Below are 72089 nucleotides of genomic sequence, written 5' to 3'. Positions count from 1 at the left end.
ATCTGTAAGTGCTGTAATTTTACGAATTAAATAATAAAAATAGGGAACAGTTTTTATACAGAAATATGGTCTAATATTAAAATAATATCTGGGATGAATTTCTTAAGAATTTGCCATCCATATCTGACTTCAGAATCAGTGGAATCTCTTTATCCATTCTGACACTAGCACTGAATGCAGAGCTTTCATTTTATCCAGTGTTGTAAAGGTGCTCTTGGTTGTATTTTTCTTCATTCAATCATTTTTTAGTCATTCACTCATTCATCAAGCATTTTTTTGAGGGTGTTCTCTATATCAAACCCTTTTAAATGTATATAAAAACAAGATGTCACTGTATTCAAAATGCTTAAGTGTAATGGGGCAAGAAAATAAATACAAAATTAACATGCAGTGCTGATAAGTATCACAATTAAGGTATGGTGGAAATGCTATGAAAGAATAACCTTCAGAAGTTTTGAAATGCTATAAGGGGAAAAGAGAAGATGGGATTGTCTGAAAGGAGAAACGGCACAAACCTTTTAGGCAGAGGGATCACTTGTAAAATGGCAGGTACTTGTGGAAAAGCAGTGTGAGGTCAGGCGTGGTGAGTATCACTTTGTATGAAGTATTTGCTCTCTCCCCCTTCCTGTCTTTGTTTCTTCCAGTATTTCATATGAACTTTCCTTTGTTACCCTTACAGTCTGCAGAAGTCTCTAGAACCAATACTAATCTGATGCTTTATTTTTCATGAAATGATAGTAGCTGTTAAAACTCAATTTGCAAACACCATGGTAACCATGTAGTTAGATATATTTTCTTATTCTCTGTAGACGTAGCATTTGAGCTAGTCTGTCAAAGTAACCTCTATTTTAATAAGTAGAATAGTCATGAAGTAAATTAATGAATGTCTTAATATGTACATTTGTGCATCTTTATACTTTCACATGGACAGCTCTAACTGGTTTGATTCAGATTCACTTCAGTTCATACACTCAAGAACACATTTATCAGACACCAGACAGCAGGGCTCCTTTAGACAGTCAATATACTGCAGGAGAGATGCTGAAAAAGTAAAATTCTAATTATTCTTGATATAGGACATTCTAAGGGTGTCTTGTGCCAAAATAATGAAAGTTATTTTTCTTCAGGAAACTGAAGAGACGATGCATGAGGCATCTTCAGGTTCCCACGGAAATGGAGTTAAATAAGAAACATGTGGCACTTTCTGATGGATATAGGTCATCCTGAAATCACTTCACATCTGCTGGCTAAATAGGGAAATAACTGTAAATCTTTTCAAAAACAAAGGAGAGAAAAATGTAGCAAATATATCAAGTAATACTTTTACGACATCATTTAGCATGACTCTGTATAGAAGGTTTATTTATAATGGTAGAATTATTTGTTACACACCATTTAAAAAAAAAGAAAATTAAAAGTATAGATGGGTTACAATGCTATATGTGATCTTGTAAACCCTAGATACTTCACTTTGCTAGTTACAAAACTTCTTTTTAATCTTTAGCACCATTTAAAAATTTTATAAATGTTTGCATTTTCAGATTGGTATAAGCTCACATCATTAGAATAGTCTATGTTTTTAAAAGTCTTTTGTAGGAATTTAAATGAGTATTTCTTGCCCTCAAATGTGCATATATGTGAAAAAATTACATTGAAGGAGTATTTATAGTGGATAAATATACATTTTTTATAACTATATATATACTTAATAGGAAATTTGTAAAAAGCTCACATATATGACTTTAGACACTTAATCTTCCTCTTTAAAAAAGTTTCTGGAACACACTTCTACCCACCATACTCCATTTCCAACAACATGCCATTTAATTATTGAAACATAATTATATAAGAATTTTTATTTTTGATCCTAACAATGGAAGTCATTTTTAGTACTTTCTTATCACTTTAAGAAGTAACATAAAATATGTATCCATGAGGGTTAAAATATAAATATTACTAAACAGTTTATCACTACATAACTAGTTTTGAAGATACATGTTTTGAATATACAATATACATGTAGCATATATTAGCACTATAAAAGTAGTCTCATGTGACAAGTATAAAAATAAATTCTCATGTATATTCACGTAACATAAGAGAAGATTGTGACCTTCAGAAAAGCCCTGTGGTGGAAATATTTTTATCATAATCTGCATTGCTATTTCCCTTAAGTGTCAGAGAAAAACTACTGATTTTTTCATAAGAATTAAATAAGAAAGAAAGGAGTCAAAGCACTTCTTTTATTGTACTCAAACTCAACCACTTATCTGGGAAATGGTAGTAGTGGTGGAGGCAGGGATAATGTGGGAATTTTCACCTAGCAGCACATAGTGTTGTAAACTAATAAACACCAAATTTGCTTCTTTATCTTCCTCTTCACTTCTTCAGATAATTCCCAAATGACATCAGCTGCAGAAAGGGAAGCCTTCCAATCAGACTGAGAAATGAGAAAGGATGGCACACTGAGTTAAGCATCTGTCTGATTTGAAGATTGAATTCTAGTTCTATATGCCATGCTTTTTTCTCATACTAGAGACTGACCATTATTAAATATTAGGATGTGTGATAAAATTCTGGCCTACTATGAATTTTCAACCAAAGGAAAGAAAACCATTTCAGGAAACTGCCAATATATCAATAAGATACTGAAATTTAATGATATAATTTGTGTTATAACATTTTGAAGGGATATTAGAGGCCAGAGTCAAACTCGTTTTCAGATGCAGAGGCAGTTAACAATGAGTTAATGACTTGTTCAAGGTCATTGTTAGCTTTTATTAGATGTAAATTGCATATTTTATTTAGTTTCCTAGCTCTTATATGCCTAGTGGTACTTCTTGATTTTTTCCCCCACTATGATATAAGATTATTCATATATTGGATGGGGACTTCATAACAGTGAGGTAATCCTACCCCCAAGAAAGAACAGAGTGGTAATGAGATGCAGTTGGGAGGATGGGTCTAGTTTAGAAATTCCCCTTTCCCTTCTTCACAGTTCAGATTGAAGGGACTTTCTGTGAGAATTAAGTGTTGTAGACTAGGGTTTTAATTAATTCCCAGCATTCTGAGGGAATTTACAGGAGTGATATGTTATATTGTAACAAAGAAATTATTGGATATAAACATCATGCCCCCAGTACCCTTTAAGATATAGCCTGAGAGAGAGAGAGAGAGAGAGTGGGGACGGCGTGGTGGGGGGGAAGGAGAGTGTAAATAAAGGGGCAGAAGTCCAATTGCAAGCTACCTGGACATGTTTTTTATGCTAAGTGAATGGCACTCAGTATCCACTCCCTCCTGAGTATCTCTTCAGCACTGCATAGAAGCAGAGCCTATCCACTCCATAGTAACAAGAGAAATGGAGGACAAATAGTTCTTTTGTTAAATCCTTATGACCTTTTTAGTAATCTCTTTAATTATTTTAATAGGAAAAGTAAAAGATTTGAAAATAGGCATAAGAAATTCACGGAAAGAAGTGTCAAAGAATCTCAAGAGTAAAGTGGTATGTAAAGAAGAATTTCTTACCAATTTCAAATACTTAAGTCTGGTCTCTTGTTTCATAGCTATAACAAGTTTAATCACAGTGGCAGTGGAATAGAGGTCATTTTATCTGGTATAAATAGGATGGAAACTCTGTCCCATTACCCACGTCTCCCAAGGAAGTGATCTGATTATCTTTGAGTTGGAACAGAGGGGGGTAGATGGGATGGAGCAGAGGAAGCAAACTGTTACGGCATCTCCAAATCACTGAGTATCAGTGTCTTTGCCATCTTGTTAAAAAATGACAGCCTTATTTTGTTCACTCTTCTTTATATTGCCTAGTTGCAATCTGCCTGTGACTTTTAAAAAATTTTTGCCAGAGTTACTCTATGATCTGTGGTGAATTAGTATCTCTTCTTGGATTTTCTGGGAACTCCCTGAGTATGGAGGATAATAATGTGTCTGAGAATTGGATTTTTGGCAGTGTATGGAGGTTGATTAGGTTTTAACTTTCTATTCCATTCCCTTTCATTAGAATTTTGTTTTAAAACTCCCAGGGAAGACAAGTTAAAATATTTTACTCCAAGATTTCAAGATATAAAAAGGTCGCTATAGGGCTTCCCTGGTGGCGCAGTGGTTGAGAGTCCGCCTGCCGATGCAGGGGACACGGGTTCGTGCCCCGGTCTGGGAAGATCCCACATGCCGCGGAGCAGCTGGGCCCGTGAGCCATGGCTGTTGAGCCTGTGCGTCCGGAGCCTGTGCTCCGCAACGGGAGAGGCCACAACAGTGAGAGGCCCATGTAACGCAAAAAAAAAAAAAAAAAAAGGTCGCTATAGCATAGCTACTCCTTAATTAAATATAGGGGCTTAAAGAAGAAAGAACATCAACTCTATATTTGGTTAAAACAAAGAATCTAGATATATTTAGAATGATAAATTAGACTTGGATACTTCTAAGGCCAACTGAAAGTTATAGTTCTTTATGGTCTCTATTCTTTAGGAATTACCAGCATATATTTTTACCTAGTATCTCTACAAGAACCCTGATCTTCTGGCTGTTAGCTAAGAAAGGGTTAGTTGGGAAGAAGGGATTAGGTATTTATTGAACAACTCCACTGTGCCAGGTACTGTATTATATGTTTTACATTTAAAAAAAATGAATACAGTAATTTTATGAGGTGTGTGTTATTTTTTAGACCACACATATGTGTATGCACACATACACAAGACACACAAAACACTTAGAAATTAAGAAAATTAAATATATATTACTCCTAGGATATGAAGTATTTTTTGAGACTTTAAGATTCTTCATCTCTACCATTTGTGAGCTGTGATCACCAGATCCTATCTGATTATTTGAAGTTCTGATGGAAAAGAAAAAGGTTTCTGACTTAATCTTTAGACTGTTACCAACAGCTCACTGAAATTGGTGGCAGAGGAAGAAGGAGAATTTTTTCACAGCCAGTCCTTCTGTGATACTGAAGGATGCAGCTTGAGAAGTTGTTCTCTGATTTAACCAAATGTGTCAATCACTGATCTCTATACAGTCAGAGAGCAGGGGATGAGGATAGGGGGCATAACTGAATTGCTTTCAATTCTCTTCAAGCCTTTCCAACTCCGGGGCAAAACCTCTTTCCTCCAGGTAGCCATCTTTTCTTAAGGCATACCTCTTAACTGGGCTTCTCACAACTACATGGTGCTCCTCTGATCCAATTTCTATACTATAGATATTCCCAAATGATATTTGTAAAACTTAAATCCAGTCATGTTACTCACTTTTTAACCTTCTAGTGACTTCTCATTGTCATTAGGATGAAGTTAAACATTCTTAAACTGTTTTATTAGCCCTTATATCATCTGACCGCTATGATCTGGGAAATGAGGGATAATTTTCAGGAGAAAGGTGAATGGGTAATATCACCAGATGCAAAACAAATATTTCTGTGTAAATATATTGAAGTCTATAATTTGCAATAAATACCCCTAAGTTTTTTACCTTATAGGAAAGTTCACCTGCTCTTTAGAGATTTTGAAGAATTTTAGGGAAGGCCTGATTTTTTTTCTGTCTTGTTTTTTTAAAAAATATCTGATTCCAAAGCTCAGGAAACAGTATGTGTTAGCAAACCTCAGACTATTGCTTTGAAACCATTTTACAAAACTCTTTCTGGGGGCTTCCCTGGTGGCGCAGTGGTTGGGAGTCTGCCTGCCGATGCAGGGGGCGCGGGTTCGTGCCCCGGTCCGGGAGGATCCCACGTGCCGCAGGGCAGCTGGGCCCGTGAGCCATGGCCGCTGGGCCTGCGTGTCCGGAGCCTGTGCTCCGCGGCGGGAGAGGCCACGGCGGTGGGATGCCCGCGTACCGCAAGAAAAAAAAAAACAAAAAAAAACCTTTCTGACTAAAAGTTACTCAGTTATAGAGTATAAAGGAGAAATATAGAGCATAAAATATATTGTGTTCTTACTCATCAAAGGAAAATCATCAGTACCTTTCCTTAGAATGGAAACCTGACATATGATAACATTCACATGCTGTTCATGTTTCTATTATATGTTGGAAGGAACATTTGAAATGAGGGACATATAGATAAATAAAATTATTATGTAGAACTAACCATTTTGATTTTTTTCCAACCATTTTTCAGTTCACGGTCTGCTTGTATCTCTCTGCTAATATACTTTGAAGAGGCAGAGTTCTTCTCAGTGACTGCTATGACTTTGATTCAGCACAGCAAAGACAAGCTAGTTGGGATAAATGGATATTCAATTTTTTTCTGTTTGCGAAAGATCATAGAGTTATACTTGTAATGGGTGGTTCCTGCCTCTCTCAGTTAAATCAGCACAATTGAAATATGCTTTGCTGTTTTAAATAGCATCTTGGGCAGGCTATGTACCTGCCGACAAACATAGTTGGAAATATATTTGACATAATCTTATATACTGTTCAATTATAAAAATGAGGAGTTTTATTTCTTGAGTTACTACTTTGGATCCCCCAAATCCAAGTCACTCTTTTGTAAGAAGATATAAGTGTTAGACTATTTATTTCATCTACGATGTACTAGAAAGACTAGTCAGAAGACATGATTGAATCATCACTCTGCTACTTAACAACTGAATAACCTGTGCTTAGTTGCTTAAATGATTTTAGCTTCAGTTTTTCCAGCCATGCAGTGGGGCAGTAGCATTAGTTTCTGAGAATTTTGAAAGGATTAATAGATGATTTACTTGAAAGTGTTTTGTACATAGCAAAGAGCTATTTTTGTTATTATTTGAGAGATTTAGGCAACAATTTATGGTGTTTTTTTCTTTTACAGTGAAGTATTTTGGTTAAAAGGTCATGAGGGGTGAATGTAACAAAGGAGTTACAGAATAATAATGTCATTTTAGCTGGCATAAACAGCCTGCATCGCAGTCATTACACGGTATCTTTGTGTCTCACAGTGTATTTTACGTGAGTATGGAATATCCACTGTAGTGTTAAATCATTGCGGATTATTTTTTTACTGTTGTGTAATCTAACCTATGTCTTTTATATATCCTATGAGAAATTTATTTAACAAATTTTGAAATGCACACCATAAATGAAAGTATAGATAAATATGACTATTAAAATAAGACACCATCAGGGTTTCCCTGGTGGCGCAGTGGTTGAGAGACCGCCTGCCGATGCAGGGGACGTGGGTTCGTGCCCCGGTCTGGGAAGATCCCACATGCCGCGGAGCGGCTGGGCCTGTGGGCTATGGCCGCTGAGCCTGTGCATCCGGAGCCTGTGCTCCACAACGGGAGAGGCCACAACAGTGAGAGGCCCTAGTACCACAAAAAAAAAATAATAATAAGACACCATCAAATACAAATTTAAATGACTGCTTAAAGACAGTATGTGTTACACAAATATAAAGCAAAAAGGATCTAAATGTCAAGTGTATACAGATCTTATAAACCAGTAAGAAAATTAAAAAAAAAAAACTAGTAGAAGAATTGGCAAACATATTAAAAGGGAATTCAGAGAAGAAGAAACTATGGGAGCCAGTACATTTATGAAAAAAAAAAGAATGGTGTACAAAATTGCAAATTCAAAGTATTGTCAAATAATTAATCGTCAGGCTGGAAATAAAATACTAACATTCCGAAAGTACCAACTGTTATCAAGGATATGGAGCAAAGAAAACTTAGATATTAGGCTGATGAGAATAAATAAAGAATAAAGCATTTTGGAAAGTAATTGAACAAAATTTAGTAAAGTTGAAGATATGTATATTCCACAGCTCATCATTTCTACTCATAGTTAATTCCATGAAAAAGTTTTTATATGTCTAAGAACATTTATTAGAACATTGGGTATAAGAGCAAAGTATTTGAAATGACTTAAATGTTCATCAAAAGGAGAGGGTTGAGACTTCCCTGACAGTCCAGTGGTTAAGACTCCACAGTTCCACTGCAGGGAACATGGGTTTGATCCCTGGTCAGGGAAGGATTCCCATATGCCCCGTGATGTGGCAAAAAAAAAAAAAAGGAGAGGGATAATTTATTTGCACTATACTTTTTACAAATAATATTATTTAGCGGTTAAAATATTTGAATTGGACTACATGTATCAACAAAGATCAATTTCACAAATATAATTTGAAGTAAGAAAATTAGAATGGAACTTTCAGTATTGTGACATATTTAAAAATATAAAAATGTACAAAACAATACTGTGTATTATGTATGGAGTAAAATTATGAAATATGAGGAATGAAAAACTACAGTTCAGGATAGCAGTTCTGTCTTGACAAAGGAAAGAAATGAGGGGCATGAGATCAAAGAAATAGAACACAGGGAATATTAGTTGTATTTATAGTAATTCTATTGAAAAATATTGATGAGATTTTAGCTTCCAGAATTGGTGCACTAGTAAATTTAATCAGCAGTCCTGCTGAAAACACCTGGAAGAGCTGGTTTACAAAGCATAGAAAATCATCTGTTTGAAGAAACTGGCAAGTTAGCAAGACTGAAAAATTAATGAACCAAGCATTGGAGAAGCTGTAATTCAATCAATGGGAATCTGGCATTTGGGGCTGCCTTAGCCTTGGGGGTATTTGTCAATTCTGGAAGAGGTGACTGAGAGGCTAACACTCTTAACTGATCTGACAGTCTTGTGGACTAGCAACATAAAAATTGGAGTACAGGAATTTCCTTGAGGAAGAATGTATCCCAGATAAATCCACCATCTTTGGGCTGGGATCCTGAAGTGTTAAAATACAAAATCAAGTTTTTTAGCTAGATGTAGGATGACTTTCTGAGAGAGTGAAGCCCAGCGTCAGTTAGCTTTAGTCAGAAAGACTTGATTTAGTTTATTTGGGTTTGCTATTTCCCCTATATCCCCAATAGAAATTGTCAAAATTGTGGTTACTTTTGGAGAGAAGAAGGGAGATAGCTAGTAATGGAAGAGGACAAGGAGGGAGCTTGTTGGTGTCAGCAAATATTTTGTTTCTTAGCCTGGATGGTGGTTACAAGATAATAATTTTGTGATAAATCTTGGGCTGTGTATTTTTGTTTTGTGCATTTACAGGCATGTTGAAATATTTCATCCTAAGTAAAGCTAAATACTACTTTTAAAAAGTTAGTAGGCATTCAATAAATGTTAACTGATTTTCAGCTAAAAAACTGTCAGGTGAAATAGACAAAAGTATTAAGATTTGATAAAGCTTGTCCTTAAATGCATGGATGTTTGTTTTATGGATTGTTTTTTGTGTCATAAAAAATGATATGTTTGGGCCTCCCTGGTGGCGCAGTGGTTGAGAGTCCGCCTGCCGATGCAGGGGATACGGGTTCGTGCCCCGGTCTGGGAGGATCCCATATGCCGCGGAGCGGCTGGGCCCGTGAGCCATGGCCGCTGGGCCTGCGCATCCGGAGCCTGTGCTCCGCAACGGGAGAGGCCACAACAGTGAGAGGCCCGCATACCGCAAAAAGAAAAAAAAAAAAAAAAATGATATGTTTCACAAATAACATTTTTATTTGCCAATCATACCTCAATAAGGTTGGAAAAAATTAGTAAAAGAATAAAAAAAAAACTGTTAACAGAATATACATTCTAAGAAAAGACTGGGGAAAAAAGTCATTGTCACACTCATTCCGAGGAAACAAAATATTACATCTGGCTTGTAAACAATTCATAGGTGATATTTATAATAGCTCCAAGTCATTCTTGAACATTTTTTATAGGGTCCAGGTTTCTTACTTTATCCACTATAATTTAATTTATTGAATTCTTTTGTTTTTCAGAGAAAAATAAAAGAAAATATTATGAAATCATTTCAAAGTGTTTAGAAATAACCACTAACTAATGCAGATATAGCTCCTTAAGCTAATTCAACAATCCTGTGAAAAGACAGCTAGAAACCAGTATTATAGATTTTTCCCTTTGAATTATCTGGAATAGTTGCACAGAAAGTAAATTTGGTAAAAGCCATATGAATGGAAATCACATTTTAAAATTCTAGATCTTCAAACCTTTTTCTTTCAATTGCCAGGACATCTCTTTTAGTATACTATATATATTTTTCTTCTCTGAGAGGTCAACTCTACCATTGATTTTGAAAAGTCTTCTGATTGAGTTACTAGAGCATTTTTAAAAGTAGGTGTCTTTCTTTTCCCTCTCAGTGTTCCTGATATCTAAAATATGCATGAATTTTTATTCTTCTGTCACCCGTATTTGAAACATTTCTTGGTATACTCAGGCAGCATTTGTAGCCCCACTTGCTTGGCTCCTATTTCAGTTGGTGAATAACGTTACTGATACTTGTTTACTTTTCTTACTCTAGAGATTAACATCAAGACACATACCTTGACTTAAAATCTTTGTATCTTCCTTCACTAGTAAGGATTTAGTAAACACCATTTAAATCAGTGAGTGAAAATGAATTCTTAGATATATTCTCTGCAACCTGTGAAACAACCTGTGGGAAAATATGAACTATAAATGTTGCTATGTATTAGATTAGAAAGTTAAAAAATAAAATTGGGTCCCCACTTCATACAATATTTAAACAGTCTCTGGGTAGATGAAAGTCTTAAATTAAAATCACAATTTAACAAATGTTATCAATAAATTTGATTATTTTTATTACTGGGTATAATAAAAGGTTTTTAAAATCATTAGAAGTATAAACAACAAAGGTAATTATTGATAAATATAACTATGACAAAATTTAAAATATCTATTCTGTGACGGACCTCTTAAAATATAAAAGACAAATCACAGAAAGAAAACCTTTGTATTATTGACCAATGGTTAGTATTCAGATTACAGAAAACTTTGACCATTCAGTAAGGGAAGATAACACAGTAGTAAAATGGACAAAAGATAAAGATGTTCACATAGGAGGGATTGTAAATGGACACTAACCTATGTAAAATTATTCAGTCTTACTACTAATTAGGAAAATACAAATTAAAAGCACAATGGGGGCTTCCCTGGTGGTGCAGTGGTTGAGAGTCCGCCTGCCGATGCAGGGGACACGGGTTCGTGCCCCGGTCCGGGAGGATCCCACATGCCGCGGAGCGGCTGGGCCCGTGAGCCATGGCCGCTGAGCCTGCGCGTCCAGAGCCCGTGCTCTGCAACGGGAGAGGCCACAACGGTGAGAGGCCCACATACCACAAAAATAAAAAATAAAATTAAAAAAAAAAAAAAAAAAAAAAAGCACAATGGGATACTATTCCCCAGTCATTAGATTAGGAAAACATTAAATTCTGACAATACCAAATGTTACAATACCAAATGTTTTAGATATGGTGCAACAGGGAAATCATATGCTCATGATGAGAGTGTAGACTGACACAATCACATTAGAAAACATATGATAATATAAGATAAAATTGAAGATGACCAGATTCTAAGGTACAATTTTACCTCTTGGAACCCAGCCCAGAGAAATTTTTGCATAAATATACAAGATAACAAGTAAAAGAAAGATAATTATACTGTTGTTTTTCGTGATGAAACTTAGAAACAATCCAATACCAGTGTCTGGTAACATGAAAATAGAAAAATAGTGACTGTATTAGTTAACCTAATGCTGCCATAAAAAAATTACTACTGACTGGGTGTCTTAAACAACAGATATTTATTTCTTACAATTCTGGAGGCTGAAATTCCAAGATCAAGGAGTTGGTCGGTAGTTTGGTTTCTCCTGAGGCCTCTCCCTGGCTTACAGATGACCATGTTCTTCCTGTGTCCTTACATGTCCTTTTCTCTGTGTGTGTGCATCCCTGATGTCTGTCTCTCTTCTTATAAGGACATCACTCCTGTTGGATTAGTGTACCACATTTATGACTTCAGGTAAACTTAATTACTTCTTTGAAAGCCCTGTTTCCAAATACAGTCACATTAAGGGTTAGGGTTTGAATTTGCAGGGGGACATGATTCAGTCCATAACATTTACATATTCATGTAGTGGATTACTGTAGAGCAGTGACAGTAAATGAACAATCAATAAGGATGAAACTTAACAAATGTTAAACACAAAAAGCAAGTATCATAAATTTTTTAGATATGGGAATTAATATATAATATTTATTGCTTAGGAATAAAATAATATGTAGTAAACTTGTAAATAACTGCATAAGAATAAAACATTTGAGATAGTCCTTTCTTCTGCAGGAGAAGGAGGATTCAGTAGTGTTTGTGTATACTAGACACTTCAGCTCAGTTGTGGCTGGATGGTGCATATATGTTTATTAATTGCTCTATTTTTTGTTTGCATTAAAATTTACACTCAAAAGTATATTTTGTGCAACAATTTTGTGTCAAACATTCTTGTAGAATCTTGGCATACATTACTAAATACACTAAGATTCCCTGCTCTCATGGAGCTTGCATTCTATTGCAGTTTAGATCCATTTGTTATATTATATGTTATTTATTTTAGACTCAGTCCTAACTTGCTTTTAGATCTATAATTTTAATGCTAACATTTTTGTAAGCTGCCTTAATTATGTCTGTAAAAATTTCTGGAATATAAACAAACAAATGAATAAAGAAAGAGAAAATCAGGTAATCCTCACATTGTCAACAGATGGAATACAGCAAGTACATCTGTTAGTTATTTGTTTAGAGCATAATACATATTTTCTTATTTCAGTAATGTTAAAAATATTGATTAACTACTAATAGCCCAACTTAAAAAGGTAACAAAAACAGAATATGAATAGCCAGTTCAAAAATGAAGTAATCCCATGCCAGTAATTGATAAAAACATTTCATTATTATTAGTTATCCAACAAATACATATTGAAATAATAATTTAATTTATATTACAAGCAAATATATATGTCTATGTCTGCATATATATACACACATAATAAAAGTTGGAGAAGTAAGTTAGTTTTTACAACATTTAAATAACTTATATCCATATAATATCAAAATTATAGTTTTGAAAAATGTTGAAATACATAGCAAAGACACATATTGGAATATTTAGGGAAAAACAGAGGATACAAAATTCTGTGACAAATTCTTTGTTCCCAATTATATAATATAAAATATGTATGCAGAAAGATGTAAATAATGGTTGACATTTAATGAGTGCTTACTTTGTTTCAGACACTGAGCTGAGGATTTTATCAGGATTATTTCACTAAATCCTCATAAGAACCCTATAATGTAGGTACCAATATTATCTTCATTTGACAGATGAGTTTTAGAAAGATTAAGTTCATAAGACTACTTATTGTGGAATCCAGGATATGTACAAAGTAGTGAGAGTCCAGAACCTTAATTACTATGCCAATTTACAAGTTAACTGGGATTACTCTTCATGATAAAAATATAATTAGCTAGAGATTAAAGTTATAATCCTGCTTCTAATGGTAAGGCCAATGCTGTCCCCAATGTTATGCAAATTTTGGGGGGCTTATATTATTATTTGCTTTTGATTCGTTGAAGTGGTATTCCTTATGGCAACAGAAGCTGTGAATATGAGAACAGTTCTCTATTCTTAAGAGTCCTAGGTCATCCTGATACTAGAAGATTGTTGCTTGCTACCTTTTTTTCAAGCTAGAGTTTCCTAATCCCGTTTTTCTTCCTTCTCTCTACTCCCTCTTCCTTTTTTCTTTGCTTTACCTTCCCCTTATTAACTGTTCATTTCTAATGCAGAGTAGTTTAACTCTCATTTTATTGTGTCCTTCCAAGCCGTGTTGTCTGTGTGACCTTTCAAGACATTTTGCTAAATGAAAAATTTCCCAAAACAGTAGATATTGTTAATGATTACTTATCTGCTACACTTTAAATATGAAAATCTAAAAAGATAAAATATGTAGCATACAGTTATAAGATTACATACATATGACCAACATGCATTTGAGAAATTTTTCAAGCTCACTAGGAGTTAAAGAAATTCTGTTATAAATAGTCACAAAATCACGTTCTCCTCAGATTGGAAAAACTTTAAAGTACATTACTAGATGCTATAAAACATGTTTTGGCAGTATCCACTGGTGTGAACTTTACATTGTTACTTCTGGCAAGTTCTTTGGCACTATAGTAAAAGGAATCTTCATACTAAATTCATACGTTTTGAGCCTATAATTATATGAATATCTTATAAATAGAAGAATCTTCTATTTTTTATATACAAAAGTAATTCCTAGTGTCTCTTGTCACCATTTTTAATAGTACTTATATCCAGATAATAGAGTTAATATTCATTATAGTCTATATAGAGCTTGTTATATCCTAAAAGTACATTATGGTCATTATAAAGTGCTAATTATTTACAAATGTTTATATATAGATTAATATATAAATATGTGCAAAGTTTTAATTCTAATTCAGAGTAATTTCCTCCTTCAAATTTATTTATTTATTTATTTATTTATTGATATCTTTCTTCCTCTGTTCACCTATATACCCGTATATGATCATCCTTTCTGACTTTATCTCTGAAACCAATAATCTTCATGGGTTTGCCTATTAGTTCTGTTCTGTTTCTTCATTTTCAACACTAGAATCTTAGTACTTTGTGAGATTCTGTTTCTTTCTCTCAGTTATCCCACTTGGGGTGTTTTGTCCTATACTGTGTCTTGCTCCACCTCCTCTTGCCCACATAGATCTCTTCATGTCTGATTCTTTCTGTCTTATGTATTTCTAATCCTGTCTTTCTTTTGTTGGCCTTTTAAAATTAGCTCTCTAGCTAGATCTATAGCATATATGTCCAATGTGGCCCTATTTCAGTGGCATTTTAAAGGCAAATAATCAACCTTTTCTTAATACTTAAACATATTCTGATACCTAGCTTGGGAAATTTTAGCAGGGAAATTAGTGTCTTCACTATTTGGGAGGTGAGGGAAGGGGTAAAGGATGTGTGAGATTTAAGTTGGAACAGAAACTGGTCTTCATTCAAATAACATTCAGAATTCAAACAACAAAAGTACTCACAGATATGAGAAAGAAAGAAAACCTAATTAAGTTGTGTTCACTGGTGCTTCAGAATTAAGAAGCAGAAGATAGTTTCACTTGGGACATAGAGGAAAAAATTCTCCACTTGAATATTTTAATCATTATTTGTATTTATGGATAGCTCTGAATCCCAAGTTTCACATATCCATGGGTGTAGAAGAAGCTACACCTACAGAAATAATCTGTATCTCTATTTGCTGGTCTTCCACCTGATTGACGATAGGGATGCCATCCTTAACCAGGAACTTCTGCCTTTAAATTTCTGGAAATCTCCAAAATGGCTGCAAATGAAGCTAAGCTGTTGTTTACCAGCTTTGATTACAGTGGTAAAGCAAGCTTCTTCACCAAGGCTTGAAGGAACAGTGAGCCCCCAAGACACTGTTGATCTCACTGAGCACTAACTGCTCCAGGCTTCTTCTGTAATGTGGCAAAACTGGGAGCCATTGCTCCTCCCCCACCCCCACCCCTGGCAACCCCCTTACCAAGCCCCGAAACCATATTAGAGGTGTTTCAATTAATATACATCACTGCTAGCTTTAATGAAAGAGGTTGAAAGCTGTGTAGGTCTGTGTCACACACACAGTCAGGAAGCATTCCACAGCAAAATTGCCTAGAGACCAAAAATTACAGCTGTAAATGATGCATTCCTTTCAATTCACAGAGTCACTGACACACACAAAAAAGACACAGATATTATCCCAAAGTTCCACCGGCATCACCACCAAAATATGTGACACAGTGACTTGATGACATTTAGTTTTGATACTGGACATATTACTGGTTCTCTTTAAACCTTCTAATCTTGGTAGAATTTCAGTCATCAGAACAGAGCCCTAATTTGTAGTATGTTTAACTGGTGTCAGTTCAGGTTCACCTCCAAAATGTTTATATGATACAGCTTCATTGTGGGTTGAGTCCAATTCCCCTCTATCTCCAAAGGACTCTTCAGCTGATAATGTAAATTAGCGGATATAAATCAATATGTAGAAACAAGGGAAGGAGAAACTCCATCTTGCTAACATCTTCTAAGCATCAAATTCAAATGTAGATACTGGAGTTTGGATGTAACCAATTCCAAATATGACTAACAATAGACCTTGGGCTTACCTGACATGTCTTGTTATTTACAGATTGTTTATAATTTGGGTTCCTGTGTATCCAGAGCTCTTTATGTTTAGTATCAAAAGTAAACTCCTTGGCGATTCAGCTTCCATCACCATCTGATGGTGACTATTTTGAATTGCATTCAGACATTTTAGAGGACTGGTATTGTCCCTTCTTCTGAATCATTCTACTGAAGTTGCATTAGGAATTTTAGAAAAGGGAAAGGTCAGTATCGTACAATTTGTCCTGTACCACCCCTGGAAAATGAAGGATTTATACATAATTCAATAAATAAGTATGTGGAATCTTAAAAAAAAAAGACACAAGTGAACTTATTTATAAAACAGACTCAAAGACACAGAAAACAAATTTATGGTTACCAAAGGGAAAAGGTGGGGGAGGGATAAATTAGGAGGTTGGGATTAACATATACACCGTGCTATATATAAAATAGATAACCAACAAGGACCTATTGTATAGCACAGGGAACTCTAATCAATACTCTAATAACCTATATGGGAAAAGAATCTGGAAAATTATATATATATATATATATATATATATACACACACACACACACACACACATATATATATATATATAAAACTGAATCACTGTGTTGTACACCTGAAGCTAACGTGACATTGTGAATCAACTATACTTCAATTAAAAAATAAGTAAGGAGGGGCTTCCCTGGTGGCGCAGTGGTTGAGAGTCCACCTGCCGATGCAGGGGACACGGGTTCATGCCCCGGTCCGGGAAGATCCCACATGCCACGGAGCGGCTGGGCCCGTGAGCCATGGCCGCTGAGCCTGCGAGTCCGGAGCCTGTGCTCTGCAACAGGAGAGGCCACAACAGTGAGAGGCCCGTGTACCGCAAAAAAAAAAAAAAAAAAAGGAGGACATGAAAGAAAGGTTATTCTTAAAACTTTATGGTGTAATTCCTCTGAATCCTGTGAGAGTCTATGTTCTTGTATACTAGAAAATCTAATTACAAAATATTAGTTTCTAAGGGATGATTTTTCCTCAGCAGATATTTATATACCAGTACACTAAATGCAATGAGAAGTTTGTAAGTAGCTTAAGGTTTATTTTTAACATTCCAGGTGTTCAGTTCATCTGCATATAAATATGACACTCACACAAGCATGCAAGTTTTTTCACCAGAGTAAATGAGGCCCCTCTAGCTACATTTCTTGTACTTTCTTCAGAGATCAATTCAGCACAAACCACATTATTTATTCAGGATGACATTAAGATGTTCACTCTTCACAAGAATAAACACATTGATGATGTTAATGCCAGCACTTCATTTTCTGTGGAACGCTTACACTTAAATACAGCAGAGGAGTGCATGACGTTTTCTTTGCGTTTTTCATTTCAACGTGATTATAGTTCTCTATTTGTGCTAAGTCACTTCTGCCAGATTTCTCAGATTTAACTTAAACTTTTAATTATTATATATACTTCTAGTTTTCCAAATAAGTAACCTCAACATGATTTTATCATTGCTACTTTTTGGTGGAAGCCGACAGTAAAAATTTAAAGAAACCTAAGGACACCAACTTCTATTTTCCCAAAGGATTCCAAAGGAAAAATAAAAATGGAAAGCACTGAACAACATGAGGAAAGTTACGATAGTCATATAAAACTCTGGGTAAAACAAACCTCCTAAAGAAGCCGATGTGTCTTTTTACAGTGAACTGAGCATTTTTATTGTCCACTGGAGCACATACTATAAAGTGTCAATGAAGAAGTTTAGATAAGTCTGTAAACTAAGATTCTGTCTTCTTAGGGAATAGTAAACAGCTCCAGGATATATCCACAGAGGCTTTTTAGTACTTCCTAGACAAGCAATAGAAGTGGAAGGCAACAGTGTGGCCGAGACAACATCTGTTCTTTTCCATATATAAAGACTTTGCTCTTGGGCTTCTCTGGCTCTAGAAGCTTGCTGATGCCTGTTTGGGGTTAACATCATATACATGATTAATTCTTGAGGTTCTTGGCCCTGAAGTTATTGATAATCATTCAGTGCTGTACATTTCACTTTCTCAAAGAAAATAAGTGATTCCCAGATACCACAGAGTAGATTTCAAAAAGATGTATTAAAACCCTTTGAGGACCATCAGACTATTTCCAAGTGAAACATTATAAGTAAAATTTAAAACTAGAGAAAAAAAATGAAGTAGGTATTCCTCAGAGATCTGGGAGAGAGTCAATAAAAGCCATAGATATAAAATGTATCCCAGATAATTTAAAGGCAAAGTGCTATCACATTGGCCAGTGTTGAAATAAAAACTTAATTATCTCCAAAGGATAGTCATAACAGGAATAATTTAAGAAAAATATTTTGCTCTTCCAAATAGAAATCATATCAAACAATGTCATCATACTTAGCTGACTAACTGAACAAATAAAACCCAATACTATATGTAACAAACAAAGCATTCCAAATATTTATGGGATAAGTAGTGTACATCACATACAGTTAATTTAACCTAGCTTTAGAAAAACATGCAAAGAAGAAGAAAAGTAATAATTTTATACTCTAATTTTAAGAATAAATTCTACTTCTTCAGGAGCATGTGACAGTAATCAATCTCAAAATTAGAAGGAATTTTAGAAGTAAGTTGTTATGGATATAATAGCTTAAAAGTATTTTAAAATATGTATTTGATTACCTGAAAGGTAAACTTGCAGTTGGAGAAAAATTCAGTATTTACAGAATGGTGTACAATGAAAAATCAGTTTTTCCCCTATTCTGATCACCTAAACTCTCCCCTCCCAGAAGCAGTCATGATAGCATTTTTATGCAAACGTTTTTTGACATTTTCCCACATATTATAATGTAAAATATTTCCATAAAGGTCACATAGTTTTGCCTTATTCTTTTTAAAGATTGCAAAGTACTCCATTGTTTGTGTATATCACAATTTTTTTTAGAGTTTTGTAGTTTCCAATATTCTGGCATTACAACCTATGATGGTACTAACTTGTATTTGTGTGTGTATGTGTTTTCCTAGATGAATATATCTGTAGATAAATGACACATTTCACCAAATCTTTACTATTGATTGTAAGATAAGCCACTAATTTTTGCATCATGCAGAAAGAGAAAGACACCATCATAAAAATAATATATGATATCAGTTATAAAATGCACCTGGATTTTAGAGATGTTAAAATATGTCTTTGAATCAATGAAATATGGTAACAATTTGTGCATCTTAGAATCAATGAAATGTAGTACTAAAAAGTAACATTGCTAAGTCACATTGCCAAATTGCCACCTGTTGTAGTATAAATAACTTACACTTCATTGACAATGCAGGACAATACCTGTTTCCTTTGTCCAAAACAGTGCATATTAAATTTTCAATCTTGGGCAGTCACATACATTAAAAAAATAGTATCTTTTAACATGTAGAAATGACATGGTATTTCCTGTTCTAAAGGCTGCTCTAGATTTTTTAAACTGAAGATAATATCTTATTATGGATTGTCATGAGGAATAAATAAGATAATGCATGTAAAGCAGCGGTCCCCAACCTTTTTTTGTCAGCAGGGACTGGTTTCATGGAAGACAATTTGTCCGTGGACAGGGGGTGGGGGGATGGTTCAGGTGGTAATACAAGCGATGGGGAGCGGCAGATGAAGCTTCCCTTGCTGGCTCCCCCACTGCTCACCTCCTGCTGTGTGGCCTGGGTCCTAACAGGCCGCGGACTGGTACTGGTCCACGGCCCAGGGGGTTGGGGACCCCTGAAGTAATGTATTACTGGAACATAGTGGTTAATCTTTACATATTAGCTTTTACTATTGTTATTATCATTAGTACTACCACTTCTGTGATACTTTGTTTATGAATAGAATAATCTTAATTTACTTGTCACAAAATTTTTATTCAAAGGAGTTAGTTTTTCAGTAATGAGCACATATGTAATGCCTAAGGAAAATGACTCCATCTTTTAGGATGCCTTTTCAAGTAATAAGTATTGTGTTTAGATATCCAAAGTGATGTCAGAAGTAGTTTTAATAAAACAATAATTATCACACTCTAGTATCATGACTAAGACATATTTGTTCCATTAAATAATCCTTATTACACAATTCTGAGCAATCCTCATTTCAGTATCTAGCTTTTCCTCTACTTGTACCTTTAGCTAGTGCCTTCAGTTCCTAAGCCTTTCTCTAATTCGGCTGTATGAATTGCCATGCTTCTCACTATCTTCCCCTTCTATAGTCAGTTGGTATTCAGCTTTTCTCCATTTCCTTTCCTCTTTATTCTTTATTTCATCTTGAAAAAATGTTGAAATTTCATCTATTGTAGTTGTGTTCAGTGTTCATGTTTATTCTAAAATTATCCATAAATGGATAATTTTAACTGTACACATTTTAACTGTACACATTTATTTTGTACAGTTCTTATTTTACATGAATATAGCTAGTAAAATTTCAAATTAGTTTATCAAAATTGCCCAGTAAAATTAGATTACCAGTTATTCATTTAATCAAATTGTGTTATATTAAAATAATTCAGAATCCTAAAGAAGAGTGTGTGATATTTTACAATTGATTTTTATAAAAAGTCTCTTTATGATCCGACTTTTTAATACAGATATTAAGTGTATTTTTACTTTTCCAGTTTGCCTATTTTTCTAGGTTTCTCATTTATAAAAATAATCTTATTGTCCCTAAACAAGCACTGCACTGCTCATTCAATTCTTTTGTGTGTTTCTCCTTTCTGTATCAAGGACTCTCCATTTTCCCCATTTTTCTATTAAATTGCTATCTTTCAAGACACAATACTGCTCTCTTCCTTTCTTTACTCAATGTGTCTTCTTGCTTTAAAGCACCAAGACAAGTTTTCAATTCATCAGATCTTCTGGAATCTCACTACTAATACCTTTTTCATATCCTCATTGTCTATTTCTTGAACTATAGTAGGAGACTTCTATCTGGTTTTCTGCTACTAATCTCTCTCTTTAAGTCATTCTCCATATTTCTGTGAGAATTAATTTCTCCAAAAGTTTCTTAAGTAATTTCTATTCTGAAAAATCTCTCTTGGTTTGTTCATAACCACAGAATAAAACCAAGCAGCATAATATCGATGCTTTTCCAGCCTTGTTGTCACCTGCCCCTCTGACCTCTTCCCCTGCTCCACCTCTCCACTCCTGTGTCACTACAATAACTCCTATTTTAGGGAATACATGTATTTAACAAATAATAGGTAAACTTTTATTAATATATAAAATTAATTTTTCTTCTGACAGTACAAAATAAATATTGAACCAATATTGAAGTTAAAAGAACAATAGATTATTATTCTCCTGGTAGACTCAATAGAATTAGTCAATGAATTAAATAATGATGACAAGGAGAAGAAAAAGTCAAATATGACTCTGATATTTGAGCCTGAGTAATTGGGAAGACAGTGTTGCCAGTAGCAAAATCTAAGGAATATGCAAGGAGGCAGGTTTAGGGAAAGCTAATATATTCAGTTTGGAAATAGGTTGAAGTGCTTATGAGCACACTCCAGTGGAGACAACAAAGCATAGCTGGAAGTGTGATCATAAAGATTTGAGGAGAGGTTAGGCTTAGATATGTGCTTTGAAAACTTTACATAAAGGTGAATATCATATCACAGAACCATTTACATCACTGAATATTATATTTATTTACATCTTTATTTTATACAAAGAAGAAATGTTTCACTGTGGCTTATGTATGCAAATCAGAAATTTCAGAAGAAGCATAGAATTTGTTATAATTATTCATTTGTTACCTATCTACATACTTTATCTTAAACCAACCTCCTGTGCTAAAATTATAACAAATATACCTATTTAGAAACAAAGGACTAAATTATTATTATTTAAATCCAGAGAAAGAATAATACATAATGTAGTAGATTCTTTCTGATATTCAAATACGATTTGAATAGCGGTATGCAGTATTGTGCCTCTTGGTTGTCATGGCAACTGCATCTCAAATTTAGAGCAGCAAGTCTTCATTTTCTATGAATTTTCAAATCACAAGAATGTATAAAATAACAGGTTATATAATGGCTTCTTTTTTATTTTGATGTAGCAGATATAAATGTATCTCATGTAATATAAAATATAGATCAGTTAAAGGCATAACTGTTCTTACTGGTGATAATTTAGAATTGGACTAATAGGCTATTTCGTATTAACTACACCAATTTTTAACAACAAAATTTTGAAAAAAATACGTATTAGCTGCCAGAAGGTCATTTCTATCTTCTGCTAAAGGTTAACTGTCTGGGCAATAATTGCTTGAGGTTTTTTGAAGATAAAGAAATTATGATTTTGTCTAGTTCTATTTTATCTACAGTCATGTCATGTATTAAATGAAAATTGAGTTCCCCCTTGTTTTCTAGCTTTTTCTTTGACACTCAGATGCCTAATGTTCTAAATAACAATCCTCTACTGCTTATGGTCCTCTGTATAAAATAATAATAATTTTCTGTACTGAAATAATGAAAATGGCTTATGTCAGTATTTTGTTTATCAGCTCAAAAATATGGTAATTTTCCAACCCCAATAAGTTCTTATTTTTAACTTATAGCAAATCAAGTATATTTTAGCATGTAAATCAGGATGTAGACCTCTTTAATGGTTAAATACATTATAGGTCTAAAGAGTTGAGGTATGAAGGAAAGGATTTAAAGATTTCAAAAGTCACTCAAAGAATCTGTTTGCTACATAGGTAGAAACATACTTTCTTACGTGGAGCATCCATACAGAAGTTGAAAAAATATGTAATAGAGATAATTTCTAAGATATTTCTTTACTTAATGCACCCATGTGAATTTTGGCTCTGGTGAATTTTAATACACTCTTTTACTTGAAAGCTTAATAATTCTATGTGATTATTTGCCTTGTTACAGACTCATGAAAAGAAAAACACAGTATAGAACTTAGTATATTTTAAAAACCAAGAGTGACTACAATAACATTTTATTACTAACGACTATTTTATGCAGAAACAGTATAATTTACAATAGGTAAGCAGTTAGAATATAAAAATTTACACATCAAAATTGACCTGCTCTAAAATAAATTTCTATGAATATTTCAAGCAAGCTGGGCAAAATGTAGCAGCATTGATTTCTTCCTCAGTAAGGAAATAAGTAATGCACGCAGCAAGTGACAATGCGCAGCCTTATGTTGATGGAGATAGCCCTCTCTTCTATTTGTGACTGCGTGCAGCTAGGGAATGAACCATTTGGGCTGAAATGATTGGTTTTGTTGCCCTTCTGATTTTGCTGAACTCACTATTTTAAAAAATCTGAATCAATAAGCTATTCAGGCAGTTGTGCAGATATGACTTTTTATTCTTAAGTTAACATGTGATGGATTTTAACGTGAATCTAATCAGAGGAGAGGCCCATTTCCAAGCAGTGAGTTTCAGGCTAAGATTTCTTGTGCAGGTAAGTCCAGAAATCCATGTATTAAAATGTGACTCTGCTTTAACAAGGGGAAAAATCATGTTGTTGAAAAGTACCCCCAAAAGTCATGACATTTAAAATAAACTTTATTTAAATCATCCAAGTATTGGACATTTTATTTCTAAACTCTGGGCCTAAAAACTTATTTCTGTTTTTTAAAAAACATTTTGTCTTAAAGCTACTCTGCTTATATGATGACTTAAAATGTTCAGGTTGTTCTCATGTATTGGAAAGAGCAGGAGGTTTGGGTCAGACTTATTTCAAATGTGATTCCACCTCTTTGTAGTTGTGTGATTTTAGGCAATAAAAATTACACTAAGCTATCTTTATCTAAAAATCAGAATAAGTATTATAACCCAGGAAGCTGTTGTGAGGAAAAAAAAAGAAATAGTAGGCCACCTGCCACCTAGCACAAAAGAGACATCTGATAATTATCAATTCCTTCCCTTCTTCTCACTCTCTATTCTGGTATCGAATGGTCATTTACGTTGAACTTTGCCTGTCATTAATATACAGATTCTGTTGGACAACAGAAGACAAATCAGGCTTAAGGATGTATTGAATAGAGAAGAAAAATTTCTTAGAACAAGCATTTCGAGTAGGTTATAAATATTGCAAAGAAATGTGATGATAGTTTTTGGAACATCTGTACAAACAAAATAACTTTGTAAGTAAACAGAAGAATAGGAAATGTGACTTTTTTCTACAGATATTTGGATTGAACATCTACCCTTTGATTTATGTAATTTTATTGTTATGCTGCAACTGCTTTCACTCTGAATTATTCATTCAACATAAGATAACGATAAAGGCAATGTCTTTCTCCAGCTAAACATTCTCTGACATTAAGAAGGCTGTTTAAATGAACTGCGGAGTTTTTTTTTTTTTCCCTCCGTTTTATGATCTGAGTAGATGTTGGTCTTCAACAAACCACATTTTGGGGAAATTTATCACAGCTTTAAGAAAAGCTACACATACACTAATGGAATAGAATTGTCTTTGAGCCATGTCCTTGAATGGCCATTAATTTCTCTTCTTAGTTTCCGGCTTGTCTGGAGAGAGTGTTGTTGAAAGACCTGTGATGAAAATAACATCACAAACGTTGGTTTCTGGTGCTTAAGGGACTCCAGATGGTTACAAGTTTCTGGAAGTGCTTGTGCTCATATGATTATTTTTCTCAGCTTATGCTTTCAAATGTGAAATGAAGGAATAATGGATCATTAGTGCAGTATTTTGAGTCTTTATCAATAGAGTCCATACTAATATATGTAGTATATTAAAACTTAACCAATTGTTTTTTTGGTATTTAGTTACATATTTTAAACCCAAATATTTACAGGTTATGTAATACATATCTTTTGCACAAGACAGCCACTGGCTGTACCACATTGAAATTATTTAGTATTACTTACTCTCTTATGTTACTAGAAATATAGATTTACTCTTTAAACTGGAACTCCTTGTCTGTAAAAAGGATATTTAAACTAATTTAAGATTTTCTGTCAATATTCTATATTTTGATCTTTCAATTGTATTTTAAAGATAATCCTATAAATTTTAATTAGCAATAGCTGACACAGCATTTGGAACAAAAACATGCTTATCTATTGAATTAATTAATTGTATGAGTTTCCAAGACATAAATCAAATGTGTATAAAATGCTGTAACGTATTAAATAAATTAACTACTACTTGAAACAACACATGCCTAGCATCATGCCTAGTACCTGGCACATAGTAAACACTCAAGTCAATGCTCAGACTTACTATTGATGTTATTCTTATAAAGTTTCTAGTCATCCAAAACACGTTACAGTAGCAAACATATATTAATTATCTACTGTGTGCTAGGCACTAAGTTATGTGTTGTATATTTAATCATAATTTCATCACAACTCTGAAATAGAAATATTTATCTCTATTTTTAAAGTAAGGAAACTGTAGCTCAGAAAGTTGAAGTAATTTGAACAAGACCCATAGAATCAGAATTCATATCTGATTTTATCTGACAATAAGCCTAGCTTCTTTCTATTGACCAACTAATTTCACTATTAGCGGGGTCTTAGATTAACATACACATTGAATGAAATTTCTTTTTACGATTTGAATGAGTGCATTTGATTCATTCATAGCATTTCAAAATTTAGTGGCATATAACATCCATTTATTATGTTCACAGATTCTGTGGGTCAGGAATTCAGTCAGGTCACACTCCGTGGGGTTGGGCACCAAAATGTCTGGGGCTTCAGTCAGTGGACAAGACAGCTGAGCTGAGGGCTGAAATCAGCTGAAAGCTTGCTCACTTGCTTTTCTGGCAGTTGATGCTTGCTATTGTCCAAGACCTACCTGTGGTCCCTCTAGGTAGCCTGGACTTCCTTACAGTAAGTAGCTGAGTTCCTGGAGTAAGCATATCAAGAAAAAGGGAGGGTCAAAGAGAGGCATGTCCTTCTACTGACCTGGCCTCACAAGTGACAGAGTATCACTTCTTCCTTAGTCTATTGGTTGGAGCAGTTGCAAGCACACCTGAGTTCAAGGGAAGAGGAGATGAACTGTACCTCTTAAAGGGAAGTGAAAATGTTCTGAACTAGCATTTGGGACCAGAAATAATCCTGTGGCAAATTTTGGAGGATACCATCTGCCATACTTTTATAAATAATAATAATTTTAATTAAATAAGATACATATAAATGCTAAGTGAACATGCAGTGGACTAGTGTGCTAAAAATTTATGAAGTTTTCCTGAATAAAATATGTCCTAAAAGCCTTGTATAATAATTAGATCAATACTGTCCAGTAGAATTTATATTATACATATCTAATGAACATACATCTAATGAAAACATATTTCTATTGAAAAACCCTAATCAGCTATGTACAGTAAAAGTAGAAGGTAAACCCTAGTTTTGCTCTTAAATTGAGCTTTCCCAGAATGATTTTTATAAGAAAGTAAATTTGGCAATAATTAATTATGAGCTATTTAGGGAAGTCACTAAAAACTTAATCTGTTCAATCAAAACTAACATAATCTAAATTTGGGCTACAGTTTTGCTCTTTTATCCAAGTCGATAGAACAGAATATAGAAAACCAATTAATTTTAATCTTTAAATAGCAGGAAAATCCACATAGGGAAATTTAAACTGAATTTCTACTTCAGTCATAACCCAGAAAGTGAATCTTCTGACTTAGAGACTGACATTCTTTTGGGAGTATCTCAGGATCTGTATGTATTCACTAACACAAATCCACAAAAATTATCCTATCTGTGGATTTAGAAGTGGAGATTTAAAGACAAGTGATGTGTTTAATCAAGCTATTGATCCCGATGATTATTTTAAGTTAATATATCTGTTTGGATAAGTAACAGAGGCCCACTGAAGGTGCATCAACAAGAAAGTGTTCATTATCTCATTAACAAGCATGCTAGCCGCCAGGGGTGGGGGTGTGTGTGGGGGTGTTTGGTTCCTGGGCTAGATGAAAGAACTCTAGGTCTTAAAGACTCTAGCTCAGCTTCTCTGCTATTTCCTGGTCTTCTCTTCATAGTCTTAAGAGGGTGGTGGCCATTGCAGACATTGCTTGCAGAAAGAAAATATCTGAAGCAAAAGAGTAGCCATGTCCTTGTTTTGTGTACCTTTCTGAGGGTAATGACATTGTTTTTCTGTAAGCCCCCGGAATGTTTCCTACAGCACTTTGTTTAGGATTGCATCACATGCCTGTACTCAAACAGAGGAAAAGGAAATTAGATTATCATGCTTGGCTTAGTCTAATCAACCTTCGTTGCCCAGGGCTAGGAAGGGATCATGATTAACATGACCACCAAACATGTGAACAAAATATGGGTCCTATTAGCAAAGAGGAAACAGAAAGGTTATTGCATAGACCAGCCTGGGACCTCTCAAATTTTAATCAGTCACCTGGGGATCTGGTTAAAATGCAGATTTTACTTTTAATGTGCTTCCAGGTGATGTTGATACTGCTAATTTGTGGATTACACAAAATAGAAAGGACACAAACTATGGGCTATAGCGCCTCAGCTATTAATCCTATGATATTCCCTTTTTGCTTTGTTAGTGATGTTTTCAAATGATGTAGAGTGTTGATGATTATGTGGAAATATAAAAACCACAATATAATATGTAAATTCCTTTGCAACAATAGACCCATAAACCAAACAAATAGATGTTTTTCAATATATATAATATCATTTTTAGTTAAATATCACTTGTATTTATTTTCCACACAGGCACATAAACTTAAAGTTTACCAGTGAATAATGGAATAGAATATATAAGCAATAGCATAATATATGAGTGAAAAATATTTATAAACTTTTGACGCATAAAAGATTTTTCAATTGTATGTATTAAGTATAAGCCAAGGCACAGTTGGAACATTTTTTTATACTTATCATGAATTTTGTAGAAATTATAGTATCCGTCATTCACCCAGTCTTCCACTTTCTAAAAATGTATTGAGCCCTTATGTTACTAACTTTAAAAACTGACTTATCCCCTGAAAATTGGTTTTGTTAAAGGATAATTCACTTTTAAATTGCCTAGTAATTTTGAATTATAACCCAAATATGTGTAACTCATTACTCAAAAAGCCAAGATTACTTTATAGAGAGGTAACACATGTCTTGACTAAATTCTCCACTAGAAACCTGGCACCAACTCACTTAACTTCTAAATACACTACCTACCATATATCAGAAGACAATGTCTTCAAAGAAAAATAACTTAAAAATTATATATTTAGCAACTGGTAAATTCTTATAATCAAAAATTCATAATGTTCTACAGTTTTTTAAAAGTCCACTCTAAGTATCTCTGGAAATCCTAGTACTTGGAAGCGTAGTATGTTCAAGGATATTTTCTCAGCACATCTCACAAACCTACTTCATCTCCCTCTTCTGGCTCTGCCTTTGTATGACAGGGTTGGCCCTCACCATTTGGTGCAATCTCTCTGCTGGCATTGGTGGCTATTCTAATTAATGTTAATATTCTAATTAAAACAGCTATCTCTGTTTTCACTCTTGGTGAAAGTTCTGATGTTCAAAGTAGGTAACCCAAGAAAATTCATTCCTCAAAGATAGCTGTCTGATTATGTGTAGTATTTCTTAGTTTGTTACTTAAAGAAAGAGTTCTAGTTCTATAAAATAAAAGAAAAATGGGCAAGTGGGGAATTCATGTATTTTGTTCCCTGCTGTATCCCTAGTGTCCAAAAAAGTGCCTGGCATGTAGTGAGTGTTCAGTTGGTGGTTGAATAAATAAATATTTCTATTTATACAATTCAGTATTCCTTGCCTTTTTTCAACCAAGATTTGAAAACAATTTCATTTTCATAATAAATAACTCAATAGATATAGTGATGATACCAATGATTGACACCTGTACATAGGAGATCTTTTTCCTATATCATAATATCCTCTTTAAATAGCTTTATAGTGTCTTCTTTGAATAACATAGCATTATTTTGTACATGTAGAGCATAATTTTCCTGCTGCCTCAATGATTGAATGTAGATGCAAAGATGTAAAGGCTTTCAAATGTATACTTAGAAAAATATTTGTGCTGACAAATGGAGAACTTTGGGATAAATTTTAAAAATACGGCTTTGAAAATGTTAAGCTCCCTCCTTTTAGATTGTATTGTTCATAGTTACATTGTGGCTCATGCAGCACAGGCAATTCCCATTTTTCTACTGTTGATTCTGTAGGCAGCATAAAAAAGAATAATGCTTTTTCATTATCATGATGTGTGCAACCTAGGTGCTAAATTCCTAAATGAAGACTCAGCACCAAAATCATAGAGCTTCTTAACAATGTCATATTTTATGATAATTATTTAATACTAAATAATTATTTTTAAAAAGGAAAAATGAAACTCCATATCCTATAATTAAATGTAAATATATTGATCAACATTATTATTTGCCTATTACAATAATCTAACATTTTCTCCTTTCATACCGTCCACGGTTTAACGAGATTCTACACATTGCATTACCAAAGAACATTAGATCAAGGAAACACCATAAGCAAATAATAACTATTCCTGCTGAACTAACAATTGCTAGGTCTTAAGTTTCTTCGTTTGTGAATGATGTTATTGGACTATTATGATTGAAATGGCTAGCTGTTGATGAAAACGTATGATCCTTCTTCTAGGAGAGTGCCAAGTGTCATTGAAAGGCGGCTAGTCTTCTCACACGCATTTATAGTCATATGAAGTATGAACGGCAATAAAGAGTATCTTTTTCTAAAGAGGGCATTTAAGGATCAGATGAGGCTTCTCCACAGCTTCTGTTTCTGCTGTTTAGAAGCAGAGGACTCTAAGGCCCAGAAGACTGGGGAGTCACAAGATGTTAAAGATCTGAGTCTCTGAGTCATTATGTGGGGGAAAGACACTCACTAATCAGGAACATTGGGCTGCTTTAGCCTACTTCATAAGTTAAAAATAAACCATTGTATGAAGCCACTGATATCTTGGAGTTTGCTTGTTCCAGCAGCTGACATCACCCTAATGAAACCAGGAATCACTGTATTCTACTTTATATAACTGAAAACATTAAATAAAAAATTACATATATAAAACAATATTAAAAGCTAAACACGAGTATATCACATATATAATTAAGAGACATTAATAACATAGGCTTCTGTTTTAAAATGATAATTAGTAAATAATGATGAAATACATAAAATGCCTGTTATTGGCCAGGAACTAAACATTCATTTAAACATGACAAAGATTCTGTGAATTAGTTATTATTTTTTAAACAGCTTATTTATTTAAAAAAATATTTATTTTGGCTGTGCCGGGCCTTAGTTGCGTCACGCAAGATCTTAGCTGCGGTATGTGGACTCTTACTTGCAGCATGCAAACTCTTAGTTGCGGCATGCATGTGGGATCTAGTTCCCCGACAAGGGATCGAAACTGGGCCCCCTGCATTGGGAGCACAGTCTTACCCACTGGACCACCAGGGAAGTCCCGAATTAGCTATTATTATTCTCCATTGTACACACGTGGTAACTGAAGCTCAAGAATGGTAATTATCCCAAAGTTGTAGACTTAATAAGTGTTGGAATCTGGAGTTGGATAGCAGCCTTTTTACAACCAAAGCTGGTTTAGTTCAATTGTATTTGCTATCTTCTAAAATAGCTCTTTGAGCAGTTATCTCATTTTGCCTCTCCCTTTCACCACCACAACTTGATAGTAGTCTACACAAGATGCCTCCACTTTCTGGTCAAATAATCAGTCTACAGATCGTTGCAATCAGACTGTAACTCTTACTACTTAACTAAAACTAGTTAATTCAACTTTCATTTTACATAGATTTCAGAAGACTGTAACTGATAAGGAACAACCAACCCGAGAGAGATATTGTGTTTAAAATCACAATTGAGAATAACATGTCTTACGCTACTGTTTGCATAAAAGTTAAAACAGGAATTAATAATGTATATGCTTGTGTGTACAAAGAATGTATTGGAAAACTATATAAGAACCTTGTGACTTGGTTCTCTGACTTGGGATGTAAAAGAGAGACTTAAATTTCATAGTAGGCCTTTTGTAATTCTTAAGTTTTTAAATTTAATTCAGAAAATAAGATAAAATGCACAGGTTTCCCAGAAGTATATCCATATTCATTATTCAAGTTGTTGCTATATTATACACCTGTGACCATATTTCTTTCTAGACAATATCTTTTGTTCATTTTCTTGCTGAGTCTTCCATGTGGAATGTCTTTTCTCTGCCAAAATCTAATTTATATTTCAAGGTCATTTGAAGTTTACCTAAAGTTTTCCCTGATTTTTTCCTCATCAACAGAAAAACAAAATCACACTCTAATCTGTAGTCCTCTATTTGTATATTTCTTGTGATACTAAGCTAATCTATTGTGAAATGTGGGTACATGAATGATCAGATAATAAATTCCTTGAAATGAGGAATTATCTTGTATTCATTTTTGTTCCACAAAGCCTAGTCCTATGTGAGAGAGAATAATGCAATAAATTATCAAGCTCTGGTTGAGTCAGTCCTCTGTGACGTGTGAAGTGATGTCTTCCAATTTATCCAGCCACAATTCAGATCTCAAACACTTCCATACACTTATCTTTCCCTCTCAAATCATGCATCATAATCCCTTTCCCAAGACATAGACTATATTATTTGTTTAATAGATCTTTATTGGAGTATAGTTGCTTCACAATACTGTGTTAGTTTCTCTTGTGCAACAAAGCGAATCAGCCATATATGCATACACATGTTCCCATATCCCCTCCGTGTTGAGCCTCCCTCCCATGCTCCCTATCCCACCCCTCTAGGTCATCGCAGAGCACTGAGCTGATCTCCCTGTGCTATGCTGCTGTTTCCCACCAGACTCCGATTTTACATTCGGTAGTGTATATATGTCGATGCTACTCTCACTTCGCCCCAACTTCCCCCTCCCGCCCCATGTCCTCATGTCCATTCTCTATGCCTACCTCTTCATTCCTGCCCTGCAGCTAGGTTCAAGTACCATTTTTTGTTTGTTTGTTTTTTATTCCATATATATGCATTAGCATGCAGTATTTGTTTTTCTCTTTCTGACTTCCTTCACTCTGTATGACAGACTCTGGGTCCATCCACCTCACTACAGATAGCTCAATTTCATTTCTTTTTATGGCTGAGCAATATTCCATTGTATCTATGTGCCACATCTTCTTTATTCATTCATCTGTCGATGGACATTTAGGTTGGTTCCATGTCCTGGCTATTGTAAATAGTGTTACAATGAATATTGTGGTACATGTCTTTTTGAATTAGGGTTTTCTCAGGGTATATGCACAGTAGTGAGATTGCTGGGTTATATGGTAGTTTTGTTTTTAGTTTTTTAAGGTACCTCCATACTGATCTCCATAGTGGCTGTATCAATTTACATTCCCACCAACAGTGCAGGAGGGTTCCCTATTCACCATATCCTTTCCAGCATTTATTGTTTCTAGATTTTTTGATAGTGGCTATTCTGGCGGGCATGAGGTGATACCTCACTGTAGTTTTGATTTGCATTTCTCTAATAATTAATGATGCTCAGCATCTTTTCATGTGCCTCTTGGCCATCTGTATGTCCTCCTTAGTGAAATGTCTGTTTAGGTCTTCCGCCCATTTTTTAACTGGATTGTTTGGGTTTTTTTTTGATATTGAGCTCCATGATATTTTGGAGATTAATCCTTTTTTTGTTGTTTCATTTACAAATATTTTCTCCCATCCTGAGGGTTGTCTTTTTGTCTCATTTATGGTTTCCTTTGCTATGCAAAAGTTTTAAGTTTAATTAAATCCGATTTGTTTATTTTTATTTCCGTTACTCTAGGAGGTGGGTCAAAAAAGATCTTGCTGTGGTTTATGTCAAAGAGTATTTTTCCTATGTTTTCTGTTAAGACTTTTATAGTGTCTGATCTTTCATTTAAGTCTTTAATCCATTTAGAGTTTATTTTTGTGTATGGTGTTAAGGAGTGTTCTAATTTCATTCTCTTACATGTAGCTGTCCAGTTTTCCCAGCACCACTTATTGAAGAGGCTGTCTTTTCTTCATTGTATGTTCCTGCCTCCTTTGTCGTAAATTAGGTGCCCATATGTGTGTGGGTTTATCTGTGGGCATTCTATCCTGTACCATTGATCTGTATTTCTGTTTTTGTGCCAGCCCATACTGTCTTAATTACTGTAGCTTTGTGGTATAGTATGAAGTTGGGGAGCCTGATTCCTCCAACTCTGTTTTTCTTTCTCAAGATTGCTTTGGCTATTTGGGGTCTTTTGCATTTCCATATGAATTGTAAAATTATTTGCTCTAATTCTGTGAAAAATGCCATTGGTAGGTTGATAGGGATTGTACTGAATCTGTAGATTGCTTTGGGTAGTATAGTCATTTTCACAATATTGATTCTTCTAATCCAAGAACATGATATATCTCTCCATCTGTTTATGTCATCTTTGATTTCTTTCATCAGTGTTTTATAGTTCTTTGAGTACAAGTCTTTTGCCTCCTTAGGCAGGTTTATTCCTAGGTATTTTATTCTTTTTGTTGCAGTGGTAAATGGGAGTGTTTCCTTAATTTCTCTTTCTGATTTTTCACTGTTGGTGTATAGGGATGCCAGAGATTTCTGTACATTAATTTTGTATTCTGCAACCTTACCAAATTCATTGATTAGTTCTAGTACTTTTCTGTTGGCATTTTTCAGGATTTTTTCTGTACAGTATGTCATCCGGAAACAGTGACAGTTTTACTTCTTTTGCAGTTTGTATTCCTTTTATTTATTTTCTTCTCTAATTGCTGTGGCTAGGACTTCCAAGACTATGTTGAATAAGAGTGGCAAGAATGGATATCCTTGTCTTGTTCCTGATCTTAGTGGAAATGCTTTCATTTTTTCACCACTGAGTATGACACTTACTGTGGGTTTGTCATAGATGGCCTTTATTATGTTGCGGTAGGTTCCCTCTATGCCCATTTTCTGGAGAGTTTCTATCATAAATGGGTGTTGAATTTTTTCAAAAGCTTTTTCTACATGTATTGAGATGATCATATGGTTTTTATTCCTTAATTTGTTAATGTGATGTATCACATTGATTGATTTGCGTATATTGAAGAATCCTTGCATCCCTGGGATAAATCCCACTTGATCATGGTGTATGATCCTTTTAATGTGCTGTTGGATTCTGTTTGCTAATATTTTGTTGAGAATTTTTGTATCTATGTTCATCAGTGATATTGGTCTGTAATTTTTTTGATATCTTTTTCTGGTTTTGGTATCAGGGTGATGGTGGCTTCATAGAATGAATTTGGAAGTATTTCTTTCTCTGCAATTTTTTGGAAGAGTTTTAGAAGGATTGGTGTTAGCTCTTCTCTAAATGCTTGATAGAATTCACCTGTGAAGCCATGTGGTCCTGGGCTTTTGTTTGTTGGAAGATTTTAAATTACAGTTTCAATTTCATTACTTGTGATAGGTCTGTTTATATTTTCTAATTCTTCCTGGAAACTGTACCTTTCCAAGAATTTGTCCATTTCTTCTTGTTTGTGCATTTTATTGGCATATAGTTGTTTGTAGTAGTCTCTTATAATCCTTTGTATTTCTGCGGTGTCAGTTGTGATTTCTCCTTTCATTTCTAATTTTATTGATTTGCGTCCTCTCCCTTTTTTTCTTGATGAGTCTGGCTAGAGTTTATCAATTTTGTTTATCTTCTCAAAAACCAGCTTTTAGTTTTTTTGATCTTTGCTATTGTTTTTTCATTTCTATTTCATTTATTTCTTCTTTGATCTTTATGATTTCTTTCCTTCTACTGACTTTGGGTTTTCTTTGTTCTTCTTTCTCTAGTTGTTTTAAGTGTAGGGTTTGATTGTTTATTTGAGATTTTTCTTGTTTCTTGAGGTGAGATTGAATTGCTATAAACTTGCCTCTTAGAACTGCTTTTGCTGTGTCCCATAGGTTTTGGGTCATCGGGTTTTCATTGTCATTTGTTTCTATGTATTTTTTCATTTCTTCTTTGATTTCTTCAGTGATCTCTTGGTTATTTAGTAGCAGACTGTTTAGCCTCCATGTATTTGTGTTTTTTACAGTTTTTTTCCTGTAATTGATTTCCAATCTCATTGCGTTGTGGTCAGAAAATGCTTGATATGATTTCAATTTTCTTAAATTTTCCAAGGCTTGATTTGTAACCCAAGGTGTGATGTATTCTGGAGAATGTTCCATGTGCACTTGAGAAGAAAGTGTATTCTCCCACTTTTGGGTGGAATATTCTATAAATATCAATTGTCTGTCTGGTCTGTTGTGTCATTTAAAGCTTGTGTTTCCTTATTTATTTTCTGTTTGGATCATCTGTCCAGTGGTGCAAGTAGGATGTTAAAGTCCCCTACTATTATTGTGTTACTGTTGATTTTTCCTTTCATGGTTGTTAGCATTTGCCTTAGTATTGAGGTGCTCCTATGTTGGATGCATAAACATTTATAATTGTTATATCTTCTTGGATTGATCCTTTGATAATTATGTAGTGTCCCTCATCTCTTGTAACAGCCTTTATTTTAAAGTCTATTTTATCTGATACGAGTATTGCTACTCCAGCTTTCTTTTGATTTCCAGTTGCATGGAATATCTTTTTCCATCCCTGTACTTTCAGTCTGTATGTGTTCCTAGGTGTGAAGTGGGTCTCTTTTAGGCAGCACATATATGGTTCTTGTTTTTGTATCCATTCAGGCAGTCTGTGTCTTTTGGTTGGGGCATTTAATCCATTTACATCCAAGGTTATTATTGATATGTATGTTCCTAATACCATTTTCTTAATTGTTTTGGGTTTATTTTTGTGGGTCTTTTTCTTCACTTGTGTATCCCACCTAGAGTAGTTTCTTTAGCATTTGTTGTAAAGCTGGTCTTGTGGTGCTGAATTCTCTTAGCTTTTGCTTGTCTGAAAAGCTCTTGACTTCTCTATCGAATCTGAATGAGATCCTTGCTGGGTAGAGTAATCTTGGTTGTAGGTTTTTCTCTTTCATCACTTTAAGTATACCCTGCCACTCCCTTCTGGCCTGCAGAGTTTATGCTGAAAAATCAGCTGATAACCTTATGGGGATTCCTTTGTATGTTATTTTTTGTTTTTCCCTTGCTGCATTTAATATTATTTCTTTGAATTTAATTTTTGTTAGTTTTATTATTATGTGTCTTGGTGTGTTTTTCCTAGGGTTTATCTTGTATGGGACTCTCTGTGCTTCCTGGGCTTGGGTGACTATTTCCTTTCCCATGTTAGAGAAGTTTTTGACTATAGTCTCTACAAATTTTTTTGCAGACCTTTTCTGTTTCTCTTCTTTTTCTGGGACCCCTGTAATTCAAATGCTGGTGCGTTTAATATTGTCCCAGAGGTCGCTGAGATTCTCTTCAATCGTTGTCACTCTTTTTTCTTTATTCTGCTCCTTGGCAGCTATTTTCCACCACTTTGTCTTCCAGCTCACTTATTCGTTCTTCTACCTCCATTATCCTGTTATTGATTCTAGTGTATTTTTCATTTCTGTTATTGTGTTGTTCATCTCTGTTTGTTCTTTAGTTCTTCTAGATCTTGGTTAAACATTTCCTGTATTTTCTCAATGCGTGCTTCCATTCTGTTTCCGAGATTCTGGATCATCTTCACTATCATTACTCTGAATTCTTTTTCAGGTAGATTGCCTATTTCCTCTTAATTTATTTGGTTTTTACCTTGCTCCGTCATCTGTGACATATTTTTTTTCCGTGTCTTTTTTTTTTTTTTTTTAATGAGTGGGAGTGTGTTCCTGTCTCTCGGACTCAGAGTTTCCACCACAGGAGCTTCAGCCTGATCCCCAGCTCATGAAGCAAGATCCCACAATCTGTGTGGGGCAGCAAAAAAACAAACAAACAAAAAATAGCAAAGTAAAAAATAAAATTAGATTAGGAAAGTAACAGATATGTTAGAAAGTAACAGATATGTTAGAAAGAATATAAAAATAAAAATACAGATGAATCAATAACTGGAAGGTACCTCAGTACCACAATAGTAAAAAAAAAAAAGAGGAGGAGGGAAAAGGAAAAAAAAAAAAGGAGTGGGGAGGCCTTGGCTGTTGAGGGCATGGCCTAAGGAAGGGTGAGGTTTGGGTGGTGGGCGGGGCCTATGCTTATGACCCACAGGCTAGAAAAGGCCTGGGAGGCTGTGGGGGGGTGGGGTTTAGGCTCAAGGAGCAGAATGAGCCCAGATGTTCCCCACACCCCTGGTCTCAGAGGGCAGGGGACCTCACCTGGGAGCCCAGCAGGCTTCCTGGGCTCAAGTGGATGGGGCAAACGCTCTTGTTTCCTCTCTTGCTCCTCTGGTTTGGGTGGGCCCCTCCCTCCTACTTCTTCTGTTTTCCCTTCGGCCTCCTTCCTATGCCCCCAAGTACCTATGCAACGTGGAGTGGGCTTTGGAGGGCAGGGGACTGGCCTGGGAGCTTAGAAGGCTTCCTGGGCCCAAGTGGGTGGGGCAGTTGCCCTCTGCTTCTCTCCCACTCCTCCTGGATGGCTCCTCCCACCTGCCTCTCCTGATCACCCCAGCCTCCTTCCTATGCTTCAGGACCCACGCAGCCTGGATGGAGCTTTGGAGGGGCGTTACCAGCTTGGGAGCTCATCAGTCTCCCTGGCCCAAGTTGGCAAGGAGATCACCCTCCACTCCTCACCCACTCTTCCTGGAGAGTCCCTCTCGCCTTCCTCTCCTGATCTCCCCAGCCTCAGTGGTGCCGATCCTGTCTGGCCTCCACTTCTCCTCCCCCCTCAGTACCCCCATGTTCTACCAGTTCACTTGCGGGTTCCTCCTGCCTCCTTGGGCATCAGAGTCCCCCACCAGCGGCCCCCAGGTGCTCCAGTTGTGGAGAGACGCTAACTCCATGTCTTCCCACACCACCATCTTGACTCCGCCTTCTATTATTTTTCTTACAAGACACATGCTCTCTTCTTCATGATTATAGGAGAGAGAAATTTTCATCTTTCTAGTCATCACACAAGAAAAAATAATGAAATGCAAGATGTGTGTGCAGATACATTCGTCACTCTAGAAATGGTTTTATGTTTTAATACAAGTTTTTAAAATTCTTCAGCTCTTTTTAAATTATTGTCTTTTTTCTCCATGGTTATTAGCAGACACCTTTGAGCATGTCAGTATAAACTGTAAAAAGACACAAATGTAAGAAAATTGGTGTGCTTATAAACCAGAGTGAAATCCCCAATCTGTTTCTTTTTTAATAGAATTAGTAGTCATCTCTTCTAGATTCCTAGATTTACCTTAAATCAATCTCTTTTAGTATTTAGTTCTAATACTAGGATACAATAAAAGGAATCAGTGAGTAAAAGATATGCATTAAAGACATCTATTTTTTTCTGGGTATATACATTCTTTGAAAAATGAGAAAAATACATAAAGTATAAAAAACATAACAAGATTTGCTTTAAACAGTAACATTTTTCTTAAATCCTTTATAGAAAATGAAATCTTAATGGAAGTTGAAGTTCCATTTTATTAAGAACATTCATTAAATGTGATTTTCATAAATTTATCTATGAATTCTGAAACCAGAAAACACTAAGAATAATAATATGGGAAATACTAAACACTAATAATAATAATAGGGAAATTGAGCAGATTATTGAAAGAATATAAGTAAAACACTTAGGGTTTAAATTTGTTATATAAATGTTTATTACAATAGATTTCAAAGCAATAAAAAAATGTCCACAACCTGAGTGAATGGTGTAATAAATGTCTAATCGAGATGTCTTAGATCATAACTTAGAAATTTGTTAACTACAATGGGTGAGAAACTATGGTACAATAGATCTCCTGCATCTTCCCAGATGGCTATGTTGTCCAGTATAAAATATGTATGATAGATTTATTTGCATTCTTTCTATGTGGTGTTTATGTAACTTTAGCTGGGAACCCAAGCACATTGTTAATCTTCAGGGAGTTCTTTCTGTTAATTATTCTTCACAACACTTCAGGAGAAGTCTGTATTATTATCCAACTCATTTTAAAGATAAACAAAATAGCATAGGTGTGTGTATGGATTTAGTACAATCCCAGAGATGAGATGAGGAATACTCAAGTTTTGCACTTTAAGTCTCACCTTTTCATCATACAAGTAAAATAATTTTGATTTTTTACTTTTCACCCTAAAAGTCTATGAAAATATAGTGTAAGTCTGTTAATACTCTCTGGAATATTTTTATGTGAATTGCTGTCAGTGTTTTTTCTCTTCTGTAATTCTTGAGATTAAAGAAGGAAAAACTAAATGTAGCCCACAAGGTAGAATTCTGATGTATTACCTTGCATTGTAGATGGAATAGAGAACCATTTAAAAGGTTTGCCTGAGTTTAAAATACACCTCCTGAAAATGTTAACAGATTCCTCAAGTTTTGGAGGATACTTGTGGGTTTATGCTTATAAATAAAAAAATATGAACAACTTGTATTTTCTAGGCATTTTGGGGGCAGTTTGCAGGGTGATTCTTGTTTTATTATTTTTTTCCTTAATATTGAGGTGCTTGAAGTCAGCAGAAATGTGTGATATTAAATTTTGCTTGTTATATATTAAACTTATTTCAGAGTATATATAGCTATCTGGTTTTTAAAATCTCTTTTTCCATTTACATAAAATGGTATTTTTATTATTCAAAAAATAACTTGAGGTTAGCGTGGGCCTGAGTGGGATCTGGGACAAGATCTATGGCATGGTTCTGGACCCAATGACTGCTGCTCTTGTTTGTGTTTCTGGCAGGTACCTCAGCATATGTTATGCCCACTGTAGAACCAGGGCCATAGCATAGCAGGTCAGGTCAACATCAAAAGGAAATTTGTGACCATTCTCCTTTCTGTTTGTGCAGCAAGTCGTGGACTGGTGGCCTGAACTCCTGATAGGGGCCAGTCATCTACTGCACCTATAGTATTCCTGAAGAGACCTAGGCAAGGCTCAGGAGTGTTGACCAGTCTAATCAATGTGGAAACTCCATGAGTTCACATCATCAAAAATGTCATATAAAACTGTACCCTCTGGAGTACTGGAGAGTATGGCACCCTTGCCAGGAATGAGAACATGGTGGCCAAAATCTGTCAGTGTTTTCATCAACTGATGTATGATATCAAGAGCAAAGGTGGATCATTTCACTAGTGATATCTTAGCTGAATATTTTTCACAGGTCACTGAATTGAGAAGTGGATTGTTAGGAATTTATGGAATAAAAATAGGATGAATCCCTGGATGAAGATAGAAACTAACCCAAATAAATATAGAAAGTGGGATCAACAAACCCTTGCTTGTCAGAATGTTCCAGAGTTTAAGTTTCTCTGAGTATTTTATTAACTTTTTTTAAATTCAAAATTTTTGATAAATATTTTTGTTAAAATCTGTTAAAAGTGAAACTATGAGCAGTAATCATAATAAATAGATCTTATCATCATGGGTAGCAGGTTGGTTCTGCTATAGTTAGAAAGGATCAGGGGTATATTCAAAATAACAACTGGTAAAACATTGAGTACCTAGGATAAATGCCAGTGCTGGTGAATAGTGGCTGAATTATCAGCCTTGGAAAGAATGAACGACTTCCCTCCAAATAAGTGTTTTCTAATATAGAATGCCATTTTAAAGCCTATATAGAAGGTTCCACCTATAAAACAAATGCGTTATAAATACCTGGCAAAGATCTGTGATTTTCAGGAGACATTTGGTTGCTTGATTTTTTTTTTTCATGAGAATGCTTTGTCTTTTTACATTTGGAAAATTTGATTCATAAAATGACAGTTAAGAGGTAAAGTAATACAAATTTACAACCAAATCTTCTTTTAATTTACTTTTTTATTGAGGTATAATTAACATCCAACATTATATTAGTTTCAGGTGTACAACATAATGATTCGATATTTGTATTTGTATCGATATTTGTATGGATCATCACAGTGAGTCTAGTTAATATCTATCACCATATAGTTAAGGATGTCTTTTCTTGTGATGAGAACTTTAAAGATTACTCTTAGCACCTTTCAAATCTGTGATACAGTATCATTAACTGTAGTCAAGGTACCATACCTTACATCCCCATGACTTATTTATTTTATGACTGGAAATTTGTACCTTTTGACCACCTTCACCTATTTCGCCCAACCCCCCATACCCTGCCTCTGGCAACCGGCAATCTATTCTCTGTATCTATGAGCTTGGCTTTTTGTTGATATTTTTTTTTTTAGACTCCACATATAAGTGAGAGCAAATGCTATTTGTCTTTCTCTGTCTGACATTTTTCACTTGGCATAATGCCCTCAACAAGGTTGATCCATGTTGTCACAGTATAACTAACTCTTATATCAACTAGGAATCAACGGAGGGAGAAACAATCAGGGATTTCTTGGGAAATAAATAAAAATGTAAAAGTTTGGAAAAGAAAAAAATGACTTGACACTAATAAGTTATAACAAAAATCTTTTGCTGAACAGCCTTTTTTGGTATATTACCCCTAGCAAAATAATAATATGCTTTACAAATAATATATCCTTTGCTTTGTTAAAAATATTACTTTAATCACTGTGTCAGTATGAAAGTTTAGTGAATATTTATTGCACCTTGCAGTTCTTTACTAGATATCAGTTTCCAGTAGTTACTGTATTTTCATTTTTAAATTTATGTTAAAAAATCTTTTATTTTTACATAATTTTTAAAGATTAATTTCCATTAAGAGTTATTACAAAATATTGGCTATTTTCTCTGTATTGTACAGTACATCTTTAGCCTATTTTATACCCAATAGTTTGTAACTCACCTTCCCCTATTCCTATAATGCCCCTCCCACCTTCCCCACATAACCATTAGTTTGTTCTCTATATCTGTGAGTGTGCTTTTTTTGTTTTATTCACTAGTTTGTTGTATTTTTTAGATTTCACACATAAGTGATATCATACAGTATTTGTCCTTCTCCGTCTGACTTATTTCACATAGCACAGTGCCCTCCAAGTCTATCCATGTTGCTGCAAATGACAAAATTTTTTTCTTTTTTTTTGCGGTATGCGGGCCTCTCACTGTTGTGGCCTCTCCCATTGCGGAGCACAGGCTCCAGACGCGCAGGCTCAGCGGCCATGGCTCATGGGCCTAGCCGCTCCACGGCATGTGGGATCTTCCCGGACCGGGGCACGAACCTGTGTCCCCTGCATTGGCAGGCGGACTCTCAACCACTGTGCCACCAGAGAAGCCCAAAATTTTGTTGTCTTTTATGGAAAAGTAGTATTCCATTGTGTGTGTGTGTGTGTGTGTATGTGTGTGTGTGTGTGTGTATACACCACATCTTTACCCATTCATCTATTGATGGACACTTATACTGCTTCCATACCTTGGCAGTTGTTAATAATGCTGCTATGAACATTGGGGTGCATGTATGTTTTTCAATTAGTGTTTTTATATTTTTCAGATATATATCCAGGTGTATAATTGCTGGGTCATATGGTAGTTCTATTTTTAGTTTTTTGAGAAACTTCCTTACAGTTTTCCACAGTGGCTGCACCAATTTACATTCCCATCAGCAGGGTACAAGTGTTCCCTTTTCTCCACATCCTCACCAACATTTGTTATTTGTGTTCTTTTTGATGATAGCCATTCTGAAGGGTGTAAGGTGATATCTCATTGTGGTTTTGATTTACATTTTCCTGATGATTATCGATTTTGAGCATCTGTCCCTGTGTCTGTTGGCCATTACATTTCCTGTCCCTGTGCCTGTTGCATTTCCTCTTTGGAAAAATGTTCAGTTCTTCTGCCTATTTTTTATTTGGATTGTTAGTTTTTTTGATGTTGAGTTGTATGAGCAGTTTATATAAGTTGGATATTAATCCCTTATCAGTCATATCATTTGCAAATATTTTATCCCATTCAGTAGGTTGTCCCTTTTGTCAATGTTGTTCTTTGTTGTGCAAAAACTTTTAAGTTTAATGAGGTCCAATTTGTTTATTTTTGCTTTTGTTTTCTTTGCTTTAGGAGGTGGATCCAAAAAAATATTGCTGCGATTTTTGTCAAAGAGTTTTCCTCTAGGACTTTTATAGTATCTGGTCTTACATTTAAGTCTGTAATACATTTTGAGTTTACTTTTGTATATGGTGTTCAAGAATGTTCTAATTTCACTCTTTTTCATGTAGCTGTCCAGTTTTCCCAACACCACTATTAAAGAGAGTGTCTTTTCTGAATTGTATATTCTTGCCTCCTTTGCCATAGGTTAATTGACCCTAAGTGTGTGGGTTTATTTCTGAGCTCTCTATTCTGTTCCATCAATCTATGTGTCTCTTTTTGTGCCAGTACCATACTCTTTTGATGACATTAGCTTTGTAGTATAGTTTGAAGTCAGGGAGCGTGATTCCTCTAGCTCTGTTCTTCTTTCTCAAGATTGATTTGGCTATTCGGGGTCTTTTGTGTTTCCATCCAATTTTCAAGTTACTTTTTCTAGTTCTGTGAAAAATTGGTATTTTGATAGGGATTGCATTGAGTCTGTAGATTGCCTTGGATACTGTGGTCATTTTAACAATATTGATTCTTCCAATCCAAGAATGTGGTATATCTTTCCATGTGCTTGTGTCAACTTTACTTTCTTTCATCAGCGTCTTATTGTTTCCTGAGTACAGGTCTTTTACCTCCTTTTAGGTTTATTCCTATGTATTTTATTATTTTTGATGTGATGGTAAATGGGATTGTTTTCTTAATTTTCCTGTCTGATACTTTACTGTTAGTGTATGGAATTGCAACAGATTCTACAACTTTACAAAATTCATTGATGAGCTCTTGTAGTTTTCTGGTAGTGTCTTTAGAATTTTCTATTTATAGCATCACATCATCTGCAAACAATGGCAGTTTTACTTCTTCTTTTCCAGTTTGGATTCCTTATATTTATTTTTCTTCTCTGACTGCTGTGACTAGGACTTCTGAAACCATGTTGCATAATAGTGGTGAGAGTGGGCATCCTTGTCTTGTTCCTTATCTTAGAGGAACTGCTTTCAGCTTTTCACCATTGAATATGATGTTAGCTATGGTTTTGTCATATATGGCCCTTATTATGTTGAGGTATGCTCCCTCTATGCCCACTTTTTGGAGAGTTTTTATCATAAATCAATGTTGAATTTTATTAAAAGCCTTTTCTGCATCTATTGAGCTGATTATATGGTTTTTATTCTTCAATTTGTTAATGTGGTGTATCACATTGATTTGTGGATATTAAAAAATCCTTGCATCCCTGGGATAAATCCCACTTGATCATGGTGTATGATCCTTTAAATGTATTATTAGAATTGGTTTGCTAGTATTGGATGGGCCAACAGTTGCGTTCATTTTTTCCATAAGATGGCTCTGGTAGCACTTAGTTGTCCTTAACTTCACTTGAAACAATTTTGTTAGATTGTATGTGACAGCTGTCATATCAGCGTGCATTTAAAACAAGACTTATCAAAATTGGTGAATTTTTGTGTAGCCATTTTAATATTGAAGATGGAATTAAAAAAGCAACATTTTCAGCCTATTATGCTTTATTATTTCACAAAAGGTAAAAACGCAACTGAAACAAACAAAAAAAGATTTGTGCAGTGTATGGAGAAGGTGCTGTGACTGACTGAACATGTCAAATGTGGTTTGAGAAGCTTTCTGTTAGAGATTTCTCACTGGATGATGCTCCATGGTCAGGTAGTCCAGTTGAAGTTGATAGCGATCAAATCGAGACATTAATTGAGAACAGTCAAAATTATACCATGCAGGAGATAGCCAACATACTCAAAATATCCAAATCAAGCATTGAAAATCATTTGCACCAGCTTGGTTATGTTAATAGCTCTGATGTTTGGGTTTCACATAAGTTAAGTGAAAAAAACCTCTTGACCATATTTCCACATGCGATTCTCTACTGAAATGGAATGAAAGTGTTCCGTTTTTAAAACAAATTTTGATAAGCAGTGAAAAGTGGATACTGTAGAACAATGTGGAATGGAAGAGATGATGGAGCAAGCAAAATGAACCACCACCAACCACACCAAAGGCTGGTCTTCATCTAAAGAAGGTGATGTTGTGTATATGGTGGGTTTGGAAGTGCCTTCCAGAAAACCAAACAATTAATTCCAACAAGTACTCCTCCCAACTGGACCAACTGAAAGCAGCACTTGATGAAAAGCGTCCAGAATTACTCAACAGAAAACTTCCATCAAGATAACACAAGACCGCGTGTTTCTTTGATGACCAGGCAAAAACTGTTACAGCTTGGCTGGGAAGTTCTGATTCATCCTCCATATTCACCAGACATTGCACCTTCCGATTTCCATTTATTTCGGACTTTACAAAATTCTCTTAATGGAAAACAGTTCAATTCCCTGGAGGACTGTAAAAGGCACCTGGAACAGTTCTTTGCTGAAAAAGATAAAAAGTTTTGGGAAGATGGAATCATGGAAGTTGCCTGAAAAATAGCAGAAGGTAGTGGAACAAAAGGGTGAATACATTGTTCAATAAAGTTCTTGGTGAAAATGAAAAATGTGTGTTTTATTTTTACTTAAACTGAAGGCACTTTTTGGCCCACCCAATATTTTGTTGAGGATTTTTGCATCTATGTTCATCAGTGATACTGGCCTGTAATTTTTTCTTTTTTTTTTTTTTTTTGATATCTTTGGTTTTGTTATCAGGGTGATGGTAGCCTCATAGAATGGGTTTGGAAGTGTTCCTTCCTTTGCAATTTTTTGGAATAGTTTTAGAAAGATAGGTGTTAACTCTTCTCTAAATGTTTGGTAGAATTCACCTGTGAAGCCATCTGGTTCTGGACTTTTGTTTGTTGGGAATTATCGTTTGTCAGTCGTTTGTAAATGACTGGTTCAACTTCACTACTGGTAATTAGTCTGTTCATATCTTCTATTTCTTCCTTGTTCAGTCTTGGGAGATTGTACCTTCTAAGAATTTGTCCATTTCTTCTAGGTTGTCCGTTTTATTGGCATATAGTTGTTTGTACTGGTCTCTTATGAATTTTTGTATTTCTGTGGTGTCAGTTGTCACTTAAACTTTTTCATTTCTGATTTAATTGATTTGGGCCCTCTCCCTGTTTTTCTTCATGAGTCTGGCTAAAGGTTTATCAATTTTGTTTATCTTTTCAGATAAAGGTGGTTAGCTTTTAGTTTCACTGATCTTTTCCATTGTTTTATCAGTCTCTAATTTATTTCTGCTCTGATCTTTATGATTTTTTTCCTTCTGCTAACTTTGCGTTTTGTTTTCTTCTTTCTCTAGTTGCTTTAGATGTATGGTTGGGTTGTGTATTTGAGCTTTTCTTTGTTTCCTGAGGTAAGCTTGTATCACGATAAAATTCCCTCTTAGAACTGTTTTTGCTGTGTTCCACAGGTTTTGGATCATCGTGTTTTTGTTTTCATTTGTCTCTGTGTATTTTTTTATTTCCTCTTTAATTTCTTCAGTGTATTTTATTATTTTTTAAAATTAGAATTCAATAGGTAATTTTTTCTTCCCTTGCTTAGTATGGTATCTTCAAAAGAAATTTGTTTTGGTAAAGGCTGTACAAATTTTATAAAGAGAAAATACTGTCTGTTTCACTCAGGGTTTGGTTTCACACAACAGAAATCATAGTGACTAGTAAGCTTGAAGATATTTAGTGTCACATATTAGGTCTTTCACAGAATTTTTTGAAGGTCAGAATAGTAGGCTATAGTTCATGCCTCCAGAAATAGCTTTCAGACCCAAGTGTCACTCTGCCCATGCAGGATGGTTAAAGCCGCAATAACGCCTCTGGAAAGGTATGAAATTCTTCAGGCATGTACTGAGAGCAGAACCATGCCACTTCTGACAGTATCAGTCACAGCAGAGCAGTGCTTCACGTCTTGCTTTTCTTCACATTTAACCCTGTTTTACAGCTAAATGACCCCATTAGAGTATTTGATTTATGGACTCTGAATCATATCCATGACCCTAGCTACGTGGGAATCTGGGAAAGATAGAAATTAGGATTCCAGAATCTGCAACACTGGAAGGCATACTTAGTAGGAGTTGGAATCATCTTTGAATCAACCATTCCACAGACTCTGCCCAAATTCACTCATTAGGAAATTCAACAACAACAAAAAAGTTTAATAGGAAGCCAAAATGGCAAGAGTAACATAATGTATGTATTTATCCTACAAACAGAGATGGTTCACTTTGTCCTTACAAAAGAGAGCATACATCTTTTGGTGGTAATCATTTTTCCTATGGTTCAGATACAATCTCAAATTGATATCTTGTGACCTATTAATTTAATTTTTATTGGCACCAGTGGGGCATATACACGATATACAACAAGGAAGAAAATTGTGTCATTATCAGAGTCCTGTTAGCTAAGGAATCATAGTTCAGGGGTTACCTTTTACACTGTGTTCTATGACTAGTTTTGTGCTCCAAGTGTGTGCCATTTACATAGAATTCAATGTGAGTGGTGTCTAAATAGTACCCTGAATTTGGACATTGAGGCAGTTCTTATAATCTTCCCATGTTTATTTATGACTTCTTTCATCCACTAACCTTTATATTTTCCTTTGCTCTCAGCAAAATACCAACTCAGGGCTCTGTGCTTGATAGGGTGGCTCAAAACCCTTATTCCTAAAACTTTTGAGCTTTAGTATTCCTGCCTGTATTGAGTTGATATAGATTCCCACTAACTTTGACCATTGGATGTACAGTACCAAAGGTACCCTAGAGAATCCTCTAGAATCCATCTGTTCTCTTTTTTTCTATTCTGTAGCAGAAACCCAAACTCCCCTTGATAATAGGGATTGATCAACCACATCAGTGTAGTAAACTCTTCTCTTACCCTGACTCAGAGACTCAGAAAGTTCAAATGGCTAGGATGGAAGTCTTGACTTTAAGCTAAATGGAGCAATTATTGTGCCCCTGGGCAGAAACTTTATTCTCTTAGAACTAGATCTCTAAACTAACAGAGGTGAAAGTATAAAAATGGGGAAATAAATGTGAAGGGACACTGGAGAGACAGGTGAGAGGAACTACTTTCTTTTCCATCTCTTGGTTCCTATACCTATGTATTCCAACTAAAGGAGAAATGGTATCATATATTGTTTGCAGATTCAGGTAAATGTATTGCATCCTATAGGGTAGGTCTGAGCACCTACTAGATCTTAATATTTAACTGGTGCTATGATCAATTCTTCAGTAATAAATAATATTGGAAGTGGTAACTGACCATATGGTAAAGAGAAAGTTGTATACATTCCTTGTTAAATATGTTGTGATAAATTTCAAATAGATCTGAGATTAAAAAGTAAATGTAGAAGTATTAAAAATAATCATAATAGTAAAGTGAAATTGTTTACAACCTAGGTGTAGGGAGGATTTTTCTAGCCATAACTTTTATCCTACTTGAAGGAACTAAAGAAAACAGTGTAGAACATAAATCTGACAGTGTAGAACATAAAAAAGACATTTGCATGGGAAGAAATATCCAAAGAGGAGTACACAAAAGTACACAAAAATAAGATTTGACAAACTGGAAAATATACTTTCATAATATAAATGAAGATTTAATACTCCTAATGGATGCAGAGAGCCTACTAATTAAGAAGGAAAAGATAAATAACCCAACACAAAGATGTGCAAGGGAAAGCCCAGTTACAAAGGAAAGAAATAAAAATGACAATCTTATGATATTCCTGCTAAACTAAAATAGGATAATTACAGCAAAATAAAAATGAATAATTAATAAATGGATTTCAACCCATCATATATACAAAAAGTCCATGAGTTTTATCCAAAAAAAGAGATAAAACTTCATGGTCAACAGTGGACATTTCTGAGGACAAAGTCCGAGGCTATACAGCCACTAACTAATAGAATTTATTTTTTCATATTGACTTTCAGGAAATCAGAAATAAATTTGCAACTTAACCATAACAACTTATCTTTCCTTTGATCCAACTTACTATTTCTGTGTTTTTGTGGTTCATTAAATGCTCATACATATTTTTTGTAAGCCATTTCTCTTCATTTGTGTAAGAAGATAACACCTTATAAAATAATACTTTTCTCAATATATGTGACTATATACATCCACTAATATGAGAAAAATGAGAGGTTGAATGGACAGAGTGTGTGAGGATAAATAGTGATAAGATCCTTCCCATATGGAGGGTATAGCTATTTGCGTTGCAAATTAATAGGTAGGGGTGAAGACTGAGGAAAGAGAAATGTCAGGTCACGTTTGGGAGTTACAGACATATTTCATGTTAGCAACCAATGATGATTTGGTTTAGTGAGAGTGGCCAGTATAAGTCAGTCTTCCAAGAAAGAAAAAGTTGAAAGAGGAATGTAATGGTGCCATGAAAGATTATTTGGCCTGAATGTTACTGGATATAAGCAAAGTAGCAAAGAGGAAATAAATGAATGAGTTATCATATTTAGTAGTGAAATAACTTACAGCAGCATTCTCTGTGAAGAACAAAACTGATTAATCAGATTTATTCAGCAATTTCTCTCTTTCTCTGTCTCCGTCACACATACACACTTTTAATATTGTGACAATTTATCTATAATTTAAAAAACTATATTTAATGGCACATACATCAGAAAAGGGTGATAAAGATGTGTCATCTTAAGAAAAGTAGTATATAAACTATTGAAAAGTATTGAAGAAGTTAATGTCAAGAGAAATGGATAGACATAAATAAGTTACCTATTAATATATATAAATGTTAATAAACCATGGAAATTATAGTGAGTAAAAGGTACATAAATAAGAGAGTGTTATCTATAGCTTTCATAAAGAACACTGAAATTCATTTTCAGTGCAATCTATGAAAGGAGGTGTAATTTGAATGCAGAAGATAAAAGGAGGAAATAAATATAAACTCTGGAACTTAGAATAAAACAAAGAAGAAAATTGGGATATCAATCCAAGGAGCTCAACTGATAATTTCATGAAATTGTTGTAGATATGGAGATGTAAAGTGGGCTCTAGAAAAGATTTAGAGGAGATGTGAATAAACAAGATGGAAGGGAGAGTATAAAGTAAATGTATTCTATCATGGGATGTAATCAACTGTTTAATCTCTTTACCATATGCCCCATTAGATTATGCTGACAACTAAAAGCACATTTATCTAAATCTTTAAAGTATTTAGACATTAACCAATATAATGAGTCATCTAAATTGTACATTGCAAATAAAAATTAGATCAACCATTTAAACTGAGGCAATAAGAAATGACATTAAATTATTCAATGACAGATAACTCTATCCAGTTAAATGTCATACACATTTTTAAGAAATTCCCTTGTCAGAAAGGTAGCTAACTGGTGAAATGATAAACAGTATGATAAATTTAGAAAAAGGTCAATTAGTAATCTACTGTTTTTGAAAACAACATCTTCTGGCATTTATTCCGTTATAGTTGTGTTATTCCCTTTTGTTTATGGAATGAATATGGGTAAGTTTCATGACATACACACCTCATTCAGACTAAACAGAAGTTATGTTTGAAATTTACATCTAAAGAAATCAGAATACAGTTCTAATCAAATCCTTTCCTTTTAAATGACAACATAGAAAATTAGGTGCTAAACATACTTGGAAGGAAAAAATATTTGTGACCCAGAATTTAGCACATTAAAGAGTTCATTACAATAATATGTAGACAAGTCTGTTTTGAATATATTTAGCAAACGCCAAACTATTTTTTAATTCAGTTAGATGAGTTTCAGTTGTAATCATGACAACTGATTCGAAAGAATTGTCCAAAGACACAAGAATAGGATGTTATGCTATTATAGAGGGAGAATTGGAGTAATTCTGAATGGTGATTTTCTTTGCAGTTTGAAAAGATGGCACTGTTCCCATTTTATGGTTATTAGTGAAATTGTGTTAGACTGAATAATACTCATCGCCCAAAGGTATCCATACCCTAATACCTGAAACCTGTTAATACAGTAAACAGTTCCAAAGGTACTTTGCAGATGTGATTAAGATGATAGAATTTGAGTTGGGTTGTTATGGGGTCCAATCAAATCACAGGAGCCCTTAAAGTGATGTACCTTTTCCTGCTGAGGTTGAGAGAGAGAGATGATGCAGCAGAATGGGAGGCAGAGGAGACAGAGAATTGTGAGAAGCATTCCACCCACTGTTGCTAGTTCTGAAATGTAGGGACCCACTTATAAGTACAGGGAAAGAGGACCCTGGGAGCCAAGGTGGGTCTCAGGTGACAGCCGGCAAGGAAACAGGACCTCAGCTGCAAGGTGCAATTCTGCCAACAACTTGAATGAGCTTGGAAACAGATTCTTCCTGAGGGCCTCCAGAGAGGAGCACAGCTCTGCTGAAATCTTGATTTTGGCCTGTGAGACAGAGCAGACAAAACCAGCCAAAGAACGCCGGACTTCTGACCTACCAAACTATGAGAAATAAATTTGTGTTGTTTTAAGTGTCAAAATGTTTGGTAATTAGATCCAGTACTAATAGAAAACTAATACATTTCTTCAGCTTTTCTTATGTGAATTTCTTATATCAAAATGTATTTTCTACTGGCTAAAATTTTAAGGGGGTATTGGTACATATTATAATCTTGAATTATTTGCTATAAAATGCCTGCTATTTAACTACCTATATAACATAGTTTCATAAGGGCTGAAAGATAGTGTAATGGAAAAGAAATAAAAGTTTTAAAACTTTTCAATAACAGTTAAACAACTTAGCTCGGTTAATTATTGCACAAATTTCTAATCTTCAATTTCCTCATCTGTCATTTGGTGACAATAATGTCTACACAGAATTGATAGAATCTATGTAAAAGTAGCATAACACAACTTGAAACACATGTGCATAATAAAATCAATTTCCTTATCATCTTTTCAGGACAAAATTATCTGCCCTACTACCCTAAACATAATTCTTGGTGACTTCTTTAGATTGAGAGAACCTATATATATATTTATTTTATGTTTGTGATATATTTTCTTCTAATAATAGAGATGGTCTTTGTTTAAATTAATCAAAAGCAACTCATGAGCAATTGCATTGCAATTGCTTGCATTCTTGTGGATTTATGTCATAAGGTAGGAATTGGAATTTTTCTGGGCATGTTTTGGTTAGAATTAAAGAATGTTCACATTGGTTCACTGCAGGGAAGTAATATCTAGCACAGCTTCCCGTAATTACCTTGGACAATAAGATATAATTCTGGGGAATCCAGGCTGATGGGGTAGAAAGACAGGAAGAGTGTTCAGTAAGGGAAAACGAGAAAAGATGATACAAGAATAATCTTTATTTACTTAGTGATTTTTTCCCTAAGATTAGCCCTTCCTAAAATCACAGATTAATTGTATACTTTTTATACTTACTTTATTTTCTTAATAAAACAAGTAGAACTTATAATGATTTAAGGTCTTTAGGAATTGGGAATAGGATATATATTTTATATTTTTTTCTTATGAAGTAATGTCTTAATAGTCCTCTATATTCTTCATGTATTTATAGTGTCTGTAATATAATATCTGGAATATAATGGGTGAGTGCATGGTTTTATTATCTACCGATGATAAATTCATAAATAAATTTATTATTTAGTCTAAACAGAGCAGAAGATAGAAATCAAAACATTTCACTTTTATTTGGGAAAACGTAGGCAATTATTTTTATCTAATACTATATAAGCAACTTAAGCATGTAGATTTCATATTTGGAGGGAGCAGTTTCAATATTTTTTGTTTTGTTTTCATTTGGCTTTTATTTTGTTATTGCTCAATAAAGCAGTAATTATATTCAATATTTACTTTGTGCTATGGGAAATACAAAAGGAATATAGAATATGTTTTATGTCTGCAGTACAATCTAACACATAGTTTACGAACTGGTCTGAGTCAGTCTAGTGCTCCAGATGGTGCAGTTACAGGCTGGAAAAGCTTCTATCAGCCTTAGCCTGTGAGTGTCTGCAGCTGAGACCCTTACCTCAACCACATTTTACATACAGTATGTACAAGAAATAAACTTTTTGCTGTTTTTATTGTTAAGCCAGTGAGATTCAGGGGTTGTTTATTATCACAGCATAATTAAGCCTCTTCTGACTGATACGGACATTGGTACATAGAGTTATGGCCGTACCCTAAAAAATACCTTCTCATGTGTCATCAACTTAGTAGTTGGGTAATGGTGGTTGGAAAAATAGTGAGTATGGTACACAGTAGCAAAACATTTGGTAAAACTGTTCAGCAATAACTTGAGAAGTAGACGACTCTGTAACAAATGTATATTAGTGGCGTGTGTTGGATGCTTCTGGCTGCTTCTGTCAAGGTTTTCTATGAAAAAAGATGAACTCAGAAAACAATTGCCTGGAATAAAAGAGAGTAGAGCAAGAAAGGGAAGGCTTTGCAGGACTGGAAAGGGCAACTGCTTCAGGACTTTAAATAATAGGTCATAAATTTGAAAAGGTAGTTGAGAGATGAAAACCAATCAATCCTAGCCTGGCAGCAAGGATCAAATCAAGTTTATGGCTGTCACACATTGTTAAGATCTCCTTGGGGATTAATGTGGTGGTGAGTAAATCCCTTCCCTTTTTAAATGGTCACTTAGTCCTCCAGCATTCCATATAGTCCTGCTTAACTCAGTTGTGCCTGTTGGGCCTGCTATGGACTGAATGTTTCGGTCCCACCTAAGTTAATATGTTGAAGCCCTAACTCCCAGTGTGATGGTTTACGGTGATGGGGCCTTTGGGAGATAATCAGGTTGACATGAGGTCACAATATTGGTGCCCTCATAATGAGGTTTGTGCCCCTGTGAAAAAAAGACATCAGAGAGCTCCCTCTCTCCACCACCTGAAGACATCAAGAAGGTGGCCATCTGAGAGACAGGAAGATAGTTTTTAACAGAACTGGACTATGCTGGCACCCAGATCTCAGACTTCCTCCTTCCAGAACTGTGAGAAAATAACATTTCTGTTGTTTAAAGCACACAGTGTTATGGTATTTTGTTATGGCAGCCCAAGCAGACTAAGACAGGCCATTACACAGATTTTCTGTTTTATCATCACCAGAAAGATGTGTCCAGTCTTACCCTGGGAATATGGTGTAGTCTGAAAACCTGACTGCCTCTTACATCGACTGTAGTTTTCTAGGGTTGCCTTAACAAAGCACCACAAACTGGGTGACTTAAACAACTGAAATTTATTGTCTCACAGTTCGTGAGACTAGCAGTCCAAGATCAAGGTGTCAACAGAGTTCTTTCCTTCTGAGGGTTGTGAGAGAAAATCTGTCCCATGCCTGTCACCCACCTTCCAGTGATTTGCTGGCAGCCTTTGGCATTCCTTGGCTTGTAGAAGCATCACCCCAGTCTCTGACTTCATCTTCAGATAGTGTTCTCCTTGAGTGCATGCCTGTGTATCCAGACATTTTTATCTGTGGGGTGTCTGTGTGAGTGTGTGTTGTGTGTGTGTGTGTGTTGGATCCTTTTTTATTTTGAAAAGTTGCAAAAATAGTTCAGAGATCTCCTGTGATTTTCACTCAACTTCTCTAATGATGTTTAGATTTCTATAACCAACATTAGGCCCAGTATATGGAACTGTCTCACCTCACCAAAGGTGCTCTGTCACACTTCCCATTTATAATCCCTTCTACCCCAGTAATCATTGGTCTGCATATTGGTCTGCATATTGTAATTTTGTCATTTTGAGAATGCTGTATAAAAGAATTTTAAAATATGTTACATATTGAGATTGGCTTTTTCACTCACTGCAAGGTCCTTGAGATCCATCTAAATTGTATCATATATTAAGAGTTGGTTTTTTTATTGCTGAGTAATATTTCATTGTATGGATAAACCACAGTTTCTCTGTTCATCAATTTTACATTTAGATATATGATCCATTTGAGTTGATTGATTTTTACTCTTGTTTTTCTGTTTTCAATTTTATTGATTTCTTTTACCTTGAATTAACATTTGCTTTCTTCTGTTTGCTTTGGATTTACTTTGCTCTTCTTTTCCTGTTTTTAGAGGTGGAAGCTTACATTTTGATTTGATACCATTCTTACTCTCTAATGTAAACAGTTGTAAACTTGTAAACTCTCTAATGTAAACAGTGTTATAAATTTCTCAGAACTGCTTTGGCTACATCCCACAAATTTTAGTATGTTATACTTTTCATTTTCATTCCGTTCAATTTTTTTTTCCTTTTCCCTTGAGACTTTTTTTTGATCCACAAACTATTCAGAAGTCTGTTGTTTAATTTCCAGGTGTTTGGAGATTTTCTCATTATCTTTCTTTTATTGAGTGATCAATTGATTACTTTATATTCAGATAACATACTTTGTGTAGTTTCAGTTTTTTAAAGTTTTTTGAAGTTTGTTTTGGAATCTGTCATGTGACCTATCTTGTTGACTGCTTCAATGGTACTTTTAAAGAATATGTATATTGCTGTTCTTGGGTGAAATGTTCTAGAAATGTCAGACCTTTTGGTTGGCAGCCTGAGAGGCTTGTCTGCTCACCCACTGGGGCGGATGGGGGCTGGGAGCAGGCTTTGGAGGTCAGATCCCAGGGAGAGGACTAGGGTTGGCTGTGTGAAGACAGCCTATGGGGGCTAGTGTGCCACAGCTAGCCAGAGGGAGTTTGGGAAAAAGTCTGGACCTGCCTAAGAGACAAGGGACCGTGGTTTCAGGGTGCACGAGGAGAGGGGATTCCTTCCTCATCTGCCCACAAAAGGCAGAACACTGCCTAAACGAGCTCCAGGGATGGGCGCGAGCCGTGACTATCAGCTCGCACCCCAGAGATGGGCATGAAACGCAAAGGCTGCTGCCACTGCCACCAAGAATCCTGTGTGCTAGCGTGGGTCACTCCCCCCCCCCACCCCGTGAGCCTGTGTCACCTGCCAGTACCAGGGTCCCGTGATCCAGGGACAACTTCCCTGGGAGAATACATGGCATGACTCAGGCTGTTGCAATGTCATGCCAGCCTCTGCTGCTGCAGGCTTGCCCCGCATTCCAATTATGACTACCATACCCCTCCCTCCCCCTGACCTGAGTGAGCCAGAGCCTGCTAATCAGCTGCTGCTTTAACCCTCTCCTGTCTGGGTGGGGAGAAGATGCCTGAGGGCAACATACACGCAGAGGTGGGGCCAAAACCAAAGCTGAACCCCAGGAGCTCTGTAAACAATGAAGAGAAAGGGAAATTTATCTGTGCATACTCAGGAGCAGTAGATTAAATCTCCACAATAAACTTGATGTACCCTGCATCTGTGGAATACCTGAATAGACAAAGAGTGGTCCCAAAATTGAGGGAGTGGACATTGGGAGCAACTGTAGACTTGGGGTTTGCTGTCTGTGACTGATTTGTTTCTGATATTTATGTTTATCTTGGTTTAGTTTTTAGTGCTTGTTATCATTGGTAGATTTGTTTATTGTTTGGTTTCGTGGCTCTCTTTTTTTTGTTTTAAAAGTATTATTATTATTTTATGTTAATAATTTTTTAAACTTATTATTTATAATTATAATATTTTTTTAAATTTTCTTTATTTTTTATTTCTATTTCTTTTTTTTCTTTTTTTCTTCCTTTTTGTCTGAGCCATGTGGCTGACAGGGTCTTGGTGCTCCAGGCTGGTGTCAGGCCTGAGCCTCTGATGTGTGAGTACCGAGTTCAGGACATTGGACCACCACAGACCTCCCGGCCCCATATCAATTGGCAAGAGCTCTCCCAGAGATCTCCGTCTCAAAGCTAAGACTCAGCTCCACCCAACGGCCAGCAAGCTCTGGTGCTGGATGTCCCATGCCAAACAACTAGTAAGACAGGAACACAACCCCACCCATTAACAGAGAGGCTGCCTAGAATCATACTAAGTTCAGAGACACCACAAAACACAGCACTGGAGGCGACCCTGCCCACCAGAAAGACAAGATCCAGCCCTAACCACCAGAACACATGCACCAGTTCCCTCCACCAGGAAGCCTACACAACCCACTGAACCAACCTTAGCCACTGGGGGCAGACACCAAAAACTACGGGAACTACAAACCTGCAGCCTGTGAAAAGGAGACCCCAAACACAGTAAGTTAAGCAAAATGAGAAGACAGAGAAACATGCAGCAGATGAAGGAGCAAGGTAAAAACCCACCAGACCAAACAAATGAAGAGGAAATAGGCAGTCTACCTGAAAAAGAATTCAGAGTAATGATAGGAAAGATGATCCAAAATCTTGGAAATAGAATGGAGAAAATAACAAGAAACGTTTAGCAAGGACATAGAAGAACTAAAGAGCAAACAAACAATGATGAAGAACACAACAAATGAAATTAAAAATTCTCTAGAAGGAATCAACAGCAGAATAACTGAGGCAGAAGAATGGATAAGTTACCTGGAAGATAAAATAGTGGAAATAACTACTGCAGAGCAGGATAAAGAAAAAGAATGAAAAGAATTGAGGACAGTCTTAGAGACTTCTGGGACAACATTAAACTCACCAACATTCGGATTATAGGGGTCTCAGAAGAGGAAGAGAAAAATAAACGGTCTGAGAAAATATTTCAAGAGATTATAGTTGAAAGCTTCCCGAACATGGGAATGGAAATAGTCAATCAAGTCCAAGAAGCACAGAGAGTCCCATACAGGATAAATCCAAGGAGAAACATGCCAAGACACATACTAATCAAACTATCAAAAATTAAACACAAAGAAAAAATAGTAAAAGCAGCAAGGGGGAAACAACACTTAACATACAAGGGAATCCATATAAGGTTAACAGCTGATCTTTCAACAGAAACTCTGCAAGCCAGAAGGGAGTGGCAGGGCATATTTAAAGTGATTACAGGGAAAAACCTAGAACCAAGATTACCAGCAAGGATCTCATTCAGATTCGATGGAGAAATTAAAACCTTTACAGACAAGCAAAAGTCAAGTGAATTCAGCACCACCAAACCAGGTGTACAGCAAATGCTAAAGGAACTTCTCTACGCAGGGAACATAAGAGAAGTAAAAGACCTACAAAAACAAACCCAAAACAATTAAAAGAATGGTAATAGGAACATACATATTGATAATTACCTGAAATGTAAATGGACTAAATGCTCCAACCAAAAGACACAGACTGGCTGAATAGATAGAAAAACAAGACCCATATATATGCTGTCTACAACAGACCCACTTCAGACCTAGGCACACATACAGACTGAAAGTGAGGGGATGGAAAAAGATATTCCATGCAAATGGAAATCAGAAGAAAGCTGGAGTAGCAATTCTCATATCAGACAAAATAGACTTTAAAATAAAGACTATTACAAGAGACAAGGAAGGACACTACATTAATGATCAAGGGATCAATCCAAGAAGAAGGTATAAAAATTGTATATATTTATGCACCCAACATAGGAGCACCTCAATACATAAGGCAATTGCTAACAGCCGTAAAAGGGGAAATTGACAGTAACACAATATTAACAGGGGATTTTAACACCCCACTTTCACCACTGGACTGATCATCCAAACAGAAAATAAATAAGGAAAAACAAGCTTTAAATGACACTTTAGACAAGATGGACTTAATTGATATTTATAGGACATTCCATCCAAAAACAATACAGTTTCTTCTCAAGTGCTCATGTAACAATCTCCAGGATAGATCATATCTTGGGTCACAAATGAAGTCTTGGTAAATTTAAGAAAATTGAAATCGTATCAAGTATCTTTTCTGACCACAACACTATGAGACTAGATATCAGTTACAGGAAAAAATCTGTGAAAAATAAAAACACATGGAGGCTAAACAATACACTACTAAATAACCAAGAGATCACTGAAGAAATCAAAGAGGAAACCAAAAAATACCTAGAAACAAATGACAATGAAAACACCATGACCCACAACCTATGGGATGCAGCAAAAGCAGTTCTAAGGGCGAAGTTTATAACAATGCAATCCTACCTCAAGAAACAAGAAAAAAAACTCAAATCGACAACCTAACCTTACACCTAAAGCAATTAGAGAAAGAAAAACAAAAAAACCCAAAGTTAGCAGAAGGAAAGAAATCATAAAGATCAGATCAGAAGTAAATGAAAAAGAAATGTAGGAAACAAGAGCAAAGACCAATAAAACTTGAATCTGTTTTTTTGAGAAGTTAAAGAAAATTGATAAACCATTAGGCAGACTTATCAAGAAAAAAAGGGAGAAGACTCAAATCAACAGAAATAGAAATTAAAAAGGAGAAGTAACAACTGTCACTGCAGAAATACAAAGGATCATGAGAGATTACTACAGGCCACTATATGCCAATAAAGTGGGCAACCTGGAAGAAATGGACAAATACTTAGAAATGCACAACCTTCAGAGACTGAACCAGGAGGAGATAGAAAATATAAACAGACCAATCACAAGCACTGAAATTGAGACTGATTAAAAATCTTCCAACAAACAAAAGCCCAGGACCAGATGGCTTCAGAGGAGAATTCTATCAAACGTTTAGAGAAGAGCTAACACCTATCCTTCTCAAACTCTTCCAAAATATAGCAGAGGGAGGAACACTCCCAAACTCATTCTATGAGGCCACCATCACCCTGATACCAAAACCAGACAAAGATGTCACAAAGAAAGAAAACTACAGGCCAATATCCCTGATGAACATAGATGCAACAATCCTCAGCTAAATACTAGCAAACAGAATCCAACAGCATGTTAAAAGGGTCATACACCATGATCAAGTGGGGTTTATCCCAGGAATGCAAGGATTCTTCAGTGTACATTGATCAATCAATGCGATATACCGTATTAAAGAATTGAAGGATAAAAACTATATGATCACCTCAATAGATGCAGAGAAAACTTTTGACAAAATTCAATGCCTGTTTATGATAAAAACTCTCAGAAAGTAGGCATAGAGAGAACCTATCAACATAATAAAGGCTGTATATGACAAACCCACAGTAAGCATCATACTCAGTGGTGAAAAAATGAAAGCATTTCCACTAAGATCAGGAAGAAGAGAAGGATGTCCGCTCTCGCCCCTCTTACTCAACATAGTTTTTGAAGTCCTAGCCACAGCAATCAGAGAAGAAAAGGAAATAAAAGGAATCCAAATCTGAAAAGAATAAATGTGTTACTGTTTGCAGATGACATGCTACTATATATAGAGAATCCTAAAGTTACTACCAGAAAACTACTAGAGCTAATCAATGAATTTGGTAAAGTAGCAGGATACAAAATTAGTGCACAGCAATCTCTTGAATTCCTATACACTAATGAAGAAAAATCTGAAAGAGAAATTAAGGAAACACTCCCAGTTACCATTGCAACAAAAAGAATTAATTACCGAGGGATAAACCTACCTAAGGAGAAAAAAGACCTGTATGCAGAAAACTGTAAGACAGTGCTGAAAGAAATTAAAGAGGATACAAACAGATGGCGAGATATACCATGTTCTTGGATGGGAAGAATCAACATTGTGAAAATGACTATAGTACGCAAAGCAACCTACACACCAAAGCCATCTGTTTCAAACTACCAGTGTCATTTTTCACAGAATCAGAACAAAGAATTTCACAATTTGTATGTAAGCACAAAAACCCCGAATAGCCAAAGCAATCTCGAGAAAGAAAAACAGAGCTGTAGGAATCAGGCTCCTGGACTTCAGACTATATTACAAAGCTTCAATGATCAAGACAGTATGGTACTAGCACAAAAACAGAAATATAGACCAATGGAACAGGATAGAATGCCCACAGATAAACCCACGCACATATGGTCACCTTTTCTTTGATAAAGGCAGTAAGAATATACAGTGGAGAAAAGACAGCCTCTTCAATAAGTGGTGCTGGGAAAACTGGACAGCTACATGTAAAGGAATGAAATTAGAACACACCCTAACACCGTACACAAAAATGAACTCAAAATGGATTAAAGACCTATATGTAAGGCCAGACAATATTAAACTCTTAGAGGATAACATAGGCATAACAGTCTATGACATAAATCACAGCAAGATCCTTTTTGACCCACCTCCTAGAGAAATGGAAATAAAAACAAAAATAAACAAATGGGACCTAATGAAACTTAAAAAGATTTTTCACAGCAAAGGAAACCATAAACAAGAAGAAAAGACAACCTTCAGAATATGAGAAAATATTTGCAAATGAAGCAACTGACAAAGGATTAATCTCCAAAATATACAAGGAACTCATGCAGGTCAATATCAGAAAAAACAAACAGTCCTATCCAAAAATGGGCAGAAGAGCTAAATAGACATTTCTCCATAGAAGTTATACAGTTTGCCAACAAGAATGAAAAGATGCTCAACATCTCTAATCATTAGAGAAATGCAAATCAGAACTACAATGAGGTGTCACCTCACACCGGTCAGAATGGCCATCATCAAAAATCTGAAAACAGTAAATGCTGGAGAGGGTGTGGAGAAAAGGGAACCCTCACGCACTGTTGGTGGGAATGTAAATTGATACAACCACTATGGAGAACAGTATGGAGGTTCCTTAAAAAACAAAAAACAGAACTACCATATGACCCAGCAATCCCACTACTGTGCATATACCCTGAGAAAAGCATAATTCAAAAAGAGTCATATACCACAATGTTCATTGAAGCACTATTTACAATAGCCAGGACATGGAAACGACCTAAGTGTCTATCGACAGATGAATGGATAAAGAAAATGTGGCACATATATACAATGGAATATTACTCAGCCATAAAAAGAAATAAAATTGAATTATTTATAGTGAGGTGGATGGACCTAGAGTCTGTCATACAGAGTGAAGTAAGTCAGAAAGAGAAAAAGAAATACTGTATGCTAATGTATATACATGGAATCTTAACAACATCAACAAAAAGTTTCTGATGAACCTAGGGCCAGGACAGGAATAAAGATGCAGATGTAGAGAATGGACTTGAGGACACAGGGAGGCGAAAGTGTAAGCTAGGATGAAGTGAGAGAGTAGCATCGATATATTTACACTACCAAATGTAAAGTAGATAGCTAGTGGGAAGCAGCTGCATAGCATAGGGAGATTAGCTTGGTGCTTTGTGACCATCTAGAAGGGTGGGATAATGAGGGTTGGATGGAGATGCAAGAGTGAGGAGATATGGAGATATATGTATTCATATAGCTGATTTACTTTGTTGTAAAGCAGAAACTAACACAACATTGTAAAGCAATTTTACTCCAATAAAGATGTTTAAAAAAATGTACTAATTTTAACAAAAAGTGGTATCAGCCCTGTAGTGGTCTTAACTGGAGTTATTAGTAAAAATGATGTATATTGCAACTCATTTCTGTTTTAAAATAAGATAAACATGTTACATATAATTAATTTTATTCCTGCTCTTTTTGTCTTCTAATGTAACATCATTCTTGTTCATAAGACATGATGAATATTTCTTAATTATTCCATTAGACATTGTCTTCATGGACAATCAATCATGTGTTCTAGTCCAATGAGCATGGACTGTACAGAAGTGAAACAAACATTTTAGAAACTGAATGAATTTTAACTTTCATGTAAGCAAATACACTTCTGTAGAAATTTACAAAAGGAGAAGAAAAAAAAGGAAAAATCACCCAGTGCTTAAAATAACCATGTTATTCTGCTTAAGGATTATTCTGTTCTATATTTGATTAAATGTTTCACAGAGAATGGTTGAGAAGTATAGTTACCTTATGTGGTAAATGTCTTTTCAATAAATATATTTCCAAGGAAGTAGAATAAAACAAAAAAATGAATCTTTTCATTCTTAATATCCATTTAGTATAATTTTGAGTTTTCTTTACAAATAACCATTACTAGTTAAAATTTATCATGGGAAAAAGATCGTTTTTAACACTTGCAAGATATTATTAAATTTAATAATATCACCAGAAGATAAAAGGCATATCAACAGTTTTCAGAAAGGAAATTGCTTTTCTCTCAGAATTTATACAACTCTATAATTACCATAAAATGTTCATGTGATACAAAGATTAATAAATAATGGAACAAATATTTTATCACTGTCTCCAGGCTTTTAAAATTTTGGTAGTTATGCTTTTAGAAATCTTTCTTTTATTATTCATTCTTTTTTTCCTTCTTTCTTCCCTTTATCTTTTCTCCTCTTCCTTCCCTCCTTTTTTATCTTCCTATATAAACATAGACATTTACATACACACATAATTATACAAACTTATATTTCTTAGGTTGCTAAAATGGTACTCTTCCTACCTCAATTTTGTGTCACTACTACAGGTACTACATCCTAAAGTGAGTATAAAATACATGCTGATTTTCTGTTTCTCAATTCCTGAGAGGTGTGTTGAAGTCTCCCACTAAAATTAGAAATATTTATATTTCTCCTTTCAGTTATATCAGTTTAGTGCTTCATGTATTTTGCTTAAAAATTTTTTTCCTATTGAAGAATCATTGACATACAATATAATACTAGTTTTTGAGTACAGCCTAGTGATTCAACATTTATATGCATTATGAGATGATCACCACGATAGATCTAGGTACCGTCTGTTACCATTTAGAGTATTATTGATTGTATTCCCTATTGAGTGTATTACATCCCCATGACACTTATTTTATAATCTGAAGTTTGTGTCTCTTAAGTCCTCTCACCTATTTCACCCACTCCTCTCCCCACCACCAGCAACCACTAGTTTGTTCCGTGTATCTTTGAGTCTGTTTCTGTTTTGTTTCTTCATGTTTTGTTTTTCAGATTCCACGTATAAGTGAAATCATAGAGTATTTGTCTTTCTATGTCTGGCTTACTTTACTTAGCATAATACCTTCTAGTTCCATTGATGTTGTTGCAAATGGCAAAATTTCATTTTTTTATGGCTGAGTAATACTGCTTTATATATATAAATACAAAACTTCTGTTTTGTCTATTCATTTGTTGATGGACACTTAGGATGTTTCTGGATCTTGGCTGTTGTAAATAGTACTGAAATGAACATAGAGGCACATACATGTTTTTGAATTAGTTTTCTTCATTATCTTCATGTAAATATTACCCAGAAGTGAAATTGCTGAATTGTGTGGTAGTTCTATTTTTAATTTTTTAGGAACCTCCATACTGTTTTCCATAGCAACTGCAACAATTTACATTCCACTAACAGTGAACAAGAAACAAGGGTCCCTCTTACTCTGCATCCTCGCCAGCACTTATTTTTTTGTCTTTTTGATAGTAGCCATTCTGGCAGGTGTGAGGTGGTATCTCACTGGGGTTTTAATTTTCATTTCCCTGATGATTTATGATTTTGAGCCATTTTTCATGTTCTTGTAGCAGTCTGTCTGTCTTCTTTGGGAAAATATCAGTTCAGGCCCCCTATGCAACTTTTAATCTGATTAGCTTTTTTGATATTAAGTTGTATTAAACCCTTATCAGATATATGATTTGCAAATATCTACTCTTACTCAGTAGGTTCCCTTTTCACTCTGTTGATAGTTTCTTTCACTGTGGATAAAACTTTTAGTTTGATGTAATCTCATTTGTTTACTTTTGCTTTTGTTGCCTTTGCCTGAGGAGATCAATCCCCCAAAATATTGCTATGACTGATATTAAAGAGCTGACTGCCTATGCTTTCTTCTAGGAGGTATATTTCAGATCTTACATGTAAGTCTTTAGTCCATTTTGAGTTTTTGTATATGGTGTAAGCTACTGGTCCAGATTTATTCTTTTGCATGTGGCTGTCCAGTTTTTTCCACACCATTTATTGAAGAAGCTGCCTTTTCCTCATTGTATATTCTTGCCTCTTTTGATATAGAGTAATATAAGCATGGATTCACTTTTGGGCTTTCAGTTCTGTTCCATTGATCTATGTGTCTGTTCTTGTGCCAGTACTATGTTGTTTTGATGACTGTAACTTTGTAGCATAGTGTGAAATCAGGGAGCGTGGTGCCTCTAGCTTGGTTCTTCTTTCTCAAGATAGCACTGGCTATTCAGGGTCTTTTCTGGTTCCATATAAAGTTTATGATTATTTGTTCCAGTTTTGTGAAAAATCCTATCAGTATTTTGATATGAATTGCATTGATCTGTATATTGCTTTGGGCGTTTTAACAATATTAATTCTTCCAATTCATGAACATGATATATCTTTCCATATTTTTGTGTTGTGTTCAGTTTCTTTCATCAGTGTCTTATAGTTTTAAGGTACAGATCTTCTTGGTTAAACTTACTCCTAGGTTTATTGTTTTCAAAATAATTGTAAATGGGATTGTTTTCTTCATTTGTCTTTCTGATAACTTGTTATTAGTATATAAAAATGTGACTGGTTTTTGTATATTAATTTTGTACCCTAAAATTTTTCTGAATTCATATTTTTTTAGTTCTAAATTTTTTTGGTGTAGTTTTGGGGTTTTCTATATATAGCATCATATCATCTGCAAATAGTGACATTTTTACTTCCTCCTTTCCAATTTAGATGCCTTTCATCTCTTTTGCTTGTTTAATTACTGTGGTAAGGACTTCCACTGCTATATTGAATAAAAGCAGCAAGAGTGAGTGTCCTTGACTTGTTCCTGATCCTACAGGAGTAGCTTTCAGCTTTTCACAATTGAGTATAATGTCAGCTGTAGGTTTGTCATATATTGCCTTCATTGTGTTCAAGTATATTCCCTCTACACCCACTTTGCTGAGAGTTTTTTTATCACAAATGGATGTTGAATTTTGTCAAATCCTTTTTTTGCATCTATTAAGATCATATGATTTTATTCTTCAGTTTGTTAATGTGGTGTTTAATATTGACTGATTTGTGGACATTAAAATATCCTTGCATACTTGGGATAAAACCCACTTGACCATGGTGTATGATCTTTTTAATGTATTGTTTAATTTGGTTTGCTAATATTTTGTTGAGGACTTTTGTGTCTGTGTTCTTCAGTGATATTGGTTTGTAATTTTCTTTTTTTGTGATGTCCTTATCTTGTTTTAGTATCAGGGTCATGCTGGCTTCCTAGAATGAGTTCAGAAGTGTTCTTTTCAAATTTTTGGAATAGTTTGAGCAGGTTAGACATTAATTTTTCTTTAAATGTGTGGTAGAATTCACCTGTGAAGATGTCTGGTCCTGATCTTTTGTTTGTTGGGAGTCTTTAAAATTACAGATTCACTTTCACTACTGGTAATCAGTCTGCTAATATGTTGTAGTTCTTCCTGATTCAGACTTGGGTTATTGCACGTTTCTAGAAATTTATTCATTTCTCTAGGTTATTCATTTTATTGGCATGCAATTATTCATAGAAATCTCTTATGTTCCTTTTTATTTCTGTGGCGTCACTTGTAATTTCTCCTTTTTCATTTCTGATTTTATTTATTTGGGTCTTTTTTTGATGAGTCTAGCTAAATGTTTTTCAATTTTCTTTATCTTTTCAAAGAAACAGCTTTTAATTTCATTAATCATTTTTATTGTTTTTTTAAGTCTCTATTCCACTTATTTCTTCTCGAATTTTTATTATTTCCTCCCTTTTACTAACTTTCCCTTTTGTTTTTTCTTCTTTTTCTAGTTTCTTTAGGTGTAAAGTTAGGCTGTTTATTTGCAATTTTTCTGGTTTCTTGAGGTAGGTCTGTATCACTATGCTCTTCCCTCTTAGAACTGCTTTTGCTGCATCCCATAGATTTTGGAATTTTGTTTTTCTGTTTTCATTGTCTTAAGGTATTTTTTGATTTCCTCATTGATCTATTGTTTGTTTAGTAACATGTTGTTTCTATGTGTTTGTATATTTTGTATTTTTTTTGTAGTTAGTTTCTAGTTTTATACTTTTGTTATCAGAAAAAATACTTGATATATTTTCAATCTTCCTAAGTTTATTGAGCCTTGTTTTGTGGCCTAATATGTGATCAACCCTGAAGAATATTTCATGTGCATGTGAAAAAAATGTGTATCCTGCCATTTTTGGTTGGAATGTTCTTTATATATCTATAATAGTCCAATGTGTCATTAAATGCCATTGTTGCCTTACTGATTTTCTTTCTGAATGACCTAATCATTACTGTAAGTGGGGTATTAAAGTCCTCTATCATTATTGTATTACTGTAAATTTCTTTTTTTATATTTGATAATATTTGCTTCTTATATTAAGGTACTTCTATGTTGGGTGCAGAAATATTTACAAGTGTTATATCCTCTTGTTGAATCAATCCCTTTATCATTATGTAATGCCCTTCTCTGTCTCTTGTCAGCTTTTTTTAAAAAGTCTATTTTGTAGATATAAGTATCGCTACCCCAGCTTTCTTTTCATTTTCACTTGCATGGAATATCTTTTTTCATACCTTCATTTTTAGTCTGTTTGTATCCTTAGATCTGAGTTTCTTGTAGAGAACATATAGATGAGCCTTGTATTTTTATGTATGTAGCCATTCTGTGTCCTTCAGTTGGAGCAATTAGTCCATTTACATTTAAAGTAATTATTGATAGGTATTTACTTATTGCCATTTTGTTAATTGTTCTCAAGTTGTCTTTGTAGTTATTGTGTTTCTTGCTTCTTCTCTTTTTCTCTTCCCTTGTGATTTGATGACTTTCTTTAGTACTATGTTTTTATATCTTTCTCTTGATTTTTTGTGTATCTCTCATAGATTTTTGATTTTTAGCTACCATGAGGTTCATATATAACAATCCATGTATATATCAGTTTATTTCAAGTTGATGTTCATTTAAGTTTGAGCACATGTCAAAAGCAATATATTTTCACTTCCCTATGTTTTATGTTTCGAACATCACATTTTACATCTTTTTGTGTTTTTGTACTGCTCAAGTTGTTATTTTGGATACACATGAACTTACCACTTTTATCTTTTATTGCTCATACTAGCTTTCTAGGTGGTTGATATACTACCTATATAGGTAACTATATAGTAACTATATGTTTGCCCTTACTAATGAGGTACTTTCTTTCATGATTTACTTATTTCTGGTTATGGCCTCTTTTTTCCATTTTAATAAGACCTTTTAACATTTATTTATTTATTTATTTATTTTTGTAATGATGAACTCCTTTAGCTTTTGCTTATGTTGGGAACTCTTTGATAACCATTCTGGGTAGATAATTCTTGGTTGTACTTTTTTTTTTTTTCCATTTCAGCATTTTAAAGTTCTGGCCTGTAAACTTTCTGCTGAAAAATCCAGTGATAGTCTTATAGGGTTTCCCTTGTATGTAACTAGTTGTTTTTCTCTTGCCGCTTAAGAGTCTCTCTTTATATTTAAATGTTTACATTTTAATCATAATGTGTCTTATTATGAGCCTCTTTGGGTTTACCTTGTTTGGGACTCTGTGCTTCTTGGACTTGGATGCGTATTTCCTTCTCCAGGTTAGGAAAGTTTTCAGCCATTAGTTCTTCAGGTAATTTTTCTGTCTCTTTCTCTCTTCTTCTTCTTCTGGGACTCCTATAATGTGAATATAGTTTGCTTGATGTTTTTCCATCAAATTATTCTAACTTTTTAAATTCTTTTTTAAATTTTTTGTTCCATTTTGGGTGATCTCCATTACCCTGTCTTCCAAGTCACTCATCCATTTTTCTGCATCATCTATTTTGCTGTTGCTTCCATCTGTGTATTTTTTGTTTTGGCTATTGAATTCTTCAGCTCTGATTAGTTCTTTTCTGTATTTTCTATCTCTTTGTTGAAGTTCTAATCTAGAGATTGTAATGTACATGACTAACTGAATACAATATAATAGCTTAGAGTTTGTGACTTATGAATGGATGTGAATTTGAGGGACCACAAGGAAGATTGTAATTGGTTGAATGGTGGTCCTTCAAATGATATGTCCTCATTCCTGGAACCTGTGAATTTTACATTATTTGGAAATGAATTTCCACAGATATATTAAGGATCTTGAGATGAGGATAACATCCTGAATTATCCAGGTGGGCCCTAAATCCAATGACATGTATCTATATAAGAGTGAGTTAGAGGGGTATTTCATTATAGTTGGGAGCCATTTTAAACAACAAAATCACCAAGAAAAGACACAATACTGTGAGAAAAAAGAAGTGATAAAAAATTGACCAAAGAAAAGACACTTGTTTATAATATGAGAACTCAAACAGGAGGGCAGAGCTTTGCCCTGCTGTCCTCAGCTGAAATCGTACATTTCAAGCATGTGAAGGTTTTTGCTGCACTGTGTAGGGCCACAAATGAACACAAGATACCATTAGAATTAATTTTGAGGTTACAAATAAATGCTAGTGAATAGGTGCTTTTGCAAACATAGAATCCATGAAAAATGATCAACTGTATATTCCTTGAGCCTAGGCTAAATGCTTAAGGGAAAGCATGTAGTGATGTTTATGGCACTTTTGTAGCACTTGTTTAGCAAGCCATCCTACCAGATTTTTCAGGAGCCATTGAGATCATGCATTTGAATCTCTAGTACCAAGAAAGTATCTGTATATAATTTATCTGACAAACTCTGCATAATCCTCAATTTTGGCATTCCACTGATCCACAGCCCAGTAGTTCATGAGGAAATACAGTCTATTTGTCAAATATATTATTGAAATGAAAGTTAATCAGTAATTCTTATCCATTTAAAACAGAAAATCAACAAATCAAATAGTCCTGTGCTTTACATTTATAATATCATTAAATCTCTAAACATTTCTTTGACAGATTATATTTTTGTTTTGCCAAACATGAACTCAAACTCAGAATGGTTTGTCAACTTGCCCATAATTTCATAGCTAAATATGATGGAAAAATTGTAGTAAAACAAACTCATATATGTCAAACTGCAAAGTTCATGACTCTGTATCATCCTCTGCCATTTGCCATGGACTTTTATCAATTTCTTTGATTCAACAATAAAATTCCTTTAAGTGCCACTAATTGCAAGGTATTATGCTTCTTTCTGATATTATTTTCTGATATTTCTGCCAGTTTTGAGAATCATAAGTTAAAGCTTCTCAAAAGCTTGGTTTTCTGAACAGACTTCTCCCGGGAGACCCCTTCAGGGAATTTCTCTTTTACTCAAAGGATAAAATATTAAATCAAGTGTGTGACAAAAGACAATAGAAGAGTTTTAAAATAATTAATCATGGTGACTTCTTCTTTATCTCTGCACTGAGATCCACCTGAATACCATTTTTCAGTTTGTTAAATATAAATAATTACTTTGAACATAACCTTAGCCTCCTCTTTTTACCCTTTATATGTATATTTTGTTTGTTTGTTTGTTTCAATTAGAGAGAAATTATTCCCTTCCATGTATATAAATTCATGTTTTTTTAAATTTAGGCATTATTCTTCATTTACAATAAAATAATACTTTCTAGATAATTTGAATAGTTTCAAACCTACAGAAAATTTTCAAACACAACACAAAGATTTTTTTTCCTGTGATACTTGAAATTAAGTTGCCAAATCTGATACTCTATATAAACAACAACATTCTTGTATAAAGCCATAATACAACCAATCAAAATCAGGAAGTCATCACTGATATTTTACTGTCATTTATCCTCAAGCATTTTTCAGATGTCACCAACTGTCCCAAAGTGTCCTTTATAGTAAAATTATTCAGTTTAGAATCACTTGTTGAATTTAGATTCTGTATCTCTTTAGACTCCTTGAATGTGGAGCAGGTCCTCAGTCTTTCATTGACTTTCATGATACTTTTGGGGCTTATAGGCTGGTAATTATAAAAAATGTCTCTGGAGTTTGGGCTTTCTAATGTTTTCTCTTGATTAGATTCCACAGAATAATTACAGAAGTGATATTTTCTCCACTTACTGCATCTGTGTTCCTCGAAAATTTGTATGTTCAAGCCCTAACCAGAGTAAATCAGATTCAAAATGTGACTATTTGCAAATAGGGTCCTAAAACCTGTAATTAATTTAAAATGAGGGCATTGGAGTGGGCCCTGACCCATTCTGACTGATATCCTTATAATAAGAGGAGATTAATACATGCAGATACCAGAGGTGTGTGTGTACTGAGGAAAGACCATGTGAACACACAGAGAAAATGTGGCCATCTGAAAGCCAAGGAGAGAAGGTTCAAGACTGTGGTGTAGGAAGAGCCTGAAATTACTTCCCCTCATGGATACAACAAATATACTCCTACATGTGGATCAGTTCCCTCTGAAAAGAACCTGGGAACTGCTCCAGCAGTTACAGCATTCTGCTTCTGGACTAAAATAAAGTCAGTGCACATGCAGAGACAAGCTGCACAAGACTGTATATATCTGCATACTTTAAAAGCTGCTGCCTGAGTGTGTGGCATTTAATCAGACTGAGACTAGGTGCTCAATGAGATTTCCCTCTTTGGAACACTGACAGGCCTCAGCATGCCCTCAACAGCAGGAACACATCAAGAATTAATCAGGTGGCACCTGGCACATAGCTGGGGTGGGTAAATGTCCTGAGTCCCACCCTTTCCATGCAGTAGAGGGCCACAACTGGGTCAGCAAGTGCCCTGAGCCTCAGCATCCCCACACAGTAGCTGACCCATAACTGGGTCTAGTGAGTGTCCTGAGCTCTGCCCACCCTGCACAAAGACCAAGCCACAACCTTGCCAGGCAATTGTCACAAACCCTGCCTTCCCCACATAGCAGCCGTAGCCATATCACAGCCAGCAGATGCATGCAGCCCACATGAGTGATGCCTACAAAGTGCCTGGTTCTGATGGCAAGGGTAGATCAGATTTGTGGTTACTAGAAGCAGGGAGTGGGGGAGGGAAAATAGGATGAAGGCAGTCTAAAGGTATAAACTTCCAGCTATAACATGAGTAAGTACTATGGATGTAATGTACAACATAACTAACATAATTAACCCTGCTACATGTTATATATGAAAGTCACTTATAAAGCAAGTATGAGGGATAAAGAACAAAGTAGTAAAATTAATTAAAAGTGTAATAATTAGGCAAGGGATAAATAAAATAAAAAGATGTAAAATGTGTCATCAAAAACATAAATATGTGTGTGGGGGCAGTGAGCAGCAATATAATGCTTTGGAATGTGTTCAAAGTTAAGTTACTATTAACTTAAAATGAATGTTATATACCTAGGATGTAACATGCGATCTCAGGGTAACCACAAAGAAAAATCTTATAGTAAATACATAAAAGGAAATCAGATAGGAACTTAAACATAAAATTAGATAAATCAGTCAAACCACAAG

The sequence above is a fragment of the Mesoplodon bidens genome, assembly GCF_964165515.1.
Source record: "Mesoplodon bidens genome assembly, chromosome: 1".
NCBI lineage: Eukaryota > Metazoa > Chordata > Mammalia > Artiodactyla > Ziphiidae > Mesoplodon > Mesoplodon bidens.
Note: the sequence above shows the minus strand (reverse complement) of the source record.